The sequence below is a fragment of the Rhipicephalus microplus genome, chromosome 4 (assembly GCF_043290135.1).
Source record: "Rhipicephalus microplus isolate Deutch F79 chromosome 4, USDA_Rmic, whole genome shotgun sequence".
Lineage (NCBI taxonomy): Eukaryota > Metazoa > Arthropoda > Arachnida > Ixodida > Ixodidae > Rhipicephalus > Rhipicephalus microplus.
This window is the reverse complement of record NC_134703.1, coordinates 231,738,101-231,806,077: the sequence shown is the minus strand read 5'-3', so window position 1 is coordinate 231,806,077 and position 67,977 is coordinate 231,738,101. Positions and strand designations below refer to the sequence as shown.

The 67,977-nt window shown below is 52.7% G+C and overlaps 6 non-coding genes across 6 annotated transcripts; all 6 read left to right on the top strand.

Moving 5' to 3' along the window:
• Positions 1–11,367: 11,367 nt before the first annotated feature.
• TRNAN-GUU (transfer RNA asparagine (anticodon GUU)) lies at positions 11,368–11,441 on the top strand. Its single transcript has one exon. It is a non-coding gene; the product is annotated as a tRNA-Asn (tRNA).
• Positions 11,442–15,639: 4,198 nt separating this feature from the next.
• TRNAN-GUU (transfer RNA asparagine (anticodon GUU)) lies at positions 15,640–15,713 on the top strand. Its single transcript has one exon. It is a non-coding gene; the product is annotated as a tRNA-Asn (tRNA).
• A 5,665-nt stretch (positions 15,714–21,378) lies between these two features.
• Positions 21,379–21,452, top strand: TRNAN-GUU (transfer RNA asparagine (anticodon GUU)). Its single transcript has one exon. It is a non-coding gene; the product is annotated as a tRNA-Asn (tRNA).
• Positions 21,453–55,857: 34,405 nt separating this feature from the next.
• TRNAN-GUU (transfer RNA asparagine (anticodon GUU)) lies at positions 55,858–55,931 on the top strand. Its single transcript has one exon. It is a non-coding gene; the product is annotated as a tRNA-Asn (tRNA).
• Positions 55,932–59,244: 3,313 nt separating this feature from the next.
• TRNAN-GUU (transfer RNA asparagine (anticodon GUU)) lies at positions 59,245–59,318 on the top strand. Its single transcript has one exon. It is a non-coding gene; the product is annotated as a tRNA-Asn (tRNA).
• Positions 59,319–60,569: 1,251 nt separating this feature from the next.
• On the top strand, positions 60,570–60,643 carry TRNAN-GUU (transfer RNA asparagine (anticodon GUU)). Its single transcript has one exon. It is a non-coding gene; the product is annotated as a tRNA-Asn (tRNA).
• The last annotated feature ends 7,334 nt before the right edge of the window (positions 60,644–67,977 follow it).

Below are 67,977 nucleotides of genomic sequence, written 5' to 3'. Positions count from 1 at the left end.
GCGATAGCTCTGAAGAAATGGTCTGACGGTGGTGAGAGTGGAGCACGACTGTCTCTGTGGCGCAATTGGCTAGCGCGATCGGCTTTTAACCGAAAAGTTAGAGGTTCGAGCCCACCCGGTGGTGGTGCGGCGCTTTTTTTCTGGGGGCTGATAGCTTTGAAGATATGTTCTGGTGGTGGTGAGAGTAGAGCAGGACTGTCTCCGTGACGCAATTGGCTAGCGTGATCGGCTGTTAACAGAAAATTTGGAGGTTCGAGCCCACCCGGTGGTGGTGCGGCGCTTTTTTTCTTTGGGCTGATAGATTTGAAGATATGTTCTGATGGTGGTGAGAGTAGAGCTGGACTGTCTCCGTGGCGCAATTGGCTAGCGCGATCGGCTGTTAACCGAAAGATTGGAGTTTCGAGCCCTCCCGGGAGTGGTGTGTTCCTTTTTTCTTTGCGCTGATAGCTTTGAAGATATGTTCTGATGGTGGTGAGTGTGGAGCACGACTGTCTCCGTGGCGCAGTTGGCTAGCGCGATCGGCTGTTAACCGAAAGGTTGGAGGTTCGAGCCCACCCGGTTATGATGGGGCGCTTTTTTTTCTTTGTGCTGATAGCTTTGGAGATATGTTTTGACGGTGGTGAGAGTGGAGCAGGACTGTCCCCGTGGCGCCATTGGCTAGTGCGATCGGCTGTTAACCAAAAAGTTGGAGGTTCGAGCCCTCCCGGGTGGGGTGTGTTGCTTTTTTCTTTGCGCTGATAGCTTCGAAGATATTTTCCGATGGTGGTGAGCGTGGAGCACGATTGTCTCCGTTGCGCAATTGGCTAGCGCGATCGGCCGTTAACCGAAAGGTTGGAGGTTCGAGCCCACCTGGTAGTGGTGCGGCGCTTTTTTTTCTTTGGGCTGATAGCTTGAAAGATATGTTCATATGGTGGTGAGAGTGGAGCAGGACTGTCTCCGTGGCGCAATTGGCCAGCGCGATCGGCTGTTAACCTAAATGTTGGAGGTTCGAGCCCTCCCGGGAGTGCTTTGTTGATTTTTTTTGTGCTGATAGCTCTGAAGATATGTTCTGATGGTGGTGAGAGTGGAGCGCGACTGTCTCCGTGGCGCAATCGGCTAGTGGGATCGGCTGTTAACCGAAAGGTTGGAGGTTCGAGCCCACCCGGTGGTGGTGCGGCGCTTTTTTTTCTTTGGGCTGATAGCTTTGAAGATATGTTCTGATGGAGGTGAGAAGGGAGCAAGTTTGTCTCCGTGGCGCAATGGGCTAGCCCGATCGGCTGTTAACCGAAAGGTTGGAGTTTCGAGCCCGCCCGGGAGTGGTGTGTTGCTTTTTTCTTTGCGCTGATAGCTTTGAATATATGTTCTGTTGGTGGTGAGAGCGGAGCAAGACTGTCTCCGTGGCGCAAAGGGCTAGCGCGATCGGCTGTTAACCGAGAGGTTTGAGTTTCGAGCCCTCCCGGGAGTGGTGTGTTGCTTTTTTCTTTGCGCTGATAGCTTTGAAGATATGTTCTGATGGTGGTGAGAGTGGAGCAGGACTGTCTCCGTGGCGCAATTGGCTAGCGCGATCGGCTGTTAACCGAAAGTTTGGAGGTTCGAGCCCACCCGGTGGTGGTGCGGCGCTTTTTTTCTTTGTGCTGATAGCTTTGAAGATATGATCTGATGGTGGTGAGAGTGAAGCAAGACTGTCTCCCTGGCGCAATGGGCTAGCGCAATCGGCTGTTAACTGAAAGGTTGGAGTTTCGAGCCCCCCGGTGGTGGTGCGGCCCTTTTTTTCTTTGGGGTGATAGCTCTAAATAAATGTTTTGACGGTGGTGAGAGTGGAGCAGGACTGTCTCCGTGGCGCAATTGGCTTGCGCGATCGGCTGTTAACCGAAAGGTTGGAGGTTCGAGCCCACCCGGTGGTGGTGCGGCGCTTTTTTTTCTTTGCACTGATAGCTTTGAAGATATGTTCTGATGGTAGTGAGAGTGGAGCAAGACTGTCCCCGTGGCGCAATGGGCTACCGCAATCGGCTGTCAACCGAAAGGTTGGAGTTTCAAGCCCTCCCGGGAGTGGTGTGTTGCTTTTTTCTTTGCACTGATAGCTTTGAATATATGTTGTGATGGTGGTGAAAGTGGAGCAGGACTGTCTCCGTGGCGCAAATGGCTTGCGCGATCGGCTGTTCACCGAAAGGTTGGAGTTTCGAGCCCTTCCGGGAGTGGTGTGTTGCTTTTTTTCTTTGTGGTGATATCTCTGAATAAATGTTTTGACGGTGGTGAGAGTGGAGCAGGACTGTCTTCGTGGTGCAATTGGCTTACGCGTTCGGCTGTTAACCGAAAGGTTGGAGGTTCGAGCCCTCCCGGGAGTGGTGTGTTGCTTTTTTCTTTGCGCTGATAGCTTTGAAGATATGTTTTGATGGTGGTGAGAGTGGAGAACGACTGTCTCCGTGGCGCAGTTGGCTAGAGCGATCGGCTTTTAACCGAAAGGTTGGAGGTTCGAGCCCACCCGGTGATGGTGTGGCGCTTTTTTTCTTTGTGCTGATAGCTTTGAAGATATGTTCTGATGGTGCTGAGAGTGGAGCAGGACTGTCTTCATGGCGCAATTGGCTAGCGCGATCGGCTGTTAACCAAAAGGTTGGAGGTTCGAGCCCACCCGGGGGTGGTGCGGCGCTTTTTTTTTCTTTGGGGCGATAGCTCTGAAGAAATGGTCTGACGGTGGTGAGAGTGGAGCACGACTGTCTCTGCGGCGCAATTGGCTAGCGCGATCGGCTGTTAACTGAAAAGTTAGACGTTCGAGCCCACCCGGTGGTGGTGCGGCGCTTTTTTTCTGGGGGCTGATAGCTTTAAAGATATGTTCTGGTGGTGGTGAGAGTAGAGAAGGACTGTCTCCGTGACGCAATTGGCTAGCGTGATCGGCTGTTAACAGAAAATTTGGAGGTTCGAGCCCACCCGGTGGTGGTGCGGCGCTTTTTTTTCTTTGGGCTGATAGATTTGAAGATATGTTCTGATGGTGGTGAGAGTAGAGCTGGACTGTCTCCGTGGCGCAATGGGCTAGCGCGATCGGCTGTTAACCGAAAGGTTGGAATTGCGAGCCCTCCCGGGAGTGGTGCGGCGCTTGATTTTTTTTGTGCTGACAGCTTTGAAGATATGTTCTGATGGAGGTGATAGTGGAGCAAGACTGTCCTCGTGGCGCAACGGGCTAGCGCGATCGGCTGTAAACCGAAAGGTTGGAGTTTCGAGCCCTCCCGGAAATGGTGTGTTGCTTTTTTCTTTGCACTAATAGCTTTGAAGATATGTTCTGATGGTGGTGAAAGTGGAGCAGGACTGTCTCCGTGGCGCGATTGGCTAGCGCGATCGGCTTTTAACCGAAAGGTTGGAGGTTCGAGCCCACCCGGTGGTGGTGCGGCGCTTTTTTTCTTTGCGCTAATAGCTTTGAAGATATGTTCTGATGGTGTTGAGAGTGGAGCGAGGCTATCTCCGTGGCTCAATGGGCTAGCGCGATCGGCTGTTAACCGAAAGGTTGGAGTTTCGAGCCCTCCCAGAAGTGGTGTGTTGCTTTTTTCTTTGTAGTAATAGCTTTGAATTATTTTCTGATGGTGGTGAGAGTGGAGCAGGACTGTCTCCATGGCACAATTGGCTAGCGCGATCGGCTGTTAACCAAAAGGTTGGAGTTTCGAGCCCATCCGGGGGTGGTGCGGCGCTTTTTTTTCTTTGTGCTGATAGCTTTGAAGATATGTTCTGACGGTGGTGAGAGTGGAGCAGGACTGTCTCCGTGGCGCAATTGGCTTGCGCGATGGCTGTTAACCAAAAGGTTGGAGTTTCGAGCCCACCCTGTGGTGGTGCGGCGCTTTTTTTTGTGCTGATAGCTTTGAAGATATGTTCTGATGGTGGTGAGAGTGGAGCAGGACTGTCTCCTTGGTGCAATTGGCTTGCGCGATTGGCTGTTAAACGAAAGGTTGGAGGTTCGAGCCCACCCGGTGGAGGTGCGGTGCTTTTTTTTCTTTGGACTGATAGCTTTGAAGATATGTTCTGATGGCGGTGAGAGTGGAGCAGGACTGTCTCCTTGGCGCAATTGGCTAGCGCAATCGGCTGTTAACTGAAAGGTTGGAAGTTCGAGCCCACCCGGTGGTGGTGCGGTGCTTTTTCTTTCTTTGGGGCGATAGCTCTGAAGAAATGGTCTGACGGTGGTGAGAGTGGAGCACGACTGTCCCCGTGGCGGAATGGGCTAGCGCGATCGGCTGTTAACCGAAAGGTTGGAGTTTCCAGCCCTCCCGGGAGTGGTGTGTTGCTTTTTTCTTTGCACTGATAGCTTTGAAGATATGTTCTGATGGTGGTGAGAGTGGAGCAGGACTGTCTCCGTGGCGCAATTGGCTTGCGCGATCGGCTGTTAACCGAAAGGTTGGAGGTTCGAGCCCTCCCAGGATTGGTGTGTTGCTTTTTTCTTTGTGGTAATAGCTTTGAAGATATGTTCTGATGGTTGTGAGAGTGGAGCACGACTGTCTTCATGGCGCAATTGGCTAGCGCGATCGGCTGTTAACCGAAAGGTTGGAGTTTCGAGCCCACCCGGTGGTGGTGCGGCGCTTTTTTTTCTTTGTGGTGATAGCTTTGATGATATGTTCTGATGGTGGTGAGAGTGGAGCAGGACTGTCTCCGTGGCGCAATTGGCTAGCGCGATTGGCTGTTAACCGAAAGGTTGGAGTTTCGAACCCTCCCGGGAGTGGTGTGTTGCTTTTTTCTTTGCACTGATAGCTTTGAAGATATGTTCTGATTGTGGTGAGAGTGGAGCAGGACTGTCTTCGTGGCGCAATTGGCTTGCGCGGACGGCTGTTAACCGAAAGGTTGGAGGTTCGAGCACCACCCGGTGGTGGTGCGGCACTTTTTTTTTCTTTGCACTGATAGCTTTGAAGATATGTTCTGATAGTGGTGAGAGTGGAGCAGGACTGTCTCCGTGGCGCAATTGGCTTGCGTGATCGGCTGTTAACCGAAAGGTTGGAGGTTCGTGCCCACTCGGGGGTGGTGCGGCGCTTTTTTTTCTTTGGGGTGATAGCTCTGAAGAAATGGTCTGACGGTGGTTGAGAGGAGCACGACTGTCTCTGTGGCGCAATTGGCTAGCGCGATCGGCTGTTAACTGAAAAGTTAGAGGTTCGAGCCCACCCGGTGGTGGTGCGGCGCTTTTTTTCTGGGGGCTGATAGCTTTGAAGATATGTTCTGATGGTGGTGAGAGTAGAGCAGGACTGTCTCCGTGACGCAATTGGCTAGCGTGATCGGCTGTTAACAGAAAATTTGGAGGCTCGAGCCCACCCGGTGGTGGTGCGGCGCTTTTTTTTCTTTGGGCTGATAGCTTTGAAGATATGTTCTGATGGTGGTGAGAGTAGAGCAGGACTGTCTCCGTGGCGCAATTGGCTAGCGCGATCGGCTGTTAACCGAAAGATTGGAGTTTCGAGCCCTCCCGGGAGTGGTGTGTTCCTTTTTTCTTTGCGCTGATAGCTTTGAAGATATATTCTGATGGTGGTGAGTGTGGAGCAGGACTGTCTCCGTGGCGCAATTGGCTTGCGCGATCGGCTGTTAACCGAAAGAATGGAGGTTCGAGCCCACCCGGTGGTGGTGCGGCGCTTTTATTTCTTTGCGCTGATAGCTTTGAAGATATGTTCTGATGGTGGTGAGAGTGTAGCAAGACTGTCCCCGTGGCGCAATGGGCAAGCACGATCGGCTGTCAACCGAAATGTTGGAGTTTCGAGCCCACCCGGTGGTGGTGCGGCGTTTTTTTTTCTCTGCGTTGATTGTTTGAAGATGTGTTCCGATGGTGGTGAGAGTGGAGCAAGACTGTCTCCGTGGCGCAATGGGCTAGCGCGATCGGCTGTTAACCGAAAGGTTGGAATTGCGAGCCCTCCCGGGAGTGGTGTGTTGCTTTTTTCTTTGCGGTAATAGCTTTGAAGATATGTTCTGATGGTGGTGAGAGTGCAGCAGGACTGTCTTCGTGGCGCAATTGGCTAGCGCGATCGTCTGTTAACCGAAAGGTTGGAGGTTCGAGCCCACCCGGGAATGGTGTGTTGCTTTTTTCTTTGCACTAATAGCTTTGAAGATATGTCCTAATTGTGGTGAAAGTGGAGCAGGACTGTCTCCGTGGCGCGATTGGCTAGCGCGATCGGCTTTTAACCGAAAGGTTGGAGGTTCGAGCCCACCCGGTGGTGGTGCGGTGCTTTTTTTCTTTGCGCTAACAGCTTTGAAGATATGTTCTGATGGTGTTGAGAGTGGAGCAAGGCTATCTCCGTGGCGCAATGGGCTAGCGCGATCGGCTGTTAACCGAAAGGTTGGAGTGTCGAGCCCTCCCAGGAGTGGTGTGTTGGTTTTTTCTTTGTGGTAATAGCTTTGAATTATGTTCTGATGGTGGTGAGAGTGGAGCAGGACTGTCTCCATGGCGCAATTGGCTAGCGCGATCGGCTGTTAACCGAAAGGTTGGAGTTTCGAGCCCACCCGGGGGTGGTGCGGCGCTTTTTTTTCGTTGTGCTGATAGCTTTGAAGATATGTTCTGATGGTGGTGAGAGTGGAGCAAGACTGTCTCCGTGGCGCAATTGGCTTGCGCGATCTGCTGTTAACCAAAAGGTTGGAGTTTCGAGCCCACCCTGTGGTGGTGCGGCGCTTTTTTTTCTTTGTGCTGATAGCTTTGAAGATATGTTCTGATGGTGGTGAGAGTGGAGCAGGACTGTCTCCTTGGCGCAATTGGCTTGCGCGATTGGCTGTTAAACGAAAGGTTGGAGGTTCGAGCCCACCCGGTGGTGGTGCGGTGCTTTTTTTTCTTTGGGCTGATAGCTTTGAAGATATGTTCTGATGGCGGTGAGAGTGGAGCAGGACTGTCTCCCTGGCGCAATTGGCTAGCGCAATCGGCTTTTAACCGAAAGGTTGGAGGTTCGAGCCCACCCGGTGGTGGTGCGGTGCTTTTTTTCTTTGCGCTAACAGCTTTGAAGATATGTTCTGATGGTGTTGAGAGTGGAGCAAGGCTATCTCCGTGGCGCAATGGGCTAGCGCGATCGGCTGTTAACCGAAAGGTTGGAGTGTCGAGCCCTCCCAGGAGTGGTGTGTTGCTTTTTTCTTTGTAGTAATAGCTTTGAATTATTTTCTGATGGTGGTGAGAGTGGAGCAGGACTGTCTCCATGGCACAATTGGCTAGCGCGATCGGCTGTTAACCAAAAGGTTGGAGTTTCGAGCCCACCCGGGGGTGGTGCGGCGCTTTTTTTCTTTGTGCTGATAGCTTTGAAGATATGTTCTGATGGTGGTGAGAGTGGAGCAGCACTGTCTCCGTGGCGCAATTGGCTTGCGCGATGGCTGTTAACCAAAAGGTTGGAGTTTCGAGCCCACCTTGTGGTGGTGCGGCGCTTTTTTTTGTGCTGATAGCTTTGAAGATATGTTCTGATGGTGGTGAGAGTGGAGCAGGACTGTCTCCTTGGCGCAATTGGCTTGCGCGATTGGCTGTTAAACGAAAGGTTGGAGGTTCGAGCCCACCCGGTGGAGGTGCGGTGCTTTTTTTTCTTTGGACTGATAGCTTTGAAGATATGTTCTGATGGCGGTGAGAGTGGAGCAGGACTGTCTCCCTGGCGCAATTGGCTAGCGCAATCGGCTGTTAACCGAAAGGTTGGAGGTTCGAGCCCACCCGGTGGTGGTGCGGCGCTTTTTTTTCTTTGCGCTGATAGCTTTGAAGATATGTTCTGATGGTGGTGAGAGTGGAGCAAGACTGTCCCCGTGGCGCAATGGGTTAGCCCGATCGGCTGTTAACCGAAAGGTTGGAGTTTCGAGCCATCCCGGGAGTGGTGTGTTGCTTTTTTCTTTGCACTGATAGCTTTGAAGATATGTTCCGATGGTGGTGAGAGTGGAGCAGGACTGTCTCCGTGGCGCAATTGGCTAGCGCGATCGGCTGTTAACCGAAAGGTTGGAGGTTCGAGCCCACCCGGTGGTGGTGCGGTGCTTTTTCTTTCTTTGGGGCGATAGCTCTGAAGAAATGGTCTGACGGTGGTGAGAGTGGAGCACGACTGTCCCCGTGGCGGAATGGGCTAGCGCGATCGGCTGTTAACCGAAAGATTGGAGTTTCGAGCCCTCCCGGGAGTGGTGTGTTCCTTTTTTCTTTGCACTGATAGCTTTGAAGATATATTCTGATGGTGGTGAGAGTGGAGCAGGACTGTCTCCGTGGCGCAATTGGCTTGCGCGATCGGCTGTTAACCGAAAGAATGGAGGTTCGAGCCCACCCGGTGGTGGTGCGGCGCTTTTATTTCTTTGCGCTGATAGCTTTGAAGATATGTTCTGATGGTGGTGAGAGTGTAGCAAGACTGTCCCCGTGGCGCAATGGGCAAGCACGATCGGCTGTCAACCGAAATGTTGGAGTTTCGAGCCCACCCGGTGGTGGTGCGGCGTTTTTTTTTCTCTGCGTTGATTGTTTGAAGATGTGTTCCGATGGTGGTGAGAGTGGAGCAAGACTGTCTCCGTGGCGCAATGGGATAGCGCGATCGGCTGTTAACCGAAAGGTTGGAATTGCGAGCCCTCCCGGGAGTGGTGTGTTGCTTTTTTCTTTGCGGTAATAGCTTTGAAGATATGTTCTGATGGTGGTGAGAGGGCAGCAGGACTGTCTTCGTGGCGCAATTGGCTAGCGCGATCGTCTGTTAACCGAAAGGTTGGAGGTTCGAGCCCACCCGGTGGTGGTGCGGTGCTTTTTTTTCTTTGGGCTGATAGCTTTGAAGATATGTTCTGATGGTGGTGAGAGTGGAGCAGGACTGTCTCCCTGGCGCAATTGGCTAGCGCGATCGGCTGTTAACCGAAAGGTTGGAGGTTCGAGCCCACCCGGTGGTGGTGCGGCGCTTGATTTTTCTTTGTGCTGATAGCTTTGAAGATATGTTCTGATGGTGGTGAGAGTGGAGCAAGACTGTCCTCGTGGCGCAATGGGCTAGCGCGATCGGCTGTAAACCGAAGGGTTGGAGTTTCGAGCCCTCCCGGGAATGGTGTGTTGCTTTTTTCTTTGCACTAATAGCTTTGAAGATATGTCCTAATGGTGGTGAAAGTGGAGCAGGACTGTCTCCGTGGCGCGATTGGCTAGCGCGATCGGCTTTTAACCGAAAGGTTGGAGGTTCGAGCCCACCCGGTGGTGGTGCGGTGCTTTTTTTCTTTGCGCTAACAGCTTTGAAGATATGTTCTGATGGTGTTGAGAGTGGAGCAAGGCTATCTCCGTGGCGCAATGGGCTAGCGCGATCGGCTGTTAACCGAAAGGTTGGAGTGTCGAGCCCTCCCAGGAGTGGTGTGTTGCTTTTTTCTTTGTGGTAATAGCTTTGAATTATGTTCTGATGGTGGTGAGAGTGGAGCAGGACTGTCTCCATGGCGCAATTGGCTAGCGCGATCGGCTGTTAACCGAAAGGTTGGAGTTTCGAGCCCACCCGGGGGTGGTGCGGCGCTTTTTTTTCTTTGTGCTGATAGCTTTGAAGATATGTTCTGATGGTGGTGAGAGTGGAGCAAGACTGTCTCCGTGGCGAAATTGGCTTGCGCGATCTGCTGTTAACCAAAAGGTTGGAGTTTCGAGCCCACCCTGTGGTGGTGCGGCGCTTTTTTTTTTTGTGCTGATAGCTTTGAAGATATGTTCTGATGGTGGTGAGAGTGGAGCAGGACTGTCTCCTTGGCGCAATTGGCTTGCGCGATTGGCTGTTAAACGAAAGGTTGGAGGTTCGAGCCCACCCGGTGGTGGTGCGGTGCTTTTTTTTCTTTGGGCTGATAGCTTTGAAGATATGTTCTGATGGCGGTGAGAGTGGAGCAGGACTGTCTCCCTGGCGCAATTGGCTAGCGCAATCGGCTGTTAACCGAAAGGTTGGAGGTTCGAGCCCACCCGGTGGTGGTGCGGCGCTTTTTTTTCTTTGCGCTGATAGCTTTGAAGATATGTTCTGATGGTGGTGAGAGTGGAGCAAGACTATCCCCGTGGCGCAATGGGTTAGCCCGATCGGCTGTTAACCGAAAGGTTGGAGTTTCGAGCCATCCCGGGAGTGGTGTGTTGCTTTTTTCTTTGCACTGATAGCTTTGAAGATATGTTCTGATGGTGGTGAGAGTGGAGCAGGACTGTCTCCGTGGCGCAATTGGCTAGCGCGATCGGCTGTTAACCGAAAGGTTGGAGGTTCGAGCCCACCCGGTGGTGGTGCGGTGCTTTTTCTTTCTTTGGGGCGATAGCTCTGAAGAAATGGTCTGACGGTGGTGAGAGTGGAGCACGACTGTCCCCGTGGCGGAATGGGCTAGCGCGATCGGCTGTTAACCGAAAGGTTGGAGTTTCCAGCCCTCCCGGGAGTGGTGTGTTGCTTTTTTCTTTGCACTGATAGCTTTGAAGATATGTTCTGATGGTGGTGAGAGTGGAGCAGGACTGTCTCCGTGGCGCAATTGGCTTGCGCGATCGGCTGTTAACCGAAAGGTTGGAGGTTCGAGCCCTCCCAGGATTGGTGTGTTGCTTTTTTCTTTGTGGTAATAGCTTTGAAGATATGTTCTGATGGTTGTGAGAGTGGAGCACGACTGTCTTCATGGCGCAATTGGCTAGCGCGATCGGCTGTTAACCGAAAGGTTGGAGTTTCGAGCCCACCCGATGGTGGTGCGGCGCTTTTTTTTCTTTGTGGTGATAGCTTTGATGATATGTTCTGATGGTGGTGAGAGTGGAGCAGGACTGTCTCCGTGGCGCATTTGGCTAGCGCGATTGGCTGTTAACCGAAAGGTTGGAGTTTCGAACCCTCCCGGGAGTGGTGTGTTGCTTTTTTCTTTGCACTGATAGCTTTGAAGATATGTTCTGATTGTGGTGAGAGTGGAGCAGGACTGTCTTCGTGGCGCAATTGGCTTGCGCGGACGGCTGTTAACCGAAAGGTTGGAGGTTCGAGCACCACCCGGTGGTGGTGCGGCACTTTTTTTTTCTTTGCACTGATAGCTTTGAAGATATGTTCTGATAGTGGTGAGAGTGGAGCAGGACTGTCTCCGTGGCGCAATTGGCTTGCGTGATCGGCTGTTAACCGAAAGGTTGGAGGTTCGTGCCCACTCGGGGGTGGTGCGGCGCTTTTTTTTCTTTGGGGTGATAGCTCTGAAGAAATGGTCTGACGGTGGTTGAGAGGAGCACGACTGTCTCTGTGGCGCAATTGGCTAGCGCGATCGGCTGTTAACCGAAAAGTTAGAGGTTCGAGCCCACCCGGTGGTGGTGCGGCGCTTTTTTTCTGGGGGCTGATAGCTTTGAAGATATGTTCTGATGGTGGTGAGAGTAGAGCAGGACTGTCTCCGTGACGCAATTGGCTAGCGCGATCGGCTGTTAACCGAAAGGTTGGAGTTTCGAGCCCACCCGGTGGTGGTGCGGCGCTTTTTTTTCTTTGGGCTGATAGCTCTGAAGAAATGTTCTGACGGTGATGAGAATGGAGCAGGACTGTCTCCGTGGCGCAATTGGCTAGCGCGATCGGCTGTTAACCGAAAGGTTGGAGGTTCGAGCCCTCCCGGTGGCGGTGCGGCGCTTTTTCTTTCTTTGGGGCGATAGCTCTGAAGAAATGGTCTGACGGTGGTGAGAGTGGAGCACGACTGTCTCTGTGGCGCAATTGGCTAGCGCGATCGGCTGTTAACCGAAAGGTTGGAGTTTCGAGCCCTCCCGGGAGTGGTGTGTTGCTTTTTTCTTTGCACTGATAGCTTTGAAGATATGTTCTGATGGTGGTGAGAGTGGAGCAGGACTGTCTCCGTGGCGCAATTGGCTTGCGCAATCGGCTGTTAACCGAAAGGTTGGAGGTTCGAGCCCTCCCAGGAGTGGTGTGTTGCTTTTTTCTTTGTGGTAATAGCTTTGAAGATATGTTCTGATGGTGGTGAGAGTGGAGCACGACTGTCTCCATGGCGCAATTGGCTAGCGCGATCGGCTGTTAACCGAAAGGTTGGAGTTTCGAGCCCACCCGATGGTGGTGCGGCGCTTTTTTTTCTTTGTGGTGATAGCTTTGATAATATGTTCTGATGGTGGTGAGAGTGGAGCAGGACTGTCTCCGTGGCGCAATTGGCTAGCGCGATTGGCTGTTAACCGAAAGGTTGGAGTTTCGAACCCTCCCGGGAGTGGTGTGTTGCTTTTTTCTTTGCACTGATAGCTTTGAAGATATGTTCTGATGGTGGTGAGAGTGGAGCATGACTGTCTTCGTGGCGCAATTGGCTTGCGCGATCGGCTGTTAACCGAAAGGTTGGAGGTTCGAGCACCACCCGGTGGTGGTGCGGCACTTTTTTTTCTTTGCACTGATAGCTTTGAAGATATGTTCTGATAGTGGTGAGAGTGGAGCAGGACTGTCTCCGTGGCGCAATTGGCTTGCGTGATCGGCTGTTAACCGAAAGGTTGGAGGTTCGTGCCCACTCGGGGGTGGTGCGGCGCTTTTTTTTCTTTGGGGTGATAGCTCTGAAGAAATGGTCTGACAATGGTTGAGAGAGGAGCACGACTGTCTCTGTGGCGCACTTGGCTAGCGCGATCGGCTGTTAACCGAAAAGTTAGAGGTTCGAGCCCACCCGGTGGTGGTGCGGCGCTTTTTTTCTGGGGGCTGATAGCTGTGAAGATATGTTCTGATGGTGGTGAGAGTAGAGCAGGACTGTCTCCGTGACGCAATTGGCTAGCGTGATCGGCTGTTAACAGAAAATTTGGAGGCTCGAGCCCACCCGGTGGTGGTGCGGCGCTTTTTTTTTGGGCTGATAGCTTTGAAGATATGTTCTGATGGTGGTGAGAGTAGAGCAGGACTGTCTCCGTGGCGCAATTGGCTAGCGCAATCGGCTGTTAACCGAAAGATTGGAGTTTCGAGCCCTCCCGGGAGTGGTGTGTTCCTTTTTTCTTTGCGCTGATAGCTTTGAAGATATATTCTGATGGTGGTGAGTGTGGAGCAGGACTGTCTCCGTGGCGCAATTGGCTTGCGCGATCGGCTGTTAACCGAAAGAATGGAGGTTCGAGCCCACCCGGTGGTGGTGCGGCGCTTTTATTTCTTTGCGCTGATAGCTTTGAAGATATGTTCTGATGGTGGTGAGAGTGTAGCAAGACTGTCCCCGTGGCGCAATGGGCAAGCACGATCGGCTGTCAACCGAAATGTTGGAGTTTCGAGCCCACCCGGTGGTGGTGCGGCGTTTTTTTTCTCTGCGTTGATTGTTTGAAGAAGTGTTCCGATGGTGGTGAGAGTGGAGCAAGACTGTCTCCGTGGCGCAATGGGCTAGCGCGATCGGCTGTTAACCGAAAGGTTGGAATTGCGAGCCCTCCCGGGAGTGGTGTGTTGCTTTTTTCTTTGCGGTAATAGCTTTGAAGATATGTTCTGATGGTGGTGAGAGTGCAGCAGGACTGTCTTCGTGGCGCAATTGGCTAGCGCGATCGTCTGTTAACCGAAAGGTTGGAGGTTCGAGCCCACCCGGTGGTGGTGCGGTGCTTTTTTTTCTTTGGGCTGATAGCTTTGAAGATATGTTCTGATGGTGGTGAGAGTGGAGCAGGACTGTCTCCCTGGCGCAATTGGCTAGCGCGATCGGCTGTTAACCGAAAGGTTGGAGGTTCGAGCCCACCCGGTGGTGGTGCGGCGCTTGATTTTTCTTTGTGCTGATAGCTTTGAAGATATGTTCTGATGGTGGTGAGAGTGGAGCAAGACTATCCTCGTGGCGCAATGGGCTAGCGCGATCGGCTGTAAACCGAAGGGTTGGAGTTTCGAGCCCTCCCGGGAATGGTGTGTTGCTTTTTTCTTTGCACTAATAGCTTTGAAGATATGTCCTAATGGTGGTGAAAGTGGAGCAGGACTGTCTCCGTGGCGCGATTGGCTAGCGCGATCGGCTTTTAACCGAAAGGTTGGAGGTTCGAGCCCACCCGGTGGTGGTGGGGTGCTTTTTTTCTTTGCGCTGATAGCTTTGAAGATATGTTCTGATGGTGTTGAGAGTGGAGCAAGGCTATCTCCGTGGCGCAATGGGCTAGCGCGATCGGCTGTTAACCGAAAGGTTGGAGTGTCGAGCCCTCCCAGGAGTGGTGTGTTGCTTTTTTCTTTGTGGTAATAGCTTTGAATTATGTTCTGATGGTGGTGAGAGTGGAGCAGGACTGTCTCCATGGCGCAATTGGCTAGCGCGATCGGCTGTTAACCGAAAGGTTGGAGTTTCGAGCCCACCCGGGGGTGGTGCGGCGCTTTTTTTTCTTTGTGCTGATAGCTTTGAAGATATGTTGTGATGGTGGTGAGAGTGGAGCAGGACTGTCTCCTTGGCGCAATTGGCTTGCGCGATTGGCTGTTAAACGAAAGGTTGGATGTTCGAGCCCACCCGGTGGTGGTGCGGTGCTTTTTTTTCTTTGGGCTGATAGCTTTGAAGATATGTTCTGATGGTGGTGAGAGTGGAGCCCGACTGTCTCCATGGCGCAATTGGCTAGCGCGATAGGCTGTTAACCGAAAGGTTGGAGTTTCGAGCCCACCCGATGGTAGTGTGGCGCTTTTTTTTCTTTGTGGTGATAGCTTTGATGATATGTTCTGATGGTGGTGAGAGTTGAGCAGGACTGTCTCCGTGGCGCAATTGGCTAGCGCGATTGGCTGTTAACCGAAAGGTTGGAGTTTCGAACCCTCCCGGGAGTGGTGTGTTGCTTTTTTCTTTGCACTGATAGCTTTGAAGATATGTTCTGATGGTGGTGAGAGTGGAGCATGACTGTCTTCGTGGCGCAATTGGCTTGCGCGATCGGCTATTAACCGAAAGGTTGCAGGTTCGAGCACAACCCGGTGGTGGTGCGGCGCTTTTTTTTCTTTGCACTGATAGCTTTGAAGATATGTTCTGATAGTGGTGAGAGTGGAGCAGCACTGTCTCCGTGGCGCAATTGGCTTGCGTGATCAGCTGTTAACCGAAAGGTTGGAGGTTCGAGCCCACCCGGTGGTGGTGCGGCGCTTTTTTTTCTTTGGGCTGATAGCTTTGAAGATATGTTCTGATGGTGGTGAGAATGGAGCAGGACTGTCTCCGTGGCGCAATTGGCTAGCGCGATCGGCTGTTAACCGAAAGGTTGGAGGTTCGAGCCCACCCGGTGGCGGTGCGGCGCTTTTTCTTTCTTTGGGGCGATAGCTCTGAAGAAATGTTCTGACGGTGGTGAGAATGGAGCAGGACTGTCTCCGTGGCGCAATTGGCTAGCGCGATTGGCTGTTAACCGAAAGGTTGGAGGTTCGAGCCCTCCCGGTGGCGGTGCGGCGCTTTTTCTTTCTTTGGGGCGATAGCTCTGAAGAAATGGTCTGACGGTGGTGAGAGTGGAGCACGACTGTCTCTGTGGCGCAATTGGCTAGCGCGATCGGCTGTTAACCGAAAGGTTGGAGTTTCGAGCCCTCCCGGGAGTGGTGTGTTGCTTTTTTCTTTGCACTGATAGCTTTGAAGATATGTTCTGATGGTGGTGAGAGTGGAGCAGGACTGTCTCCGTGGCGCAATTGGCTAGCGCGATTGGCTGTTAACCGAAAGGTTGGAGTTTCGAACCCTCCCGGGAGTGGCGTGTTGCTTTTTTCTTTGCACTGATAGCTTTGAAGATATGTTCTGAAGGTGGTGAGAGTGGAGCATGACTGTCTTCGTGGCGCAATTGGCTTGCGCGATCGGCTGTTAACCGAAAGGTTGGAGGTTCGAGCACCACCCGGTGGTGGTGCGGCGCTTTTTTTTCTTTGCACTGATAGCTTTGAAGATATGTTCTGATAGTGGTGAGAGTGGAGCAGGACTGTCTCCGTGGCGCAATTGGCTAGCGCGATCGGCTGTTAACCGAAAGGTTGGAGGTTCGAGCCCTCCCGGTGGCGGTGCGGCGCTTTTTCTTTCTTTGGGGCGATAGCTCTGAAGAAATGGTCTGACGGTGGTGAGAGTGGAGCACGACTGTCTCTGTGGCGCAATTGGCTAGCGCGATCGGCTGTTAACCGAAAGGATGGAGGTTCGAGCCCACCCGGTGGTGGTGCGGCGCTTTTTTTCTTAGGGCTCATAGCTCTGAAGAAATGTTCTGACGGTGGTGAGAGTGGAGCAGGACTGTCCCCGTGGCGCCATTGGCTAGCGCGATCGGCTGTTAACCAAAAAGTTGAAGGTTCGAGCCCTCCCGGGAATGGTGTGTTGCTTTTTTCTTTGCACTAATAGCTTTGAAGATATGTTCTGATGGTGGTGAAAGTGGAGCAGGACTGTCTCCGTGGCGCGATTGGCTAGCGCGATCGGCTTTTAACCGAAAGGTTGGAGGTTCGAGCCCCCCCGGTGGTGGTGCGGCGCTTTTTTTCTTTGCACTAATAGCTTTGAAGATGTGTTCTGATGGTGTTGAGAGTTGAGCAAGGCAATCTCCGTGGCGCAATGGGCTAGCGCGATCGGCTGTTAACCGAAAGGTTGGAGTGTCGAGCCCTCCCAGGAGTGGTGTGTTGCTTTTTTCTTTGTGGTAATAGCATTGAATTATGTTCTGATGGTGGTGAGAGTGGAGCAGGACTGTCTCCGTGGCCAATTGGCTTGCGCGATCGGCTGTTAACCAAAAGGTTGGAGGTTCGAGCCCTCCTAGGAGTGGTGTGTTGCTTTTTTCTTTGTGGTAATCGCTTTGAAGATATCTTCTGAGGGTAGTGAGAGTGGAGCAGGACTGTCTCCATGGCGCAATTGGCTAGCGCGATCGGCTGTTAACCGAAAGGTTGGAGTTTCGAGCCCACCCGGTGGTGGTGCGGCGCTTTTTTTTCTTTGTGCTGATAGCTTTGAAGATATGTTCTGATGGTGGTGAGAGTGGAGCAGGACTGTCTCCGTGGCGCAATTGGCTAGCGCGATTGGCTGTTAAACGAATGGTTGGAGGTTCGAGCCCACCCGGTGGTGGTGCGGTGCTTTTTTTTTCTTTGGGCTGATAGCTTTGAAGATATGTTCTGATGGCGGTGAGAGTGGAGCAGGACTGTCTCCCTGGCGCAATTGGCTAGCGCGATCGGCTGTTAACCGAAAGGTTGGAGGTTCGAGCCCACCCGGTGGTGGTGTGTTGCTTTTTTCTTTGTGGTAATAGCTTTGAAGATATGTTCTGATGGTGGTGAGAGTGGAGCAGGACTGTCTCCATGGCGCAATTGGCTAGCGCGATCGGCTGTTAACCGAAAGGTTTGAGTTTCGAGCCCACCCGGTGGTGGTGCGGCGCTTTTTTTCTTTGCGCTGATAGCTTTGAAGATATGTTCTGATGGTGGTGAGAGTGGAGCAAGACTGTCTCCATGGCGCAATTGGCTAGCGCGATCGGCTGTTAACCGAAAGGTTGGAGGTTCGAGCCCACCCGGTGGTGGTGCGGCGCTTTTTCTTTCTTTGGGGCGATAGCTCTGAAGAAATGGTCTGACGGTGGTGAGAGTGGAGCACGACTGTCCCCGTGGCGGAATGGGCTAGCGCGATCGGCTGTTAACCGAAAGGTTGGAGTTTCGAGCGCTCCCGGGAGTGGTGTGTTGCTTTTTTCTTTGCACTGATAGCTTTGAATATATGTTCTGATGGTGGTGAGAGTGGAGCAGGACTGTCTCCGTGGCGCAATTGGCTTGCGCGATCGGCTTTTAACCGAAAGGTTGGAGGTTCGAGCCCTCCCAGGAGCGGTGTGTTGCTTTTTTCTTTGTGGTAATAGCTTCGAAGATATGTTCTGATTGTGGTGAGAGTGGAGCACGACTGTCTCCATGGCGCAATTGGCTAGCGCGATCGGCTGTTAACCGAAAGGTTGGAGTTTCGAGCCCACCCGATGGTGGTGCGGCGCTTTTTTTTCTTTGTGGTGATAGCTTTGATGATATGTTCTGATGGTGGTGAGAGTGGAGCAAGACTGTCTCCGTGGCGCAATTGGCTAGCGCGATTGGCTGTTAACCGAAAGGTTGGAGTTTCGAACCCTCCCGGGAGTGGTGTGTTGCTTTTTTTCTTTGCACTGATAGCTTTGAAGATATGTTCTGATGGTGGTGAGAGTGGAGCAGGACTGTCTTCGTGGCGCAATTGGCTTGCGCGATCGGCTGTTAACCGAAAGGTTGGAGGTTCGAGCACCCCCCGGGGGTGGTGCGGCGCTTTTTTTTCTTTGCACTGATAGCTTTGAAGATATGTTCTGATGGTGGTGAGAGTAGAGCAGGACTGTCTCCGTGGCGCAATTGGCTAGCGCGATCGGCTGTTAACCGAAAGATTGGAGTTTTGAGCCCTCCCGGGAGTGGTGTGTTCCTTTTTTCTTTGCGCTGATAGCTTTGAAGATATATTCTGATGGTGGTGAGTGTGGAGCAGGACTGTCTCCGTGGCGCAATTGGCTTGCGCGATCGGCTGTTAACCGAAAGAATGAAGGTTCGAGCCCACCCGGTGGTGGTGCGGCGCTTTTATTTCTTTGCGCTGATAGCTTTGAAGATATGTTCTGATGGTGGTGAGAGTGTAGCAAGACTGTCCCCGTGGCGCAATGGGCAAGCACGATCGGCTGTCAACCGAAATGTTGGAGTTTCGAGCCCACCCGGTGGTGGTGCGGCGTTTTTTTTTCTCTGCGTTGATTGTTTGAAGAAGTGTTCCGATGGTGGTGAGAGTGGAGCAAGACTGTCTCCGTGGCGCAATGGGCTAGCGCGATCGGCTGTTAAACGAAAGGTTGGAATTGCGAGCCCTCCCGGGAGTGGTGTGTTGCTTTTTTCTTTGCGGTAATAGCTTTGAAGATATGTTCTGATGGTGGTGAGAGTGCAGCAGGACTGTCTTCGTGGCGCAATTGGCTAGCGCGATCGTCTGTTAACCGAAAGGTTGGAGGTTCGAGCCCACCCGGTGGTGGTGCGGTGCTTTTTTTTCTTTGGGCTGATAGCTTTGAAGATATGTTCTGATGGTGGTGAGAGTGGAGCAGGACTGTCTCCCTGGCGCAATTGGCTAGCGCGATCGGCTGTTAACCGAAAGGTTGGAGGTTCGAGCCCACCCGGTGGTGGTGCGGCGCTTGATTTTTCTTTGTGCTGATAGCTTTGAAGATATGTTCTGATGGTGGTGAGAGTGGAGCAAGACTGTCCTCGTGGCGCAATGGGCTAGCGCGATCGGCTGTAAACCGAAGGGTTGGAGTTTCGAGCCCTCCCGGGAATGGCGTGTTGCTTTTTTCTTTGCACTAATAGCTTTGAAGATATGTCCTAATGGTGGTGAAAGTGGAGCAGGACTGTCTCCGTGGCGCGATTGGCTAGCGCGATCGGCTTTTAACCGAAAGGTTGGAGGTTCGAGCCCACCCGGTGGTGGTGCGGTGCTTTTTTTCTTTGCGCTAACAGCTTTGAAGATATGTTCTGATGGTGTTGAGAGTGGAGCAAGGCTATCTCCGTGGCGCAATGGGCTAGCGCGATCGGCTGTTAACCGAAAGGTTGGAGTGTCGAGCCCTCCCAGGAGTGGTGTGTTGCTTTTTTCTTTGTGGTAATAGCTTTGAATTATGTTCTGATGGTGGTGAGAGTGGAGCAGGACTGTCTCCATGGCGCAATTGGCTAGCGCGATCGGCTGTTAACCGAAAGGTTGGAGTTTCGAGCCCACCCGGGGGTGGTGCGGCGCTTTTTTTTCTTTGTGCTGATAGCTTTGAAGATATGTTCTGATGGTGGTGAGAGTGGAGCAGGACTGTCTCCGTGGCGCAATTGGCTTGCGCGATCTGCTGTTAACCAAAAGGTTGGAGTTTCGAGCCCACCCTGTGGTGGTGCGGCGCCTTTTTTTCTTTGTGCTGATAGCTTTGAAGATATGTTCTGATGGTGGTGAGAATGGAGCAGGACTGTCTCCTTGGCGCAATTGGCTAGCGCGATTGGCTGTTAAACGAAAGGTTGGAGGTTCGAGCCCACCCGGTGGTGGTGCGGTGCTTTTTTTTCTTTGGGCTGATAGCTTTGAAGATATGTTCTGATGGCGGTGAGAGTGGAGCAGGACTGTCTCCCTGGCGCAATTGGCTAGCGCGATCGGTTGTCAACCGAAAGGTTGGAGGTACGAGCCCACCCGGTGGTGGTGCGGCGCTTTTTTTTCTTTGCGCTGATAGCTTTGAAGATATGTTCTGATGGTGGTGAGAGTGGAGCAAGACTGTCCCCGTGGCGCAATGGGTTAGCGCGATCGGCTGTTAACCGAAAGGTTGGAGTTTCGAGCCATCCCGGGAGTGGTGTGTTGCTTTTTCTTTGCACTGATAGCTTTGAAGATATGTTCTGATGGTGTTGAGAGTGGAGCAGGACTGTCTCCGTGGCGCAAATGGCTAGCGCGATCGGCTGTTAACCGAAAGGTTGGAGGTTCGAGCCCACCCGGTGGTGGTGCGGCGCTTTTTCTTTCTTTGGGGCGATAGCTCTGAAGAAATGGTCTGACGGTGGTGAGAGTGGAGCACGACTGTCCCCGTGGCGGAAAGGGCTAGCGCGATCGGCTGTTAACCGAAAGGTTGGAGTTTCGAGCCCTCCCGGGAGTGGTGTGTTGCTTTTCTCTTTGCACTGATAGCTTTGAAGATATGTTCTGATGGTGGTGAGAGTGGAGGAGGACTGTCTCCATGGCGCAATTGGCTTGCGCAATCGGCTGTTAACCGAAAGGTTGGAGGTTCGAGCCCTCCCAGGAGTGGTGTGTTGCTTTTTTCTTTGTGGTAATAGCTTTGAAGATATGTTCTGATGGTGGTGAGAGTGGAGCACGACTGTCTCCATGACGCAATTGGCTAGCGCGATAGGCTGTTAACCGAAAGGTTGGAGTTTCGAGCCCACCCGATGGTAGTGTGGCGCTTTTTTTTCTTTGTGGTGATAGCTTTGATGATATGATCTGATGGTGGTGAGAGTTGAGCAGGACTGTCTCCGTGGCGCAATTGGCTAGCGCGATTGGCTGTTAACCGAAAGGTTGGAGTTTCGAACCCTCCCGGGAGTGGTGTGTTGCTTTTTTCTTTGCACTGATAGCTTTGAAGATATGTTCTGATGGTGGTGAGAGTGGAGCATGACTGTCTTCGTGGCGCAATTGGCTTGCGCGATTGGCTATTAACCGAAAGGTTGCAGGTTCGAGCACAACCCGGTGGTGGTGCGGCGCTTTTTTTTCTTTGCACTGATAGCTTTGAAGATATGTTCTGATAGTGGTGAGAGTGGAGCAGCACTGTCTCCGTGGCGCAATTGGCTTGCGTGATCAGCTGTTAACCGAAAGGTTGGAGGTTCGAGCCCACCCGGTGGTGGTGCGGCGCTTTTTTTTCTTTGGGCTGATAGCTTTGAAGATATGTTCTGATGGTGGTGAGAAGGGAGCAAGACTGTCTCCTTGGCGCAATGGGCTAGCGCGATCGGCTGTTAACCGAAAGGTTGGAGTTTCGAGCCCTCCCGGTGGTGGTGCGGCGCTTTTTTTCTTTGGGCTGATAGCTCTGAAGAAATCTTCTGACGGTGGTGAGAGTGGAGCAGGACTGTCTCCATGGCGCAATTGGTTAGCGCGATCGGCTGTTAACCGAAAGGTTGGAGTTTCGAGCCCACCCGGTGGTGGTGCGGCGCTTTTTTTCTTTGGGCTGATAGCTCTGAAGAAATGTTCTGACGGTGGTGAGAATGGAGCAGGACTGTCTCCGTGGCGCAATTGGCCAGCGCGATCGGCTGTTAACCGAAAGGTTGGAGGTTCGAGCCCTCCCGGTGGCGGTGCGGCGCTTTTTCTTTCTTTGGGGCGATAGCTCTGAAGAAATGGTCTGACGGTGGTGAGAGTGGAGCACGACTGTCTCTGTGGCGCAATTGGCTAGCGCGATCGGCTGTTAACCGAAAGGTTGGAGTTTCGAGCCCTCCCGGGAGTGGTGTGTTGCTTTTTTCTTTGCACTGATAGCTTTGAAGATATGTTCTGATGGTGGTGAGAGTGGAGCAGGACTGTCTCCGTGGCGCAATTGGCTTGCGCAATCGGCTGTTAACCGAAAGGTTGGAGGTTCGAGCCCTCCCAGGAGTGGTGTGTTGCTTTTTTCTTTGTGGTAATAGCTTTGAAGATATGTTCTGATGGTGGTGAGAGTGGAGCACGACTGTCTCCATGGCGCAATTGGCTAGCGCGATCGGCTGTTAACCGAAAGGTTGGAGTTTCGAGCCCACCCGATGGTGGTGCGGCGCTTTTTTTTCTTTGAGGTGATAGCTTTGATAATATGTTCTGATGGTGGTGAGAGTGGAGCAGGACTGTCTCCGTGGCGCAATTGGCTAGCGCGATTGGCTGTTAACCGAAAGGTTGGAGTTTCGAACCCTCCCGGGAGTGGTGTGTTGCTTTTTTTTTGCACTGATAGCTTTGAAGATCTGTTCTGATGGTGGTGAGAGTGGAGCATGACTGTCTTCGTGGCGCAATTGGCTTGCGCGATCGGCTGTTAACCGAAAGGTTGGAGGTTCGAGCACCACCCGGTGGTGGTGCGGCGCTTTTTTTTCTTTGCACTGATAGCTTTGAAGATATGTTCTGATAGTGGTGAGAGTGGAGCAGGACTGTCTCCGTGGCGCAATTGGCTTGCGTGATCAGCTGTTAACCGAAAGGTTGGAGGTTCGAGCCCACCCGGTGGTGGTGCGGCGCTTTTTTTTCTTTGGGCTGATAGCTTTGAAGATATGTTCTGATGGTGGTGAGAAGGGAGCAAGACTGTCTCCGTGGCGCAATGGGCTAGCGCGATCGGCTGTTAACGGAAAGGTTGGAGTTTCCAGCCCACCCGGTGGTGGTGCGGCGCTTTTTTTCTTTGGGCTGATAGCTCTGAAGAAATCTTCTGACGGTGGTGAGAGTGGAGCAGGACTGTCTCCTTGGCGCAATTGGCTAGCGTCATCGGCTGTTAACCGAAAGGTTGGAGGTTCGAGCCCTCCCGGTGGCGGTGCGGCGCTTTTTCTTTCTTTGGGGCGATAGCTCTGAAGAAATGTTCTGACGGTGGTGAGAGTGGAGCAGGACTGTCCCCGTGGCGCCATTGGCTAGCGCGATCGGCTGTTAACCAAAAAGTTGGAGGTTCGAGCCCTCCCGGGAATGGTGTGTTGCTTTTTTCTTTGCACTAATAGCTTTGAAGATATGTTCTGATGGTGGTGAAAGTGGAGCAGGACTGTCTCCGTGGCGCGATTGGCTAGCGCGATCGGCTTTTAACCGAAAGGTTGGAGGTTCGAGCCCACCCGCTGGTGGTGCGGCGCTTTTTTTCTTTGCACTAATAGCTTTGAAGATGTGTTCTGATGGTGTTGAGAGTTGAGCAAGGCTATCTCTGTGGCGCAATGGGCTAGCGCGATCGGCTGTTAACCGAAAGGTTGGAGTGTCGAGTTCTCCCAGGAGTGGTGTGTTGCTTTTTTCTTTGTGGTAATAGCATTGAATTATGTTCTGATGGTGGTGAGAGTGGAGCAGGACTGTCTCCGTGGCCAATTGGCTTGCGCGATCGGCTGTTAACCAAAAGGTTGGAGGTTCGAGCCCTCCCAGGAGTGGTGTGTTGCTTTTTTCTTTGTGGTAATCGCTTTGAAGATATCTTCTGATGGTGGTGAGAGTGGAGCAGGACTGTCTCCATGGCGCAATTGGCTAGCGCGATCGGCTGTTAACCGAAAGGTTGGAGTTTCGAGCCCACCCGGTGGTGGTGCGGCGCTTTTTTTTCCTTGTGCTGATAGCTTTGAAGATATGTTCTGATGGTGGTGAGAGTGGAGCAGGACTGTCTTCGTGGCGCAATTGGCTAGCGCGATTGGCTGTTAAACGAATGGTTGGAGGTTCGAGCCCACCCGGTGGTGGTGCGGTGCTTTTTTTTCTTTGGGCTGATAGCTTTGAAGATATGTTCTGATGGCGGTGAGAGTGGAGCAGGACTGTCTCCCTGGCGCAATTGGCTAGCGCGATCGGCTGTTAACCGAAAGGTTGGAGGTTCGAGCCCACCCGGTGGTGGTGTGTTGCTTTTTTCTTTGTGGTAATAGCTTTGAAGATATGTTCTGATGGTGGTGAGAGTGGAGCAGGACTGTCTCCATGGCGCAATTGGCTAGCGCGATCGGCTGTTAACCGAAAGGTTTGAGTTTCGAGCCCACCTGGTGGTGGTGCGGCGCTTTTTTTCTTTGTGCTGATAGCTTTGAAGATATGTTCGGATGGTGGTGAGAGTGGAGCAGGACTGTCTCCGTGGCGCAATTGGCTAGCGCGATTGGCTGTTTAACGAAAGGTTGGAGGTTCGAGCCCACCCGGTGGTGGTGCGGTAATTTTTTTCTTTGGGCTGATAGCTTTGAAGATATGTTCTGATGGCGGTGAGAGTGGAGCAGGACTGTCTCCCTGGCGCAATTGGCTAGCGCAATCGGCTGTTAACCGAAAGGTTGGAGGTTCGAGCCCACCCGGTGGTGGTGCGGCGCTTTTTTTTCTTTGCGCTGATAGCTTTGAAGATATGTTCTGATGGTGGTGAGAGTGGAGCAAGACTGTCCCCGTGGCGCAATGGGTTAGCGCGATCGGTTGTTAACCGAAAGGTTGGAGTTTCGAGCCCTCCCGGGAGTGGTGTGTTGCTTTTTTCTTTGCGCTGATAGCTTTGAAGATATGTTCTGATGGTGGTGAGAGTGGAGCAAGACTGTCTCCATGGCGCAATTGGCTAGCGCGATCGGCTGTTAACCGAAAGGTTGGAGGTTCGAGCCCTCCCGGGAATGGTGTGTTGCTTTTTTCTTTGCACTAATAGCTTTGAAAATATGTTCTGATGGTGGTGAAAGTGGAGCAGGACTGTCTCCGTGGCGCGATTGGCTAGCGCGATCGGCTTTTAACCGAAAGGTTGGAGGTTCGAGCCCACCCGGTGGTGGTGCGGCGCTTTTTTTCTTTGCACTAATAGCTTTGAAGATATGTTCTGATGGTGGTGAGAAGGGAGCAAGACTGTCTCCGTGGCGTAATGGGCTAGCGCGATCGGTTGTTAACCGAAAGGTTGGAGTTTCGAGCCCTCCCGGGTGTGGTGTGTTGCTTTTTTTTGTGGTAATAGCTTTGAAGATATGTTCTGAAGGTGGTGAGAGTGGAGCAGGACTGTCTCCATGGCGCAATTGGCTAGCGCGATCGGCTGTTAACCGAAAGGTTGGAGTTTCGAGCCCACCCGGTGGTGGTGCGGCGCTTTTTTTGGGGCTGATAGCTCTGAAGAAATGTTCTGATGGTGGTGAGAGTGGAGCAGGACTGTCTCCGTGGCGCTATTGGCTAGCGCGATCGGCTGTTAACCGAAAGGTTGGAGGTTCGAGCCCACCCGGTGGCGGTGCGGCGCTTTTACTTTCTTTGGGGCGATAGCTCTGAAGAAATGGTCTGACGGTGGTGAGAGTGGAGCACGACTGTCTCTGTGGCGCAATTGGCTAGCGCGATCGGCTGTTAATCGAAAGGTTGGAGTTTCGAGCCCACCCGATGGTGGTGCGGCGCTTTTTTTTCTTTGTGGTGATAGCTTTGATGATATGTTCTGATGGTGGTGAGAGTGGAGCAAGACTGTCTCCGTGGCGCAATTGGCTAGCGCGATTGGCTGTTAACCGAAAGGTTGGAGTTTCGAACCCTCCCGGGAGTGGTGTGTTGCTTTTTTTCTTTTGCACTGATAGCTTTGAAGATATGTTCTGATGGTGGTGAGAGTGGAGCAGGACTGTCTTCGTGGCGCAATTGGCTTGCGCGATCGGCTGTTAACCGAAAGGTTGGAGGTTCGAGCACCCCCCGGTGGTGGTGCGGCGCTTTTTTTTCTTTGCACTGATAGCTTTGAAGATATGTTCTGATAGTGGTGAGAGTGGAGCAGGACTGTCTCCGTGGCGCAGTTGGCTTGCGTGATCGGCTGTTAACCGAAAGGTTGGAGGTTCGAGCCCACCCGGTGGTGGTGCGGCGCTTTTTTTTCTTTGGGCTGATAGCTTTGAAGATATGTTCTGATGGTGGTGAGAAGGGAGCAAGACTGTCTCCGTGGCGTAATGGGCTAGCGCGATCGGTTGTTAACCGAAAGGTTGGAGTTTCGAGCCCTCCCGGGTGTGGTGTGTTGCTTTTTTTTGTGGTAATAGCTTTGAAGATATGTTCTGAAGGTGGTGAGAGTGGAGCAGGACTGTCTCCATGGCGCAATTGGCTAGCGCGATCGGCTGTTAACCGAAAGGTTGGAGTTTCGAGCCCACCCGGTGGTGGTGCGGCGCTTTTTTTTGGGCTGATAGCTCTGAAGAAATGTTCTGATGGTGGTGAGAGTGGAGCAGGACTGTCTCCGTGGCGCTATTGGCTAGCGCGATCGGCTGTTAACCGAAAGGTTGGAGGTTCGAGCCCACCCGGTGGCGGTGCGGCGCTTTTACTTTCTTTGGGGCGATAGCTCTGAAGAAATGGTCTGACGGTGGTGAGAGTGGAGCACGACTGTCTCTGTGGCGCAATTGGCTAGCGCGATCGGCTGTTAATCGAAAGGTTGGAGGTTCGAGCCCACCGGGTGGTGGTGCGGCGCTTTTTTTTTCTTTCGGCTGATAGCTCTGAAGAAATGTTCTGACGGTGGTGAGAGTGGAGCAGGACTGTCCCCGTGGCGCCATTGGCTAGCGCGATCGGCTGTTAACCAAAAAGTTGGAGGTTCGAGCCCTCCCGGGTAGGGTGTGTTGCTTTTTTCTTTGCGCTGATAGCTTCGAAGATATTTTCCGATGGTGGTGAGCGTGGAGCACGATTGTCTCCGTTGCGCAATTGGCTAGCGCGATCGGCCGTTAACCGAAAGGTTGGAGGTTCGAGCCCACCTGGTGGTGATGCGGCGCTTTTTTTTCTTTGGGCTGATAGCTTGAAAGATATGTTCATATGGTGGTGAGAGTGGAGCAGGACTGTCTCCGTGGCGCAATTGGCCAGCGCGATCGGCTGTTAACCGAAAAGTTGGAGGTTCGAGCCCTCCCGGGAGTGGTGTGTTGCTTTTTTCTTTGTGCTGGTAGCTTTGAAGATATGTTCCGATGGTGGTAAGAGTGGAGCACGACTGTCTCCGTGGCGCAATTGGCTAGTGTGATCGGCTGTTAACCAAAAGGTTGGAGGTTCGAGCCCACCCGGTGGTGGTGCGGCGCTTTTTTTTCTTTGGGCTGATAGCTTTGAAGATATGTTCTGATGGAGGTGAGAAGGGAGCAAGTTTGTCTCCGTGGCGCAATGGGCTAGCCCGATCGGCTGTTAACCGAAAGGTTGGAGTTTCGAGCCCGCCCGGGAGTGGTGTGTTGCTTTTTTCTTTGCGCTGATAGCTTTGAATATATGTTCTGATGGCGGTGAGAGTGGAGCAGGACTGTCTCCCTGGCGCAATTGGCTAGCGCGATCGGCTGTTAACCGAAAGGTTGGAGGTTCGAGCCCTCCCGGGAATGGTGTGTTGCTTTTTTCTTTGCACTAATAGCTTTGAAAATATGTTCTGATGGTGGTGAAAGTGGAGCAGGACTGTCTCCGTGGCGCGATTGGCTAGCGCGATCGGCTTTTAACCGAAAGGTTGGAGGTTCGAGCCCACCCGGTGGTGGTGCGGCGCTTTTTTTCTTTGCACTAATAGCTTTGAAGATGTGTTCTGATGGTGTTGAGAGTTGAGCAAGGCTATCTCCGTGGCGCAATGGGCTAGCGCGATCGGCTGTTAACCGAAAGGTTGGAGTGTCGAGCCCTCCCAGGAGTGGTGTGTTGCTTTTTTCTTTGTGGTAATAGCATTGAATTATGTTCTGATGGTGGTGAGAGTGGAGCAGGACTGTCTCCGTGGCCAATTGGCTTGCGCGATCGGCTGTTAACCAAAAGGTTGGAGGTTCGAGCCCTCCCAAGAGTGGTGTGTTGCTTTTTTCTTTGTGGTAATCGCTTTGAAGATATCTTCTGATGGTGGTGAGAGTGGAGCAGGACTGTCTCCATGGCGCAATTGGCTAGCGCGATCGGCTGTTAACCGAAAGGTTGGAGTTTCGAGCCCACCCGGTGGTGGTGCGGCGCTTTTTTTTCCTTGTGCTGATAGCTTTGAAGATATGTTCTGATGGTGGTGAGAGTGGAGCAGGACTGTCTTCGTGGCGCAATTGGCTAGCGCGATTGGCTGTTAAACGAATGGTTGGAGGTTCGAGCCCACCCGGTGGTGGTGCGGTGCTTTTTTTTCTTTGGGCTGATAGCTTTGAAGATATGTTCTGATGGCGGTGAGAGTGGAGCAGGACTGTCTCCCTGGCGCAATTGGCTAGCGCGATCGGCTGTTAACCGAAAGGTTGGAGGTTCGAGCCCACCCGGTGGTGGTGTGTTGCTTTTTTCTTTGTGGTAATAGCTTTGAAGATATGTTCTGATGGTGGTGAGAGTGGAGCAGGACTGTCTCCATGGCGCAATTGGCTAGCGCGATCGGCTGTTAACCGAAAGGTTTGAGTTTCGAGCCCACCTGGTGGTGGTGCGGCGCTTTTTTTCTTTGTGCTGATAGCTTTGAAGATATGTTCGGATGGTGGTGAGAGTGGAGCAGGACTGTCTCCGTGGCGCAATTGGCTAGCGCGATTGGCTGTTTAACGAAAGGTTGGAGGTTCGAGCCCACCCGGTGGTGGTGCGGTAATTTTTTTCTTTGGGCTGATAGCTTTGAAGATATGTTCTGATGGCGGTGAGAGTGGAGCAGGACTGTCTCCCTGGCGCAATTGGCTAGCGCAATCGGCTGTTAACCGAAAGGTTGGAGGTTCGAGCCCACCCGGTGGTGGTGCGGCGCTTTTTTTTCTTTGCGCTGATAGCTTTGAAGATATGTTCTGATGGTGGTGAAAGTGGAGCAGGACTGTCTCCGTGGCGCGATTGGCTAGCGCGATCGGCTTTTAACCGAAAGGTTGGAGGTTCGAGCCCACCCGGTGGTGGTGCGGCGCTTTTTTTCTTTGCACTAATAGCTTTGAAGATGTGTTCTGATGGTGTTGAGAGTTGAGCAAGGCTATCTCCGTGGCGCAATGGGCTAGCGCGATCGGCTGTTAACCGAAAGGTTGGAGTGTCGAGCCCTCCCAGGAGTGGTGTGTTGCTTTTTTCTTTGTGGTAATAGCATTGAATTATGTTCTGATGGTGGTGAGAGTGGAGCAGGACTGTCTCCGTGGCCAATTGGCTTGCGCGATCGGCTGTTAACCAAAAGGTTGGAGGTTCGAGCCCTCCCAAGAGTGGTGTGTTGCTTTTTTCTTTGTGGTAATCGCTTTGAAGATATCTTCTGATGGTGGTGAGAGTGGAGCAGGACTGTCTCCATGGCGCAATTGGCTAGCGCGATCGGCTGTTAACCGAAAGGTTGGAGTTTCGAGCCCACCCGGTGGTGGTGCGGCGCTTTTTTTTCCTTGTGCTGATAGCTTTGAAGATATGTTCTGATGGTGGTGAGAGTGGAGCAGGACTGTCTTCGTGGCGCAATTGGCTAGCGCGATTGGCTGTTAAACGAATGGTTGGAGGTTCGAGCCCACCCGGTGGTGGTGCGGTGCTTTTTTTTCTTTGGGCTGATAGCTTTGAAGATATGTTCTGATGGCGGTGAGAGTGGAGCAGGACTGTCTCCCTGGCGCAATTGGCTAGCGCGATCGGCTGTTAACCGAAAGGTTGGAGGTTCGAGCCCACCCGGTGGTGGTGTGTTGCTTTTTTCTTTGTGGTAATAGCTTTGAAGATATGTTCTGATGGTGGTGAGAGTGGAGCAGGACTGTCTCCATGGCGCAATTGGCTAGCGCGATCGGCTGTTAACCGAAAGGTTTGAGTTTCGAGCCCACCTGGTGGTGGTGCGGCGCTTTTTTTCTTTGTGCTGATAGCTTTGAAGATATGTTCGGATGGTGGTGAGAGTGGAGCAGGACTGTCTCCGTGGCGCAATTGGCTAGCGCGATTGGCTGTTTAACGAAAGGTTGGAGGTTCGAGCCCACCCGGTGGTGGTGCGGTAATTTTTTTCTTTGGGCTGATAGCTTTGAAGATATGTTCTGATGGCGGTGAGAGTGGAGCAGGACTGTCTCCCTGGCGCAATTGGCTAGCGCAATCGGCTGTTAACCGAAAGGTTGGAGGTTCGAGCCCACCCGGTGGTGGTGCGGCGCTTTTTTTTCTTTGCGCTGATAGCTTTGAAGATATGTTCTGATGGTGGTGAGAGTGGAGCAAGACTGTCCCCGTGGCGCAATGGGTTAGCGCGATCGGTTGTTAACCGAAAGGTTGGAGTTTCGAGCCCTCCCGGGAGTGGTGTGTTGCTTTTTTCTTTGCGCTGATAGCTTTGAAGATATGTTCTGATGGTGGTGAGAGTGGAGCAAGACTGTCTCCATGGCGCAATTGGCTAGCGCGATCGGCTGTTAACCGAAAGGTTGGAGGTTCGAGCCCACCCGGTGGTGGTGCGGCGCTTTTTCTTTCTTTGGGGCGATAGCTCTGAAGAAATGGTCTGACGGTAGTGAGAGTGGAGCACGACTGTCCCCGTGGCGGAATGGGCTAGCGCGATCGGCTGTTAACCGAAAGGTTGGAGTTTCGAGCGCTCCCGGGAGTGGTGTGTTGCTTTTTTCTTTGCACTGATAGCTTTGAAGATATGTTCTGATGGGGGTGAGAGTGGAGCAGGACTGTCTCCGTGGCGCAATTGGCTTGCGCGATCGGCTGTTAACCGAAAGGTTGGAGGTTCGAGCCCTCCCAGGAGCGGTGTGTTGCTTTTTTCTTTGTTGTAATAGCTTTGAAGATATGTTCTGATTGTGGTGAGAGTGGAGCACGACTGTCTCCATGGCGCAATTGGCTAGCGCGATCGGCTGTTAACCGAAAGTTTGGAGTTTCGAGCCCACTTGATGGTGGTGCGGCGCTTTTTTTTCTTTGTGGTGATAGCTTTGATGATATGTTCTGATGGTGGTGAGAGTGGAGCAAGACTGTCTCCGTGGCGCAATTGGCTAGCGCGATTGGCTGTTAACCGAAAGGTTGGAGTTTCGAACCCTCCCGGAAGTGGTGTGTTGCTTTTTTTCTTTGCACTGATAGCTTTGAAGATATGTTCTGATGGTGGTGAGAGTGGAGCAGGACTGTCTTCGTGGCGCAATTGGCTTGCGCGATCGGCTGTTAACCGAAAGGTTGGAGGTTCGAGCACCCCCCGGTGGTGGTGCGGCGCTTTTTTTTCTTTGCACTGATAGCTTTGAAGATATGTTCTGATAGTGGTGAGAGTGGAGCAGGACTGTCTCCGTGGCGCAGTTGGCTTGCGTGATCGGCTGTTAACCGAAAGGTTGGAGGTTCGAGCCCACCCGGTGGTGGTGCGGCGCTTTTTTTTCTTTGGGCTGATAGCTTTGAAGATATGTTCTGATGGTGGTGAGAAGGGAGCAAGACTGTCTCCGTGGCGTAATGGGCTAGCGCGATCGGTTGTTAACCGAAAGGTTGGAGTTTCGAGCCCTCCCGGGTGTGGTGTGTTGCTTTTTTTTGTGGTAATAGCTTTGAAGATATGTTCTGAAGGTGGTGAGAGTGGAGCAGGACTGTCTCCATGGCGCAATTGGCTAGCGCGATCGGCTGTTAACCGAAAGGTTGGAGTTTCGAGCCCACCCGGTGGTGGTGCGGCGCTTTTTTTTTGGGCTGATAGCTCTGAAGAAATGTTCTGATGGTGGTGAGAGTGGAGCAGGACTGTCTCCGTGGCGCTATTGGCTAGCGCGATCGGCTGTTAACCGAAAGGTTGGAGGTTCGAGCCCACCCGGTGGCGGTGCGGCGCTTTTACTTTCTTTGGGGCGATAGCTCTGAAGAAATGGTCTGACGGTGGTGAGAGTGGAGCACGACTGTCTCTGTGGCGCAATTGGCTAGCGCGATCGGCTGTTAATCGAAAGGTTGGAGGTTCGAGCCCACCCGGTGGTGGTGTGGCGCTTTTTTTCTTTGGGCTGATAGCTCTTAAGAAATGTTCTGACGGTGGTGAGAGTGGAGCAGGACTGTCCCCGTGGCGCCATTGGCTAGCGCGATCGGCTGTTAACCAAAAAGTTGGAGGTTCGAGCCCTCCCGGGTGGGGTGTGTTGCTTTTTTCTTTGCGCTGATAGCTTCGAAGATATTTTCCGATGATGGTGAGCGTGGAGCACGATTTTCTCCGTTGCGCAATTGGCTAGCGCGATCGGCCGTTAACCGAAAGGTTGGAGGTTCGAGCCCACCTGGTGGTGATGCGGCGCTTTTTTTTCTTTGGGCTGATAGCTTGAAAGATATGTTCATATGGTGGTGAGAGTGGAGCAGGACTGTCTCCGTGGCGCAATTGGCCAGCGCGATCGGCTGTTAACCGAAAAGTTGGAGGTTCGAGCCCTCCCGGGAGTGGTGTGTTGCTTTTTTCTTTGTGCTGGTAGCTTTGAAGATATGTTCCGATGGTGGTAAGAGTGGAGCACGACTGTCTCCGTGGCGCAATTGGCTAGTGTGATCGGCTGTTAACCAAAAGGTTGGAGGTTCGAGCCCACCCGGTGGTGGTGCGGCGCTTTTTTTCTTTGGGCTGATAGCTTTGAAGATATGTTCTGATGGAGGTGAGAAGGGAGCAAGTTTGTCTCCGTGGCGCAATGGGCTAGCCCGATCGGCTGTTAACCGAAAGGTTGGAGTTTCGAGCCCGCCCGGGAGTGGTGTGTTGCTTTTTTCTTTGCGCTGATAGCTTTGAATATATGTTCTGATGGTGGTGAGAGCGGAGCAAGACTGTCTCCGTGGCGCAAAGGGCTAGCGCGATCGGCTGTGAACCGAAAGGTTCGAGTTTCGAGCCCTCCCGGGAGTGGTGTGTTGCTTTTTTCTTTGCGCTGATAGCTTTGAAGATATGTTCTGATGGTGGTGAGAGTGGAGCAGGACTGTCTCCGTGGCGCAATTGGCTAGCGCGATCGGCTGTTAACCGAAAGTTTGGAGGTTCGAGCCCACCCGGTGGTGGCGCGGCGCTTTTTTTTTCTTTGTGCTGATAGCTTTGAAGATATGTTCTGATGGTGGTGAGAGTGAAGCAAGACTGTCTCCGTGGCGCAATGGGCTAGCGCGATCGGCTGTTAACCGAAAGGTTGGAGTTTCGAGCCCTCCCGGTGTTGGTGCGGCGCTTTTTTTTCTTTGGGGTGATAGCTCTAAATAAATGTTTTGACGGTTGGTAGAGTGGAGCAGGACTGTCTCCGTGGCGCATTTGGCTTGCGCGATCAGCTGTTAACCGAAAGGTTGGAGGTTCGAGCCCACCCGGTGGTGGTGCGGCGCTTTTTTTTCTTTGCACTGATAGCTTTGAAGATATGTTCTGATGGTGGTGAGAGTGGAGCAAGACTGTCCCCGTGGCGCAATGGGCTACCGCGATCGGCTGTTAACCGAAATGTTGGAGTTTCAAGCCCTCCCGGGAGTGGTGTGTTGCTTTTTTCTTTGCACTGATAGCTTTGAAGATATGTTGTGATGGTGGCGAAAGTGGAGCAGGACTGTCTCCGTGGCGCAAATGGCTTGCGCGATCGGCTGTTAACCGAAAGGTTGGAGTTTCGAGCCCTCCCGGTGGTGGTGCGGCGCTTTTTTTCTTTGGGGTGATAGCTCTGAATAAATGTTTTGACGGTGGTGAGAGTGGAGCAGGACTGTCTTCGTGGTGCAATTGGCTAACGCGTTCGGCTGTTAACCGAAAGGTTGGAGGTTCGAGCCCTCCCGGGAGTGGTGTGTTGCTTTTTTTTGTGGTAATAGCTTTGAAGATATGTTCTGAAGGTGGTGAGAGTGGAGCAGGACTGTCTCCATGGCGCAATTGGCTAGCGCGATCGGCTGTTAACCGAAAGGTTGGAGTTTCGAGCCCACCCGGTGGTGGTGCGGCGCTTTTTTTTGGGCTGATAGCTCTGAAGAAATGTTCTGATGGTGGTGAGAGTGGAGCAGGACTGTCTCCGTGGCGCTATTGGCTAGCGCGATCGGCTGTTAACCGAAAGGTTGGAGGTTCGAGCCCACCCGGTGGCGGTGCGGCGCTTTTACTTTCTTTGGGGCGATAGCTCTGAAGAAATGGTCTGACGGTGGTGAGAGTGGAGCACGACTGTCTCTGTGGCGCAATTGGCTAGCGCGATCGGCTGTTAATCGAAAGGTTGGAGTTTCGAGCCCACCCGATGGTGGTGCGGCGCTTTTTTTTCTTTGTGGTGATAGCTTTGATGATATGTTCTGATGGTGGTGAGAGTGGAGCAAGACTGTCTCCGTGGCGCAATTGGCTAGCGCGATTGGCTGTTAACCGAAAGGTTGGAGTTTCGAACCCTCCCGGGAGTGGTGTGTTGCTTTTTTTCTTTGCACTGATAGCTTTGAAGATATGTTCTGATGGTGGTGAGAGTGGAGCAGGACTGTCTTCGTGGCGCAATTGGCTTGCGCGATCGGCTGTTAACCGAAAGGTTGGAGGTTCGAGCACCCCCCGGTGGTGGTGCGGCGCTTTTTTTTCTTTGCACTGATAGCTTTGAAGATATGTTCTGATAGTGGTGAGAGTGGAGCAGGACTGTCTCCGTGGCGCAGTTGGCTTGCGTGATCGGCTGTTAACCGAAAGGTTGGAGGTTCGAGCCCACCCGGTGGTGGTGCGGCGCTTTTTTTTCTTTGGGCTGATAGCTTTGAAGATATGTTCTGATGGTGGTGAGAAGGGAGCAAGACTGTCTCCGTGGCGTAATGGGCTAGCGCGATCGGTTGTTAACCGAAAGGTTGGAGTTTCGAGCCCTCCCGGGTGTGGTGTGTTGCTTTTTTTTGTGGTAATAGCTTTGAAGATATGTTCTGAAGGTGGTGAGAGTGGAGCAGGACTGTCTCCATGGCGCAATTGGCTAGCGCGATCGGCTGTTAACCGAAAGGTTGGAGTTTCGAGCCCACCCGGTGGTGGTGCGGCGCTTTTTTTTGGGCTGATAGCTCTGAAGAAATGTTCTGATGGTGGTGAGAGTGGAGCAGGACTGTCTCCGTGGCGCTATTGGCTAGCGCGATCGGCTGTTAACCGAAAGGTTGGAGGTTCGAGCCCACCCGGTGGCGGTGCGGCGCTTTTACTTTCTTTGGGGCGATAGCTCTGAAGAAATGGTCTGACGGTGGTGAGAGTGGAGCACGACTGTCTCTGTGGCGCAATTGGCTAGCGCGATCGGCTGTTAATCGAAAGGTTGGAGGTTCGAGCCCACCGGGTGGTGGTGCGGCGCTTTTTTTTTCTTTCGGCTGATAGCTCTGAAGAAATGTTCTGACGGTGGTGAGAGTGGAGCAGGACTGTCCCCGTGGCGCCATTGGCTAGCGCGATCGGCTGTTAACCAAAAAGTTGGAGGTTCGAGCCCTCCCGGGTGGGGTGTGTTGCTTTTTTCTTTGCGCTGATAGCTTCGAAGATATTTTCCGATGGTGGTGAGCGTGGAGCACGATTGTCTCCGTTGCGCAATTGGCTAGCGCGATCGGCCGTTAACCGAAAGGTTGGAGGTTCGAGCCCACCTGGTGGTGATGCGGCGCTTTTTTTTCTTTGGGCTGATAGCTTGAAAGATATGTTCATATGGTGGTGAGAGTGGAGCAGGACTGTCTCCGTGGCGCAATTGGCCAGCGCGATCGGCTGTTAACCGAAAAGTTGGAGGTTCGAGCCCTCCCGGGAGTGGTGTGTTGCTTTTTTCTTTGTGCTGGTAGCTTTGAAGATATGTTCCGATGGTGGTAAGAGTGGAGCACGACTGTCTCCGTGGCGCAATTGGCTAGTGTGATCGGCTGTTAACCAAAAGGTTGGAGGTTCGAGCCCACCCGGTGGTGGTGCGGCGCTTTTTTTTCTTTGGGCTGATAGCTTTGAAGATATGTTCTGATGGAGGTGAGAAGGGAGCAAGTTTGTCTCCGTGGCGCAATGGGCTAGCCCGATCGGCTGTTAACCGAAAGGTTGGAGTTTCGAGCCCGCCCGGGAGTGGTGTGTTGCTTTTTTCTTTGCGCTGATAGCTTTGAATATATGTTCTGATGGCGGTGAGAGTGGAGCAGGACTGTCTCCCTGGCGCAATTGGCTAGCGCGATCGGCTGTTAACCGAAAGGTTGGAGGTTCGAGCCCTCCCGGGAATGGTGTGTTGCTTTTTTCTTTGCACTAATAGCTTTGAAAATATGTTCTGATGGTGGTGAAAGTGGAGCAGGACTGTCTCCGTGGCGCGATTGGCTAGCGCGATCGGCTTTTAACCGAAAGGTTGGAGGTTCGAGCCCACCCGGTGGTGGTGCGGCGCTTTTTTTCTTTGCACTAATAGCTTTGAAGATGTGTTCTGATGGTGTTGAGAGTTGAGCAAGGCTATCTCCGTGGCGCAATGGGCTAGCGCGATCGGCTGTTAACCGAAAGGTTGGAGTGTCGAGCCCTCCCAGGAGTGGTGTGTTGCTTTTTTCTTTGTGGTAATAGCATTGAATTATGTTCTGATGGTGGTGAGAGTGGAGCAGGACTGTCTCCGTGGCCAATTGGCTTGCGCGATCGGCTGTTAACCAAAAGGTTGGAGGTTCGAGCCCTCCCAAGAGTGGTGTGTTGCTTTTTTCTTTGTGGTAATCGCTTTGAAGATATCTTCTGATGGTGGTGAGAGTGGAGCAGGACTGTCTCCATGGCGCAATTGGCTAGCGCGATCGGCTGTTAACCGAAAGGTTGGAGTTTCGAGCCCACCCGGTGGTGGTGCGGCGCTTTTTTTTCCTTGTGCTGATAGCTTTGAAGATATGTTCTGATGGTGGTGAGAGTGGAGCAGGACTGTCTTCGTGGCGCAATTGGCTAGCGCGATTGGCTGTTAAACGAATGGTTGGAGGTTCGAGCCCACCCGGTGGTGGTGCGGTGCTTTTTTTTCTTTGGGCTGATAGCTTTGAAGATATGTTCTGATGGCGGTGAGAGTGGAGCAGGACTGTCTCCCTGGCGCAATTGGCTAGCGCGATCGGCTGTTAACCGAAAGGTTGGAGGTTCGAGCCCACCCGGTGGTGGTGTGTTGCTTTTTTCTTTGTGGTAATAGCTTTGAAGATATGTTCTGATGGTGGTGAGAGTGGAGCAGGACTGTCTCCATGGCGCAATTGGCTAGCGCGATCGGCTGTTAACCGAAAGGTTTGAGTTTCGAGCCCACCTGGTGGTGGTGCGGCGCTTTTTTTCTTTGTGCTGATAGCTTTGAAGATATGTTCGGATGGTGGTGAGAGTGGAGCAGGACTGTCTCCGTGGCGCAATTGGCTAGCGCGATTGGCTGTTTAACGAAAGGTTGGAGGTTCGAGCCCACCCGGTGGTGGTGCGGTAATTTTTTTCTTTGGGCTGATAGCTTTGAAGATATGTTCTGATGGCGGTGAGAGTGGAGCAGGACTGTCTCCCTGGCGCAATTGGCTAGCGCAATCGGCTGTTAACCGAAAGGTTGGAGGTTCGAGCCCACCCGGTGGTGGTGCGGCGCTTTTTTTTCTTTGCGCTGATAGCTTTGAAGATATGTTCTGATGGTGGTGAGAGTGGAGCAAGACTGTCCCCGTGGCGCAATGGGTTAGCGCGATCGGTTGTTAACCGAAAGGTTGGAGTTTCGAGCCCTCCCGGGAGTGGTGTGTTGCTTTTTTCTTTGCGCTGATAGCTTTGAAGATATGTTCTGATGGTGGTGAGAGTGGAGCAAGACTGTCTCCATGGCGCAATTGGCTAGCGCGATCGGCTGTTATCCGAAAGGTTGGAGGTTCGAGCCCACCCGGTGGTGGTGCGGCGCTTTTTCTGTCTTTGGGGCGATAGCTCTGAAGAAATGGTCTGACGGTAGTGAGAGTGGAGCACGACTGTCCCCGTGGCGGAATGGGCTAGCGCGATCGGCTGTTAACCGAAAGGTTGGAGTTTCGAGCGCTCCCGGGAGTGGTGTGTTGCTTTTTTCTTTGCACTGATAGCTTTGAAGATATGTTCTGATGGTGGTGAGAGTGGAGCAGGACTGTCTCCGTGGCGCAATTGGCTTGCGCGATCGGCTGTTAACCGAAAGGTTGGAGGTTCGAGCCCTCCCAGGAGCGGTGTGTTGCTTTTTTCTTTGTTGTAATAGCTTTGAAGATATGTTCTGATTGTGGTGAGAGTGGAGCACGACTGTCTCCATGGCGCAATTGGCTAGCGCGATCGGCTGTTAACCGAAAGGTTGGAGTTTCGAGCCCACCCGATGGTGGTGCGGCGCTTTTTTTTCTTTGTGGTGATAGCTTTGATGATATGTTCTGATGGTGGTGAGAGTGGAGCAAGACTGTCTCCGTGGCGCAATTGGCTAGCGCGATTGGCTGTTAACCGAAAGGTTGGAGTTTCGAACCCTCCCGGGAGTGGTGTGTTGCTTTTTTTCTTTGCACTGATAGCTTTGAAGATATGTTCTGATGGTGGTGAGAGTGGAGCAGGACTGTCTTCGTGGCGCAATTGGCTTGCGCGATCGGCTGTTAACCGAAAGGTTGGAGGTTCGAGCACCCCCCGGTGGTGGTGCGGCGCTTTTTTTTCTTTGCACTGATAGCTTTGAAGATATGTTCTGATAGTGGTGAGAGTGGAGCAGGACTGTCTCCGTGGCGCAGTTGGCTTGCGTGATCGGCTGTTAACCGAAAGGTTGGAGGTTCGAGCCCACCCGGTGGTGGTGCGGCGCTTTTTTTTCTTTGGGCTGATAGCTTTGAAGATATGTTCTGATGGTGGTGAGAAGGGAGCAAGACTGTCTCCGTGGCGTAATGGGCTAGCGCGATCGGTTGTTAACCGAAAGGTTGGAGTTTCGAGCCCTCCCGGGTGTGGTGTGTTGCTTTTTTTTGTGGTAATAGCTTTGAAGATATGTTCTGAAGGTGGTGAGAGTGGAGCAGGACTGTCTCCATGGCGCAATTGGCTAGCGCGATCGGCTGTTAACCGAAAGGTTGGAGTTTCGAGCCCACCCGGTGGTGGTGCGGCGCTTTTTTTTTGGGCTGATAGCTCTGAAGAAATGTTCTGATGGTGGTGAGAGTGGAGCAGGACTGTCTCCGTGGCGCTATTGGCTAGCGCGATCGGCTGTTAACCGAAAGGTTGGAGGTTCGAGCCCACCCGGTGGCGGTGCGGCGCTTTTACTTTCTTTGGGGCGATAGCTCTGAAGAAATGGTCTGACGGTGGTGAGAGTGGAGCACGACTGTCTCTGTGGCGCAATTGGCTAGCGCGATCGGCTGTTAATCGAAAGGTTGGAGGTTCGAGCCCACCCGGTGGTGGTGCGGCGCTTTTTTTTTCTTTGGGCTGATAGCTCTTAAGAAATGTTCTGACGGTGGTGAGAGTGGAGCAGGACTGTCCCCGTGGCGCCATTGGCTAGCGCGATCGGCTGTTAACCAAAAAGTTGGAGGTTCGAGCCCTCCCGGGTGGGGTGTGTTGCTTTTTTCTTTGCGCTGATAGCTTCGAAGATATTTTCCGATGGTGGTGAGCGTGGAGCACGATTGTCTCCGTTGCGCAATTGGCTAGCGCGATCGGCCGTTAACCGAAAGGTTGGAGGTTCGAGCCCACCTGGTGGTGATGCGGCGCTTTTTTTTCTTTGGGCTGATAGCTTGAAAGATATGTTCATATGGTGGTGAGAGTGGAGCAGGACTGTCTCCGTGGCGCAATTGGCCAGCGCGATCGGCTGTTAACCGAAAAGTTGGAGGTTCGAGCCCTCCCGGGAGTGGTGTGTTGCTTTTTTCTTTGTGCTGGTAGCTTTGAAGATATGTTCCGATGGTGGTAAGAGTGGAGCACGACTGTCTCCGTGGCGCAATTGGCTAGTGTGATCGGCTGTTAACCAAAAGGTTGGAGGTTCGAGCCCACCCGGTGGTGGTGCGGCGCTTTTTTTCTTTGGGCTGATAGCTTTGAAGATATGTTCTGATGGAGGTGAGAAGGGAGCAAGTTTGTCTCCGTGGCGCAATGGGCTAGCCCGATCGGCTGTTAACCGAAAGGTTGGAGTTTCGAGCCCGCCCGGGAGTGGTGTGTTGCTTTTTTCTTTGCGCTGATAGCTTTGAATATATGTTCTGATGGTGGTGAGAGCGGAGCAAGACTGTCTCCGTGGCGCAAAGGGCTAGCGCGATCGGCTGTGAACCGAAAGGTTCGAGTTTCGAGCCCTCCCGGGAGTGGTGTGTTGCTTTTTTCTTTGCGCTGATAGCTTTGAAGATATGTTCTGATGGTGGTGAGAGTGGAGCAGGACTGTCTCCGTGGCGCAATTGGCTAGCGCGATCGGCTGTTAACCGAAAGTTTGGAGGTTCGAGCCCACCCGGTGGTGGCGCGGCGCTTTTTTTTTCTTTGTGCTGATAGCTTTGAAGATATGTTCTGATGGTGGTGAGAGTGAAGCAAGACTGTCTCCGTGGCGCAATGGGCTAGCGCGATCGGCTGTTAACCGAAAGGTTGGAGTTTCGAGCCCTCCCGGTGTTGGTGCGGCGCTTTTTTTTCTTTGGGGTGATAGCTCTAAATAAATGTTTTGACGGTTGGTAGAGTGGAGCAGGACTGTCTCCGTGGCGCATTTGGCTTGCGCGATCAGCTGTTAACCGAAAGGTTGGAGGTTCGAGCCCACCCGGTGGTGGTGCGGCGCTTTTTTTTCTTTGCACTGATAGCTTTGAAGATATGTTCTGATGGTGGTGAGAGTGGAGCAAGACTGTCCCCGTGGCGCAATGGGCTACCGCGATCGGCTGTTAACCGAAATGTTGGAGTTTCAAGCCCTCCCGGGAGTGGTGTGTTGCTTTTTTCTTTGCACTGATAGCTTTGAAGATATGTTGTGATGGTGGCGAAAGTGGAGCAGGACTGTCTCCGTGGCGCAAATGGCTTGCGCGATCGGCTGTTAACCGAAAGGTTGGAGTTTCGAGCCCTCCCGGTGGTGGTGCGGCGCTTTTTTTCTTTGGGGTGATAGCTCTGAATAAATGTTTTGACGGTGGTGAGAGTGGAGCAGGACTGTCTTCGTGGTGCAATTGGCTAACGCGTTCGGCTGTTAACCGAAAGGTTGGAGGTTCGAGCCCTCCCGGGAGTGGTGTGTTGCTTTTTTCTTTGCGCTGATAGCTTTGAAGATATGTTTTGATGGTGGTGAGAGTGGAGCACGACTGTCTCTGTGGCGCAGTTGGCTAGCGCGATCGGCTTTTAACCGAAAGGTTGGAGGTTCGAGCCCACCCGGTGATGGTGTGGCGCTTTTTTTCTTTGTGCTGATAGCTTTGAAGATATGTTCTGATGGTGCTGAGAGTGGAGCAGGACTGTCTCCATGGCGCAATTGGCTAGCGCGATCGGCTGTTAACCGAAAGGTTGGAGGTTCGAGCCCACCCGGGGGTGGTGCGGCGCTTTTTTTTTCTTTGGGGCGATAGCTCTGAAGAAATGGTCTGACGGTGGTGAGAGTGGAGCACGACTGTCTCTGTGGCGCAATTGGCTAGCGCGATCGGCTGTTAACCGAAAAGTTAGAGGTTCGAGCCCACCCGGTGGTGGTGCGGCGCTTTTTTTTCTTTGGGCTGATAGATTTGAAGATATGTTCTGATGGTGGTGAGTGTAGAGCTGGACTGTCTCCGTGGCGCAATTGGCTAGCGCGATCGGCTGTTAACTGAAAGATTGGAGTTTCGAGCCCTCCCGGGAGTGGTGTGTTCCTTTTTTCTTTGCGCTGATAGCTTTGAAGATATGTTCTGATGGTGGTGAGTGTGGAGCACGACTGTCTCCTTGGCGCAGTTGGCTAGCGCGATCGGCTGTTAACCGAAAGGTTGGAGGTTCGAGCCCACCCGGTGATGATGTGGTGCTTTTTTTTCTTTGTGCTGATAGCTTTGGAGATATGTTCTGACGGTGGTGAGAGTGGAGCAGGACTGTCCCCGTGGCGCCATTGGCTAGTGCGATCGGCTGTTAACCAAAAAGTTGGAGGTTCGAGCCCTCCCGGGTGGGGTGTGTGGCTTTTTTCTTTGCGCTGATAGCTTCGAAGATATTTTCCGATGGTGGTGAGCGTGGAGCACGATTGTCTCCGTTGCGCAATTGGCTAGCGCGATCGGCCGTTAACCGAAAGGTTGGAGGTTCGAGCCCACCTGGTAGTGGTGCGGCGCTTTTTTTTTCTTTGGGCTGATAGCTTGAAAGATATGTTCATATGGTGGTGAGAGTGGAGCAGGACTGTCTCCGTGGCGCAATTGGCCAGCGCGATCGGCTGTTAACCGAAATGTTGGAGGTTCGAGCGCTCCCGGGAGTGGTTTGTTGCTTTTTCTTTGTGCTGATAGCTCTGAAGATATGTTCTGATGGTGGTGAGAGTGGAGCGCGACTGTCTCCGTGGCGCAATCGGCTAGTGGGATCGGCTGTTAACCGAAAGGTTGGAGGTTCGAGCCCACCCGGTGGTGGTGCGGCGCTTTTTTTTCTTTGGGCTGATAGCTTCGAAGATATGTTCTGATGGAAGTGAGAAGGGAGCAAGTTTGTCTCCGTGGCGCAATGGGCTAGCCCGATCGGCTGTTAACCGAAAGGTTGGAGTTTCGAGCCCACCCGGGAGTGGTGTGTTGCTTTTTTCTTTGCGCTGATAGCTTTGAATATATGTTCTGATGGTGGTGAGAGCGGAGCAAGACTGTCTCCATGGCGCAAAGGGCTAGCGCGATCGGCTGTTAACCGAGAGGTTCGAGTTTCGAGCCCTCCCGGGAGTGGTGTGTTGCTTTTTTCTTTGCACTGATAGCTTTGAAGATATGTTGTGATGGTGGCGAAAGTGGAAGAGGACTGTCTCCGTGGCGCAAATGGCTTGCGCGATCGGCTGTTAACCGAAAGGTTGGAGTTTCGAGCCCTTCCGGGAGTGGTGTGTTGCTTTTTTTCTTTGTGGTAATAGCTTTTAAGATATGCTCTGATGGTGGTGAGAGTGGAGCAGGACTGTCTCAATGGCGCAATTGGCTAGCGCGATCGGCTGTTAACCGAAAGGTTGGAGTTTCGAGCCCACCCGGTGGTGGTGCGGCGCTTTTTTTTCTGTGGGCTGATAGCTTTGAAGATATGTTCTGATGGTGGTGAGAGCGGAGCAAGACTGTCTCCGTGGCGCAAAGGGCTAGCGCGATCGGCTGTTAACCGAAAGGTTCGAGTTTCGAGCCCTCCCGGGAGTGGTGTGTTGCTTTTTTCTTTGCGCTGATAGCTTTGAAGATATGTTCTGATGGTGGTGAGAGTGGAGCAGGACTGTCTCCGTGGCGCAATGGGCTAGCGCGATCGGCTGTTAACCGAAAGGTTGGAGTTTCGAGCCCTCCCGGTGGTGGTGCGGCGCTTTTTTTCTTTGGGGTGATAGCTCTGAATAAATGTTTTGACGGTGGTGAGAGTGGAGCAGGACTGTCTTCGTGGTGCAATTGGCTTACGCGTTCGGCTGTTAACCGAAAGGTTGGAGGTTCGAGCCCTCCCGGGAGTGGTGCGTTGCTTTTTTCTTTGCGCTGATAGCTTTGAAGATATGTTTTGATGGTGGTGAGAGTGGAGCACGACTGTCTCCGTGGCACAGATGGCTAGCGCGATCGGCTTTTAACCGAAAGGTTGGAGGTTCGAGCCCACCCGGTGATGGTGTGGCGCTTTTTTTCTTTGTGCTGATAGCTTTGAAGATATGTTGTGATGGTGGCGAAAGTGGAGCAGGACTGTCTCCATGGCGCAATTGGCTAGCGCGATCGGCTGTTAACCGAAAGGTTGGAGGTTCGAGCCCACCCGGGGGTGGTGCGGCGCTTTTTTTTCTTTGGGGCGATAGCTCTGAAGAAATGGTCTGACGGTGGTGAGAGTGGAGCACGACTGTCTCTGTGGCGCAATTGGCTAGCGCGATCGGCTGTTAACCGAAAAGTTAGAGGTTCGAGCCCACCCGGTGGTGGTGCGGCGCTTTTTTTCTGGGGGCTGATAGCTTTGAAGATATGTTCTGGTGGTGGTGAGAGTAGAGCAGGACTGTCTCCGTGACGCAATTGGCTAGCGTGATCGGCTGTTAACAGAAAATTTGGAGGTTCGAGCCCACCCGGTGGTGGTGCGACGCTTTTTTTTCTTTGGGTTGATAGATTTGAAGATATGTTCTGATGGTGGTGAGAGTAGAGCTGGACTGTCTCCGTGGCGCAATTGGCTAGCGCGATCGGCTGTTAACCGAAAGATTGGAGTTTCGAGCCCTCCCGGGAGTGGTGTGTTCCTTTTTTCTTTGCGCTGATAGCTTTGAAAATATGTTCTGATGGTGGTGAGTGTGGAGCACGACTGTCTCTGTGGCGCAGTTGGCTAGCGCGATCGGCTGTTAACCGAAAGGTTGGAGGTTCGAGCCCACCCGGTGATGATGTGGCGCTTTTTTTTCTTTGTGCTGATAGCTTTGGAGATATGTTCTGACGGTGGTGAGAGTGGAGCAGGACTGTCCCCGTAGCGCCATTGGCTAGTGCGATCGGCTGTTAACCAAAAAGTTGGAGGTTCGAGCCCTCCCGGGTGGGGTGTGTTGCTTTTTTCTTTGCGCTGATAGCTTCGAAGATATTTTCCGATGGTGGTGAGCGTGGAGCACGATTGTCTCCGTTGCGCAATTGGCTAGCGCGATCGGCCGTTAACCGAAAGGTTGGAGGTTCGAGCCCACCTGGTAGTGGTGCGGCGCTTTTTTTTTCTTTGGGCTGATAGCTTGAAAGATATGTTCATATGGTGGTGAGAGTGGAGCAGGACTGTCTCCGTGGCGCAATTGACCAGCGCGATCGGCTGTTAACCGAAATGTTGGAGGTTTGAGCCCTCCCGGGAGTGGTTTGTTGCTTTTTTTTGTGCTGATAGCTCTGAAGATATGTTCTGATGGTGGTGAGAGTGGAGCGCGACTGTCTCCGTGGCGCAATCGGCTAGTGGGATCGGCTGTTAACCGAAAGGTTGGAGGTTCGAGCCCACCCGGTGGTGGTGCGGCGCTTTTTTTTCTTTGAGCTGATAGCTTTGAAGATATGTTCTGATGGAGGTGAGAAGGGAGCAAGTTTGTCTCCGTGGCGCAATGGGCTAGCCCGATCGGCTGTTAACCGAAAGGTTGGAGTTTCGAGCCCGCCCGGGAGTGGTGTGTTGCTTTTTTCTTTGCGCTGATAGCTTTGAATATATGTTCTGATAGTGGTGAGAGCGGAGCAAGACTGTCTCCGTGGCGCAAAGGGCTAGCGCGATCGGCTGTTAACCGAGAGTTTCGAGTTTCGAGCCCTCCCGGGAGTAGTGTGTTGCTTTTTTCTTTGCGCTGATAGCTTTGAAGATATGTTCTGATGGTGGTGAGAGTGGAGCAGGACTGTCTCCGTGGCGCAATTGGCTAGCGCGATCGGCTGTTAACCGAAAGTTTGGAGGTTCGAGCCCACCCGGTGGTGGTGCGGCGCTTTTTTTTTCTTTGTGCTGATAGCTTTGAAGATATGTTCTGATGGTGGTGAGAGTGAAGCAAGACTGTCTCCCTGGCGCGATGGGCTAGCGCGATCGGCTGTTAACCGAAAGGTTGAAGTTTCGAGCCCTCCCGGTGGTGGTGCGGCGCTTTTTTTTCTTTGGGGTGATAGCTCTAAATAAATGTTTTTACGGTGGTGAGAGTGGAGCAGGACTGTCTCCGTGGCGCAATTCGCTTGCGCGATCGGCTGTTAACCGAAAGGTTGGAGGTTCGAGCCCACCCGGTGGTGGTGCGGCGCTTTTTTTTCTTTGCACTGATAGCTTTGAAGATATGTTCTGATGGTGGTGAGAGTGGAGCAAGACTGTCCCCGTGGCGCAATGGGCTACCGCAATCAGCTGTTAACCGAAAGGTTGGAGTTTCAAGCCCTCCCGGGAGTGGTGTGTTGCTTTTTTCTTTGCACTGATAGCTTTGAAGATATGTTGTGATGGTGGTGAAAGTGGAGCAGGACTGTCTCCGTGGCGCAAATGGCTTGCGCGATCGGCTGTTAACCGAAAGGTTGGAGTTTCGAGCCCTTCCGGGAGTGGTGTGTTGCTTTTTTTCTTTGTGGTAATAGCTTTTAAGATATGTTCTGATGGTGGTGAGAGTGGAGCAAGACTGTCTCCATGGCGCAATTGGCTAGCGCGATCGGCTGTTAACCGAAAGATTGGAGTTTCGAGCCCACCCGGTGGTGGTGCGGCGCTTTTTTTTCTTTGGGCTGATAGCTTTGAAGATATGTTGTGATGGTGGTGAGAGCGGAGCAAGACTGTCTCCGTGGCGCAAAGGGCTAGCGCGATCGGCTGTTAACCGAAAGGTTCGAGTTTCGAGCCCTCCCGGGAGTGGTGTGTTGCTTTTTTCTTTGCGATGATAGCTTTGAAGATATGTTCTGATGGTGGTGAGAGTGGAGCAGGACTGTCTCCGTGGCGCAATGGGCTAGCGCGACCGGCTGTTAACCGACAGGTTGGAGTTTCGAGCCCTCCTGGTGGTGTTGCGGCGCTTTTTTTCTTTGGGGTGATAGCTCTGAATAAATGTTTTGACGGTGGTGAGAGTGCAGCAGGACTGTCTTCGTGGTGCAATTGGCTTACGCGTTCGGCTGTTAACCGAAAGGTTGGAGGTTCGAGCCCTCCCGGGAGTGGTGTGTTGCTTTTTTCTTTGCGCTGATAGGTTTGAAGATATGTTTTGATGGTGGTGAGAGTGGAGCACGACTGTCTCCGTGGCGCAGTTGGCTAGCGCGATCGGCTTTTAACCGAAAGGTTGGAGGTTCGAGGCCACCCGGTGATGGTGTGGCGCTTTTTTTCTTTGTGCTGATAGCTTTGAAGATATGTTCTGATGGTGCTGAGAGTGGAGCAGGACTGTCTCCATGGCGCAATTGGCTAGCGTGATCGGCTGTTAACCGAAAGGTTGGAGGTTCGAGCCCACCCGGGGGTGGTGCGGCGCTTTTTTTTTCTTTGGGGCGATAGCTCTGAAGAAATGGTCTGACGGTGGTGAGAGTGGAGCACGACTGTCTCTGTGGCGCAATTGGCTAGCGCGATCGGCTGTTAACCGAAAAGTTAGAGGTTCGAGCCCACCCGGTGGTGGTGCGGCGCTTTTTTTCTGGGGGCTGATAGCTTTGAAGATATGTTCTGGTGGTGGTGAGAGTAGAGCAGGACTGTCTCCGTGACGCAATTGGCTAGCGTGATCGGCTGTTAACAGAAAATTTGGAGGTTCGAGCCCACCCGGTGGTGGTGCGGCGCTTTTTTTCTTTGGGCTGATAGATTTGAAGATATGTTCTGATGGTGGTGAGAGTAGAGCTGGACTGTCTCCGTGGCGCAATTGGCTAGCGCAATCGGCTGTTAACCGAAAGATTGGAGTTTCGAGCCCTTCCGGGAGTGGTGTGTTCCTTTTTTCTTTGCGCTGATAGCTTTGAAGATATGTTCTGATGGTGGTGAGTGTGGAGCACGACTGTCTCCGTGGCGCAGTTGGCTAGCGCGATCGGCTGTTAACCGAAAGGTTGGAGGTTCGAGCCCACCCGGTGATGATGTGGCGCTTTTTTTTCTTTGTGCTGATAGCTTTGGAGATATGTTCTGACGGTGGTGAGAGTGGAGCAGGACTGTCCCCGTGGCGCCATCCCGGTGGTGGTGCGGCGCTTTTTTTTCTTTGGGCTGATAGCTTTGAAGATATGTTCTGATGGAGGTGAGAAGGGAGCAAGTTTGTCTCCGTGGCGCAATGGGCTAGCGCGATCGGCTGTTAACCGAGAGGTTCGAGTTTCGAGCCCTCCCGGGAGTGGTGTGTTGCTTTTTTCTTTGCGCTGATAGCTTTGAAGATATGTTCTGATGGTGGTGAGAGTGGAGCAGGACTGTCTCCGTGGCGCAATTGGCTAGCGCGATCGGCTGTTAACCGAAAGTTTGGAGGTTCAAGCCCACCCGGTGGTGGTGCGGCGCTTTTTTTTTCTTTGTGCTGATAGCTTTGAATAAATGTTTTGACGGTGGTGAGAGTGGAGCAGGACTGTCTTCGTGGTGCAATTGGCTTACGCGTTCGGCTGTTAACCGAAAGGTTGGAGGTTCGAGCCCTCCCGGGAGTGGTGTGTTGCTTTTTTTTTGCGCTGATAGCTTTGAAGATATGTTTTGATGGTGGTGAGAGTGGAGCACGACTGTCTCCGTGGCGCAGTTGGCTACCGCGATCGGCTTTTAACCGAAAGGTTGGAGGTTCGAGCCCACCCGGTGGTGGTGCGGCGCTTTTTTTTCTTTGGGCTGATAGCTTTGAAGATATGTTGTGATGGTGGTGAGAGCGGAGCAAGACTGTCTCCGTGGCGCAAAGGGCTAGCGCGATCGGCTGTTAACCGAAAGGTTCGAGTTTCGAGCCCTCCCGGGAGTGGTGTGTTGCTTTTTTCTTTGCGATGATAGCTTTGAAGATATGTTCTGATGGTGGTGAGAGTGGAGCAGGACTGTCTCCGTGGCGCAATGGGCTAGCGCGACCGGCTGTTAACCGAAAGGTTGGAGTTTCGAGCCCTCCCGGTGGTGTTGCGGCGCTTTTTTTCTTTGGGGTGATAGCTCTGAATAAATGTTTTGACGGTGGTGAGAGTGGAGCAGGACTGTCTTCGTGGTGCAATTGGCTTGCGCGATCGGCTGTTAACCGAAAGGTTGGAGTTTCAAGCCCTTCCGGGAGTGGTGTGTTGCTTTTTTTCTTTGTGGTAATAGCTTTTAAGATATGTTCTGATGGTGGTGAGAAGCGAGCAGGACTGTCTCAATGGCGCAATTGGCTAGCGCGATCGGCTGTTAACCGAAAGGTTGGAGTTTCGAGCCCACCCGGTGGTGGTGCGGCGCTTTTTTTTCTTTGGGCAGATAGCTTTGAAGATATGTTCTGATGGTGGTGAGAGCGGAGCAAGACTGTCTCCGTGGCGCAAAGGGCTAGCGCGATCGGCTGTTAACCGAAAGGTTCGAGTTTCGAGCCCTCCCGGGAGTGGTGTGTTGCTTTTTTCTTTGCGCTGATAGCTTTGAAGATATGTTCTGATGGTGGTGAGAGTGGAGCAGGACTGTCTCCGTGGCGCAATTGGCTAGCGCGATCGGCTGTTAACCGAAAGGTTGGAGTTTCGAGCCCTCCCGGTGGTGGTGCGGCGCTTTTTTTCTTTGGGGTGATAGCTCTGAATAAATGTTTTGACGGTGGTGAGAGTGGAGCAGGACTGTCTTCGTGGTGCAATTGGCTTACGCGTTCGGCTGTTAACCGAAAGGTTGGAGGTTCGAGCCCTCCCGGGAGTGGTGTGTTGCTTTTTTCTTTGCGCTGATAGCTTTGAAGATATGTTTTGATGGTGGTGAGAGTGGAGCACGACTGTCTCCGTGGCGCAGTTGGCTACCGCGATCGGCTTTTAACCGAAAGGTTGGAGGTTCGAGCCCACCCGGTGATGGTGTGGCGCTTTTTTTCTTTGTGCTGATAGCTTTGAAGATATGTTCTGATGGTGCTGAGAGTGGAGCAGGACTGTCTCCATGGCGCAATTGGCTAGCGCGATCGGCTGTTAACCGAAAGGTTGGATGTTCGAGCCCACTCGGGGGTGTTGCGGCGCTTTTTTTTTCTTTGGGGCGATAGCTCTGAAGAAATGGTCTGACGGTGGTGAGAGTGGAGCACGACTGTCTCTGTGGCGCAATTGGCTAGCGCGATCGGCTGTTAACCGAAAAGTTAGAGGTTCGAGCCCACCCGGTGGTGGTGCGGCGCTTTTTTTTTGGGGGCTGATAGCTTTGAAGATATGTTCTGGTGGTGGTGAGAGTAGAGCAGGACTGTCTCCGTGACGCAATTGGCTAGCGTGATCGGCTGTTAACAGAAAATTTGGAGGTTCGAGCCCACCCGGTGGTGGTGCGGCGCTTTTTTTTCTTTGGGCTGATAGATTTGAAGATATGTTATGATAGATTTGAAGATATGATAGATTTGAAGATACGGGATATGCCACAAGACAGAGGCATTCCCTTACAATAACCCCATTCTCCACCCGTAATAACACGTTCAAATATTCATTTTTTCCGAGGACAATCATCGAATGGAATAACCTTAGTAATGAAGTTGTTTCCCAGTCTTCCTTGAATCTTTTTGCTGCGCAGCTCCAGCAGTGAGTGTCTGATATGTGATCCTGCTTTTTATTTCTATCACTGTAGCAATTCCCCACTCGTGACCAACTTGAATATAGCGCTGATTTCATTATATGCCCTTATGACTGTTCATTGCAAACCATTGTCTTTTTGTGTACATACCTCACCTGTTTTATATTTACTTGTTTGCCGATTTGTTAATTTAGCAAATGTGTATCCACCCTGCTAAAACCCTATGTTAGGGTTGCAGTATTCATAAATAAATAAATAAATAAATAAATGTTCTGATGGTGGTGAGAGTAGAGCTGGACTGTCTCCGTGGCGCAATTGGCTAGCGCGATCGGCTGTTAACTGAAAGATTGGAGTTTCGAGCCCTCCCGGGAGTGGTGTGTTCCTTTTTTCTTTGCGCTGATAGCTTTGAAGATATGTTCTGATGGTGGTGAGTGTGGAGCACGACTGTCTCCGTGGCGCAGTTGGCTAGCGCGATCGGCTGTTAACCGAAAGGTTGGAGGTTCGAGCCCACCCGGTGATGATGTGGCGCTTTTTTTTCTTTGTGCTGATAGCTTTGGAGATATGTTCTGACGGTGGTGAGAGTGGAGCAGGACTGTCCCCGTGGCGCCATAGGCTAGTGCGATCGGCTGTTAACCAAAACGTTGGAGGTTCGAGCCCTCCCGGGTGGGGTGTGTTGCTTTTTTCTTTGCGCTGATAGCTTCGAAGATATTTTCCGATGGTGGTGAGCGTGGAGCACGATTGTCTCCGTTGCGCAATTGGTTAGCGCGATCGGCCGTTAACCGAAAGGTTGGAGGTTCGAGCCCACCTGGTAGTGGTGCGGCGCTTTTTTTTTCTTTGGGCTGATAGCTTGAAAGATATGTTCATATGGTGGTGAGAGTGGAGCAGGACTGTCTCCGTGGCGCAATTGGCCAGCGCGATCGGCTGTTAACGAAAATGTTGGAGGTTCGAGCCCTCCCGGGAGTGGTTTGTTGCTTTTTTTTGTGCTGATAGCTCTGAAGATATGTTCTGATGGTGGTGAGAGTGGAGCGCGACTGTCTCCGTGGCGCAATCGGCTAGTGGGATCGGCTGTTAACCGAAAGGTTGGAGGTTCGAGCCCACCCGGTGGTGGTGCGGCGCTTTTTTTTCTTTGGGCTGATAGCTTTGAAGATATGTTCTGATGGAGGTGAGAAGGGAGCAAGTTTGTCTCCGTGGCGCAATGGGCTAGCCCGATCGGCTGTTAACCGAAAGGTTGGAGTTTCGAGCTCGCCCGGGAGTGGTGTGTTGCTTTTTTCTTTGCGCTGATAGCTTTGAATATATGTTCTGATGGTGGTGAGAGCGGAGCAAGACGGTCTCCGTGGCGCAAAGGGCTAGCGCGATCGGCTGTTAACCGAGAGGTTCGAGTTTCGAGCCCTCCCGGGAGTGGTGTGTTGCTTTTTTCTTTGCGCTGATAGCTTTGAAGATATGTTCTGATGGTGGTGAGAGTGGAGCAGGACTGTCTCCGTGGCGCAATTGGCTAGCGCGATCGGCTGTTAACCGAAAGTTTGGAGGTTCGAGCCCACCCGGTGGTGGTGCAGCGCTTTTTTTTTCTTTGTGCTGATAGCTTTGAAGATATGTTCTGATGGTGGTGAGAGTGAAGCAAGACTGTCTCCCTGGCGCAATGGGCTAGCGCGATCGGCTGTTAACCGAAAGGTTGAAGTTTCGAGCCCTCCCGGTGGTGGTGCGGCGCTTTTTTTTCTTTGGGGTGATAGCTCTAAATAAATGTTTTGACGGTGGTGAGAGTGGAGCAGGACTGTCTCCGTGGCGCAATTGGCTTGCGCGATCGGCTGTTAACCGAAAGGTTGGAGGTTCGAGCCCACCCGGTGGTGGTGCGGCGCTTTTTTTTCTTTGCACTGATAGCTTTGAAGATATGTTCTGATGGTGGTGAGAGTGGAGCAAGACTGTCCCCGTGGCGCAATGGGCTACCGCAATCGGCTGTTAACCGAAAGGTTGGAGTTTCAAGCCCTCCCGGGAGTGGTGTGTTGCTTTTTTCTTTGCACTGATAGCTTTGAAGATATGTTGTGATGGTGGTGAAAGTGGAGCAGGACTGTCTCCGTGGCGCAAATGGCTTGCGCGATCGGCTGTTAACCGAAAGGTTGGAGTTTCGAGCCCTTCCGGGAGTGGTGTGTTGCTTTTTTTCTTTGTGGTAATAGCTTTTAAGATATGTTCTGATCGTGGTGAGAGTGGAGCAGGACTGTCTCAATGGCGCAATTGGCTAGCGCGATCGGCTGTTAACCGAAAGGTTGGAGTTTCGAGCCCACCCGATGGTGGTGCGGCGCTTTTTTTTCTTTGGGCTGATAGCTTTGAAGATATGTTGTGATGGTGGTGAGAGCGGAGCAAGACTGTCTCCGTGGCGCAAAGGGCTAGCGCGATCGGCTGTTAACCGAAAGGTTCGAGTTTCGAGCCCTCCCGGGAGTGGTGTGTTGCTTTTTTCTTTGCGCTGATAGCTTTGAAGTCTGGACGCCTGCACCAGGACGCCGATTGCCTTTCTCGCTATCCAGTTGACCCATCGGCCACCATACCTGACAACGACGCCTGCGTGTGCTCCGTTTCTCAACTGAACCACATAGCCGACGAGCAACGCCGTGATGCAGCCCTACGAGCTATCATTGAGCGCCTCGACTCCTCCCCATCGAACCGATCCTATCGCTCGTTCGTACTCCAGAATGGCACATTATACCGGCATAACTTCCATCCAGACGGCCCATCTCTGCTGCTTGCCATACCCAAACACCTCCGCTTGGCTGTACTCCACGAACTTCATGACGTTCCTACTGCCGGTCACCTGGGTGTGTCCCGCACATACGACCGGATTCGCCGTCGCTTCTATTGGCCAGGTCTGGCACGGTCCGTCAGAAGATACGTCGCGGCGTGTGAGGAATGTCAGCGCCGCAAAACACCATCGACGCTTCCGGCTGGGCGCCTTCAACCACTCGATATTTCTACTGAACCTTTCTTTCGCGTCGGCTTGGACTTACTCTGCCCTTTTCCTCTGTCTTCTGCTGGCAACAGGTGGATAGCTGTGGCCACAGACTACGCCACACGCTACGCAATCACACGCGCCCTTCCAACAAGTTGCGCCACTGACGTCGCCGATTTTCTTCTACACGACGTGATCTTGCAACATGGTGCTCCACGCCAGCTGCTCACGGACCGAGGCCGCACATTTCTATCGAAAGTCATAGCGGACATTCTACGCTCTTGTGCAACACGCCACAAGCTCACTACGTCGTACCATCCGCAAACAAATGGCCTCACAGAACGCCTGAACCGAACCCTAACTGACATGCTTGCAAAGTACGTTTCCTCAGATCACTCTGACTGGGACATCGCTTTACCATACGTGACATTTGCCTACAATTCTTCGCGCCACGACACGGCTGGTTACTCCCCTTTTTTCTTGCTGTTCGGCCGCGAACCCACATTACCCCTCGATACGACGATTCCGTTACCAGCAGCTCCAACTTCACAATATGCTCTGGACGCCATCAGCCGGGCCGCCCACGCACGCGAAACCGCTCGTGCTCGCCTTCTGACCTCCCAAGCAAACCAACGGCGTCGGTACGACCAACGACACCGCGATGTGCACTTTTCGCCCGGTTCGTTGGTTCTGCTGTGGTCTCCGACCAGGCACGTTGGCCTGTCTGACAAGCTGCTCTCTCGGTACACAGGGCCCTACAGAGTGCTTCGTGAGGTGACTCCCGTCACTTATGAAATCACTCCTGCTGCCTCGCCGTCTTCATCCACCCCTAGGGCCAGCGACATCGTACACGTCGCACGCCTGAAGCAGTACCACTCGCCCAATGATCTTGACATCTAGATGCGCCGAGACGGCGCCTTTGCCGACGGGGGTTATGCTACCTGTAGGCTGCCACAAACCATAGTGCGAATGCGCGTGTGCGCCCGACGAAGAAGATGAGGCTCGCTGGCTGCTCGAGCTCGGAGCCAGACTGGCCAGTGCTGCAACCGCTCTTGCCAATATATTTTTCGAATATATTCGCAATACTTTGTCTCGTTACTCACGTAACAATATGTTCTGATGGTGGTGAGAGTGGAGCAGGACTGTGTCCGTGGCGCAATGGGCTAGCGCGATCGGCTGTTAACCGAAAGGTTGGAGTTTCGAGCCCTCCTGGTGGTGGTGCGGCGCTTTTTTTCTTTGGGGTGATAGCTCTGAATAAATGTTTTGACGGTGGTGAGAGTGAAGCAGGACTGTCTTTGTGGTGCAATTGGCTTACGCGTTCGGCTGTTAACCGAAAGGTTGGAGGTTCGAGCCCTCCCGGGAGTGGTGTGTTGCTTTTTTCTTTGCGCTGATAGGTTTGAAGATATATTTTGATTGTGGTGAGAGTGGAGCACGACTGTCTCCGTGGCGCAGTTGGCTAGCGCGATCGGCTTTTAACCGAAAGGTTGGAGGTTCGAGCCCAGCCGGTGATGGTGTGGCGCTTTTTTTCTGTGTGCTGATAGCTTTGAAGATATGTTCTGATGGTGCTGAGAGTGGAGCAGGACTGTCTCCATGGCGCAATTGGCTAGCGCGATCGGCTGTTAACCGAAAGGTTGGAGGTTCGAGCCCACCCGGGGATGGTGCGGCGCTTTTTTTTTTCTTTGGGGCGATAGCTCTGAAGAAATGGTCTGACGGTTGTGAGAGTGGAGCACGACTGTCTCTGTGGCGCAATTGGCTAGCGCGATCGGCTGTTAACCGAAAAGTTAGAGGTTCGAGCCCACCCGGTGGTGGTGCGGCGCTTTTTTTCTGGGGGCTGATAGCTTTGAAGATATGTTCTGGTGGTGGTGAGAGTAGAGCAGGACTGTCTCCGTGACGCGATTGGCTAGCGTGATCGGCTGTTAACAGAAAATTTGGAGGTTCGAGCCCACCCGGTGGTGGTGCGGCGCTTTTTTTTCTTTGGGCTGATAGATTGAAGATATGTTCTGATGGTGGTGAGAGTAGAGCTGGACTGTCTCCGTGGCGCAATTGGCTAGCGCGATCGGCTGTTAACCGAAAGATTGGAGTTTCGAGCCCTCCCGGGAGTCGTGTGTTCCTTTTTTCTTTGCGCTGATAGCTTTGAAGATATGTTCTGATGGTGGTGAGTGTGGAGCACGACTGTCTCCGTGGCGCAGTTGGCTAGCGCGATCGGCTGTTAACCGAAAGGTTGGAGGTTCGAGCCCACCCGGTGATGATGTGGCGCTTTTTTTCTTTGTGCTGATAGCTTTGAAGATATGTTCTGATGGTGGTGAGAGTGGAGCAGGACTGTCTCCGTGGCGCAATTGGCTTGCGCGATCGGCTGTTAACCGAAAGAATGGAGGTTCGAGCCCACCCGGTGGTGGTGCGGCGCTTTTTTTTCTTTGCGCTGATAGCTTTGAAGATATGTTCTGATGGTGGTGAGAGTGTAGCAAGACTGTCCCCGTGGCGCAATGGGTAAGCACGATCGGCTGTCAACCGAAATGTTGGAGTTTCGAGCCCACCCGGTGGTGGTGCGGCGTTTTTTTTCTTTGCGTTGATTGTTTGAAGATGTGTTCCGATGGTGGTGAGAGTGGAGCAAGACTGTCTCCGTGGCGCAATGGGCTAGCGCGATCGGCTGTTAACCGAAAGGTTGGAATTGCGAGCCCTCCCGGGAGTGGTGTGTTGCTTTTTTCTTTGCGGTAATAGCTTTGAAGATATGTTCTGATGGTGGTGAGAGTGCAGCAGGCTGTATTCGTGGCGCAATTGGCTAGCGCAATCGGCTGTTAACCGATAGGTTGCAGGTTCGAGCCCACCCGGTGGTGGTGCGGTGCTTTTTTTTTCTTTGGGCTGATAGCTTTGAAGATATGTTCTGATGGCGGTGAGAGTGGAGCAGGACTGTCTCCCTGGCGCAATTGGCTAGCGCGATCGGCTGTTAACCGAAAGGTTGGAGGTTCGAGCCCACCCGGTGGTGGTGCGGCGCTTGATTTTTCTTTGTGCTGATAGCTTTGAAGATATGTTCTGATGGAGGTGATAGTGGAGCAAGACTGTCCTCGTGGCGCAATGGGCTAGCGCGATCGGCTGTAAACCGAAGGGTTGGAGTTTCGAGCCCACCCGATGGTGGTGCGGCGCTTTTTTTTCTTTGTGGTGATAGCTTTGATGATATGTTCTGATGGTGGTGAGAGAGGAGCAGGACTGTCTCTGTGGCGCAATTGGCTAGCGCGATCGGCTGTTAACCAAAAAGTTACAGGTTCGAGCCCACCCGGTGGTGGTGCGGCGCTTTTTTTCTGGGGGCTGATAGCTTTGAAGATATGTTCTGATGGTGGTGAGAGTAGAGCAGGACTGTCTCCGTGACGCAATTGGCTAGCGTGATCGGCTGTTAACAGAAAATTTGGAGGTTCGAGCCCACCCGGTGGTGGTGCGGCGCTTTTTTTTCTTTGGGCTGATAGCTTTGAAGATATGTTCTGATGGTGGTGAGAGTAGAGCAGGACTGTCTCCGTGGCGCAATTGGCTAGCGCGATCGGCTGTTAACCGAAAGGTTGGAGTTTCGAGCCCACCCGGTGGTGGTGCGGCGCTTTTTTTTCTTTGGGCTGATAGCTCTGAAGAAATGTTCTGACGGTGGTGAGAGTGGAGCAGGACTGTCTCCGTGGCGCAATTGGCTAGCGCGATCGGCTGTTAACCGAAAGGTTGGAGGTTCGAGCCCTCCCGGTGGCGGTGCGGCGCTTTTTCTTTCTTTGGGGCGATAGCTCTGAAGAAATGGTCTGACGTTGTTGAGAGTGGAGCACGACTGTCTCTGTGGCGCAATTGGCTAGCGCGATCGGCTGTTAACCGAAAGGTTGGAGTTTCGAGCCCTCCCGGGAGTGGTGTGTTGCTTTTTTCTTTGCACTGATAGCTTTGAAGATATGTTCTGATGGTGGTGAGAGTGGAGCAGGACTGTCTTTGTGGCGCAATGGGCTAGCCCGATCGGCTGTTAACCGAAAGGTTGGAGTTTCGAGCTCGCCCGGGAGTGGTGTGTTGCTTTTTTCTTTGCGCTGATAGCTTTGAATATATGTTCTGATGGTGGTGAGAGCGGAGCAAGACGGTCTCCGTGGCGCAAAGGGCTAGCGCGATCGGCTGTTAACCGAGAGGTTCGAGTTTCGAGCCCTCCCGGGAGTGGTGTGTTGCTTTTTTCTTTGCGCTGATAGCTTTGAAGATATGTTCTGATGGTGGTGAGAGTGGAGCAGGACTGTCTCCGTGGCGCAATTGGCTAGCGCGATCGGCTGTTAACCGAAAGGTTGGAGTTTCGAGCCCACCCGATGGTGGTGCGGCGCTTTTTTTTCTTTGGGCTGATTACTTTGAAGATATGTTGTGATGGTGGTGAGAGCGGAGCAAGACTGTCTCCGTGGCGCAAAGGGCTAGCGCGATCGGCTGTTAACCGAAAGGTTCGAGTTTCGAGCCCTCCCGGGAGTGGTGTGTTGCTTTTTTCTTTGCGCTGATAGCTTTGAAGATATGTTCTGATGGTGGTGAGAGTGGAGCAGGACTGTCTCCGTGGCGCAATGGGCTAGCGCGATCGGCTGTTAACCGAAAGGTTGGAGTTTCGAGCCCTCCTGGTGGTGGTGCGGCGCTTTTTTTCTTTGGGGTGATAGCTCGGAATAAATGTTTTGACGGTGGTGAGAGTGAAGCAGGACTGTCTTCGTGGTGCAATTGGCTTACGCGTTCGGCTGTTAACCGAAAGGTTGGAGGTTCGAGCCCTCCCGGGAGTGGTGTGTTGCTTTTTTCTTTGCGCTGATAGGTTTGAAGATATATTTTGATTGTGGTGAGAGTGGAGCACGACTGTCTCCGTGGCGCAGTTGGCTAGCGCGATCGGCTTTTAACCGAAAGGTTGGAGGTTCGAGCCCAGCCGGTGATGGTGTGGCGCTTTTTTTCTGTGTGCTGATAGCTTTGAAGATATGTTCTGATGGTGCTGAGAGTGGAGCAGGACTGTCTCCATGGCGCAATTGGCTAGCGCGATCGGCTGTTAACCGAAAGGTTGGAGGTTCGAGCCCACCCGGGGATGGTGCGGCGCTTTTTTTTTTCTTTGGGGCGATAGCTCTGAAGAAATGGTCTGACGGTTGTGAGAGTGGAGCACGACTGTCTCTGTGGCGCAATTGGCTAGCGCGATCGGCTGTTAACCGAAAAGTTAGAGGTTCGAGCCCACCCGGTGGTGGTGCGGCGCTTTTTTTCTGGGGGCTGATAGCTTTGAAGATATGTTCTGGTGGTGGTGAGAGTAGAGCAGGACTGTCTCCGTGACGCAATTGGCTAGCGTGATCGGCTGTTAACAGAAAATTTGGAGGTTCGAGCCCACCCGGTGGTGGTGCGGCGCTTTTTTTTCTTTGGGCTGATAGATTGAAGATATGTTCTGATGGTGGTGAGAGTAGAGCTGGACTGTCTCCGTGGCGCAATTGGCTAGCGCGATCGGCTGTTAACCGAAAGATTGGAGTTTCGAGCCCTCCCGGGAGTCGTGTGTTCCTTTTTTCTTTGCGCTGATAGCTTTGAAGATATGTTCTGATGGTGGTGAGTGTGGAGCACGACTGTCTCCGTGGCGCAGTTGGCTAGCGCGATCGGCTGTTAACCGAAAGGTTGGAGGTTCGAGCCCACCCGGTGATGATGTGGCGCTTTTTTTCTTTGTGCTGATAGCTTTGAAGATATGTTCTGATGGTGGTGAGAGTGGAGCAGGACTGTCTCCGTGGCGCAATTGGCTTGCGCGATCGGCTGTTAACCGAAAGAATGGAGGTTCGAGCCCACCCGGTGGTGGTGCGGCGCTTTTTTTTCTTTGCGCTGATAGCTTTGAAGATATGTTCTGATGGTGGTGAGAGTGTAGCAAGACTGTCCCCGTGGCGCAATGGGCAAGCACGATCGGCTGTCAACCGAAATGTTGGAGTTTCGAGCCCACCCGGTGGTGGTGCGGCGTTTTTTTTCTTTGCGTTGATTGTTTGAAGATGTGTTCCGATGGTGGTGAGAGTGGAGCAAGACTGTCTCCGTGGCGCAATGGGCTAGCGCGATCGGCTGTTAACCGAAAGGTTGGAATTGCGAGCCCTCCCGGGAGTGGTGTGTTGCTTTTTTCTTTGCGGTAATAGCTTTGAAGATATGTTCTGATGGTGGTGAGAGTGCAGCAGGACTGTATTCGTGGCGCAATTGGCTAGCGCAATCGGCTGTTAACCGATAGGTTGCAGGTTCGAGCCCACCCGGTGGTGGTGCGGTGCTTTTTTTTTCTTTGGGCTGATAGCTTTGAAGATATGTTCTGATGGCGGTGAGAGTGGAGCAGGACTGTCTCCCTGGCGCAATTGGCTAGCGCGATCGGCTGTTAACCGAAAGGTTGGAGGTTCGAGCCCACCCGGTGGTGGTGCGGCGCTTGATTTTTCTTTGTGCTGATAGCTTTGAAGATATGTTCTGATGGAGGTGATAGTGGAGCAAGACTGTCCTCGTGGCGCAATGGGCTAGCGCGATCGGCTGTAAACCGAAGGGTTGGAGTTTCGAGCCCACCCGATGGTGGTGCGGCGCTTTTTTTTCTTTGTGGTGATAGCTTTGATGATATGTTCTGATGGTGGTGAGAGAGGAGCAGGACTGTCTCTGTGGCGCAATTGGCTAGCGCGATCGGCTGTTAACCAAAAAGTTACAGGTTCGAGCCCACCCGGTGGTGGTGCGGCGCTTTTTTTCTGGGGGCTGATAGCTTTGAAGATATGTTCTGATGGTGGTGAGAGTAGAGCAGGACTGTCTCCGTGACGCAATTGGCTAGCGTGATCGGCTGTTAACAGAAAATTTGGAGGTTCGAGCCCACCCGGTGGTGGTGCGGCGCTTTTTTTTCTTTGGGCTGATAGCTTTGAAGATATGTTCTGATGGTGGTGAGAGTAGAGCAGGACTGTCTCCGTGGCGCAATTGGCTAGCGCGATCGGCTGTTAACCGAAAGGTTGGAGTTTCGAGCCCACCCGGTGGTGGTGCGGCGCTTTTTTTTCTTTGGGCTGATAGCTCTGAAGAAATGTTCTGACGGTGGTGAGAGTGGAGCAGGACTGTCTCCGTGGCGCAATTGGCTAGCGCGATCGGCTGTTAACCGAAAGGTTGGAGGTTCGAGCCCTCCCGGTGGCGGTGCGGCGCTTTTTCTTTCTTTGGGGCGATAGCTCTGAAGAAATGGTCTGACGTTGTTGAGAGTGGAGCACGACTGTCTCTGTGGCGCAATTGGCTAGCGCGATCGGCTGTTAACCGAAAGGTTGGAGTTTCGAGCCCTCCCGGGAGTGGTGTGTTGCTTTTTTCTTTGCACTGATAGCTTTGAAGATATGTTCTGATGGTGGTGAGAGTGGAGCAGGACTGTCTTTGTGGCGCAATTGGCTTGCGCAATCGGCTGTTAACCGAAAGGTTGGAGGTTCGAGCCCTCCCATGAGTGGTGTGTTGCTTTTTTCTTTGTGGTAATAGCTTTGAAGATATGTTCTGATGGTGGTGAGAGTGGAGCACGACTGTCTCCATGGCGCAATTGGCTAGCGCGATCGGCTGTTAACCGAAAGGTTGGAGTTTCGAGCCCACCCGATGGTGGTGCGGCGCTTTTTTTTCTTTGTGGTGATAGCTTTGATGATATGTTCTGATGGTGGTGAGAGTGGAGCAGGACTGTCTCCGTGGCGCAATTGGCTAGCGCGATTGGCTGTTAACCGAAAGGTTGGAGTTTCGAACCCTCCCGGGAGTGGTGTGTTGCTTTTTTCTTTGCACTGATAGCTTTGAAGATATGTTCTGATGGTGGTGAGAGTGGAGCATGACTGTCTTCGTGGTGCAATTGGCTTGCGCGATCGGCTGTTAACCGAAAGGTTGGAGGTTCGAGCACCACCCGGTGGTGGTGCGGCGCTTTTTTTTCTTTGCACTGATAGCTTTGAAGATATGTTCTGATAGTGGTGAGAGTGGAGCAGGACTGTCTCCGTGGCGCAATTGGCTTGCGTGATCAGCTGTTACCCGAAAGGTTGGAGGTTCGAGCCCACGCGGTGGTGGTGCGGCGCTTTTTTTTCTTTGGGCTGATAGCTTTGAAGATATGTTCTGATGGTGGTGAGAAGGGAGCAAGACTGTCTCCGTGGCGCAATGGGCTAGCGCGATCGGCTGTTAACCGAAAGGTTGGAGTTTCGAGCCCTCCCGGGAGTGGTGTGTTGCTTTTTTCTTTGTGGTAATAGCTTTCAAGTTATGTTCTGATGGTGGTGAGAGTGGAGCAGGACTGTCTCCATGGCGCAATTGGCTAGCGCGATCGGCTGTTAACCGAAAGGTTAGAGTTTCGAGCCCACCCGGTGGTGGTGCGGCGCTTTTTTTCTTTGGGCTGATAGCTCTGAAGAAATGTTCTGACGGTGGTGAGAGTGGAGCAGGACTGTCTCCGTGGCGCAATTGGCTAGCGCGATCGGCTGTTAACCGAAAGGTTGGAGGTTCGAGCCCTCCCGGTGGCGGTGCGGCGCTTTTTCTTTCTTTGGGGCGATAGCTCTGAAGAAATGGTCTGATTGTGGTGACAGTGGAGCACGACTGTCTCTGTGGCGCAATTGGCTAGCGCGATCGGCTGTTAACCGAAAGGATGGAGGTTCGAGCCCACCCGGTGATGGTGCGGCGCTTTTTTTCTTTGGGCTCATAGCTCTGAAGAAATGTTCTGACGGTGGTGAGAGTGGAGCAGGACTGTCCCCGTGGCGCCATTGGCTAGCGCGATCGGCTGTTAACCAAAAAGTTGGAGGTTCGAGCCCTCACGGGTGGGGTGTGTTGCTTTTTTCTTTGCGCTGATAGCTTTGAAGATATTTTCTGATGGTGGTGAGCGTGGAGCACGATTGTCTCCGTTGCGCAATTGGCTAGTGCGATCGGCCGTTAACCGAAAGTTTGGAGGTTCGAGCCCACCTGGTGGTGGTGCGGCGCTTTTTTTTCTTTGGGCTGATAGCTTGAAAGATATGTTCTAATGGTGGTGAGAGTGGAGCAGGACTGTCTCCGTGGCGCAATTGGCCAGCGCGATTGGCTGTTAACCGAAAAGTTGGAGGTTCGAGCCCTCCTGGGAGTGGTGTGTTGCTTTTTTCTTTGTGCTGATAGCTTTGAAGATATGTTCCGATGGTGGTAAGAGTGGAGCGCGACTGTCTCCGTGGCGCAATTGGCTAGTGCGATCGGCTGTTAACCGAAAGGTTGGAGGTTCGAGCCCACCCGGTGGTGGTGCGGCGCTTTTTTTTCTTTGGGCTGATAGCTTTGAAGGTATGTTCTGATGGAGGTGAGAAGGGAGCAAGTTTGTCTCCGTGGCGCAATGGGCTAGCCCGATCGGCTGTTAACCGAAAGGTTGGAGTTTCGAGCCCGCCCGGGAGTGGTGTGTTGCTTTTTTCTTTGCGCTGATAGCTTTGAATATATGTTCTGATGGTGGTGAGAGCGAAGCAAGACTGTCTCCGTGGCGCAAAGGGCTAGCGCGATCGGCTGTTAACCGAAAGGTTCGAGTTTCGAGACCTCCCGGGAGTGGTGTGTTGCTTTTTTCTTTGCGCTGATAGCTTTGAAGATATGTTCTGATGGTGGTGAGAGTGGAGCAGGACTGTCTCCGTGGCGCAATTGGCTAGCGCGATTGGCTGTTAACCGAAAGTTTGGAGGTTCGAGCCCACCCGTTGGTGGTGCGGCGCTTTTTTTTCTTTGTTCTGATAGCTTTGAAGATATGTTCTGATGGTGGTGAGAGTGGAGCAAGACTGTCCCCGTGGCGCAATGGGCTACCGCGATCGGCTGTTAACCGAAAGGTTGGAGTTTCAAGCCCTCCCGGGAGTGGTGTGTTGCTTTTTTCTTTGCGCTGATAGCTTTGAAGATATGTTCTGATGGTGGTGAGAGTGAAGCAAGACTGTCTCCGTGCGCAATTGGCTAGCGCGATCGGCTGTTAACCGAAAGGTTGGAGTTTCGAGCCCTCCCGGTGGTGGTGCGGCGCTTTTTTTCTTTGGGGTGATAGCTCTGAATAAATGTTTTGACGGTGGTGAGAGTGGAGCAGGACTGTCTCCGTGGCGCAATTGGCTTGCGCGATCGGCTGTTAACCAAAATGTTGGAGTTTCGAGCCCACCCTGTGGTGGTGCGGCGCTTTTTTTTCTTTGTGCTGATAGCTTTGAAGATATGTTCTGATGGTGGTGAGAGTGGAGCAGGACTGTCTCCTTGGCGCAATTGGCTAGCGCGATTGGCTGTTAAACGAAAGGTTGGAGGTTCGAGCCCACCCGGTGGTGGTGCGGTGCTTTTTTTTCTTTGGGCTGATAGCTTTGAAGATATGTTCTGATGGCGGTGAGAGTGGAGCAGGACTGTCTCCCTGGCGCAATTGGCTAGCGCGATCGGCTGTTAACCGAAAGGTTGGAGGTACGAGCCCACCCGGTGGTGGTGCGGCGCTTTTTTTTCTTTGCGCTGATAGCTTTGGAGATATGTTCTGATGGTGGTGAGAGTGGAGCAAGACTGTCCCCGTGGCGCAATGGGTTAGCGCGATCGGCTGTTAACCGAAAGGTTGGAGTTTCGAGCCATCCCGGGAGTGGTGTGTTGCTTTTTTCTTTGCACTGATAGCTCTGAAGATATGTTCTGATGGTGGTGAGAGTGAAGCAAGACTGTCTCCGTGCGCAATTGGCTAGCGCGATCGGCTGTTAACCGAAAGGTTGGAGTTTCGAGCCCTCCCGGTGGTGGTGCGGCGCTTTTTTTCTTTGGGGTGATAGCTCTGAATAAATGTTTTGACGGTGGTGAGAGTGGAGCAGGACTGTCTCCGTGGCGCAATTGGCTTGCGCGATCGGCTGTTAACCAAAATGTTGGAGTTTCGAGCCCACCCTGTGGTGGTGCGGCGCTTTTTTTTCTTTGTGCTGATAGCTTTGAAGATATGTTCTGATGGTGGTGAGAGTGGAGCAGGACTGTCTCCTTGGCGCAATTGGCTAGCGCGATTGGCTGTTAAACGAAAGGTTGGAGGTTCGAGCCCACCCGGTGGTGGTGCGGTGCTTTTTTTTCTTTGGGCTGATAGCTTTGAAGATATGTTCTGATGGCGGTGAGAGTGGAGCAGGACTGTCTCCCTGGCGCAATTGGCTAGCGCGATCGGCTGTTAACCGAAAGGTTGGAGGTACGAGCCCACCCGGTGGTGGTGCGGCGCTTTTTTTTCTTTGCGCTGATAGCTTTGGAGATATGTTCTGATGGTGGTGAGAGTGGAGCAAGACTGTCCCCGTGGCGCAATGGGTTAGCGCGATCGGCTGTTAACCGAAAGGTTGGAGTTTCGAGCCATCCCGGGAGTGGTGTGTTGCTTTTTTCTTTGCACTGATAGCTCTGAAGATATGTTCTGATGTTGTTGAGAGTGGAGCAGGACTGTCTCCGTGGCGCAATTGGCTAGCGCGATCGGCTGTTAACCGAAAGGTTGGAGTTTCGAGCCCGCCCGGGAGTGGTGTGTTGCTTTTTTCTTTGCGCTGATAGCTTTGAATATATGTTCTGATGGTGGTGAGAGCGAAGCAAGACTGTCTCCGTGGCGCAAAGGGCTAGCGCGATCAGCTGTTAACCGAAAGGTTCGAGTTTCGAGACCTCCCGGGAGTGGTGTGTTGCTTTTTTCTTTGCACTGATAGCTTTGAAGATATGTTCTGATGGTGGTGAGAGTGGAGCATGACTGTCTTCGTGGCGCAATTGGCTTGCGCGATCGGCTGTTAACCGAAAGGTTGGAGGTTCGAGCACCACCCGGTGGTGGTGCGGCGCTTTTTTTTCTTTGCTCTGATAGCTTTGAAGATATGTTCTCATAGTGGTGAGAGTGGAGTAGGACTGTCTCCGTGGCGCAATTGGCTTGCGTGATCAGCTGTTAACCGAAAGGTTGGAGGTTCGAGCCCACCCGGTGGTGGTGCGGCGCTTTTTTTTCTTTGGGCTGATAGCTTTGAAGATATGTTCTGATGGTGGTGAGAAGGGAGCAAGACTGTCTCCGTGGCGCAATGGGCTAGCGCGATCGGCTGTTAACCGAAAGGTTGGAGTTTCGAGCCCTCCCGGGAGTGGTGTGTTGCTTTTTTCTTTGTGGTAATAGCTTTCAAGTTATGTTCTGATGGTGGTGAGAGTGGAGCAGGACTGTCTCCATGGCGCAATTGGCTAGCGCGATCGGCTGTTAACCGAAAGGTTCGAGTTTCGAGACCTCCCGGGAGTGGTGTGTTGCTTTTTTTCTTTGTGGTAATAGCTTTTAAGATATGTACTGATGGTGGTGAGAGTGGAGCAGGACTGTCTCCATGGCGCAATTGGCTAGCGCGATCGGCTGTTAACCGAAAGGTTGGAGTTTCGAACCCTCCCGGGAGTGGTGTGTTGCTTTTTTCTTTGCACTGTTAGCTTTGAAGATATGTTCTGATGGTGGTGAGAGTGGAGCATGACTGTCTTCGTGGCGCAATTGGCTTGCGAGATCGGCTGTTAACCGAAAGGTTGGAGGTTCGAGCACAACCCGGTGGTGGTGCGGCGCTTTTTTTTCTTTGCACTGATAGCTTTGAAGATATGTTCTGATAGTGGTGAGAGTGGAGCAGCACTGTCTCCGTGGCGCAATTGGCTTGCGTGATCAGCTGTTAACCGAAAGGTTGGAGGTTCGAGCCCACCCGGTGGTGGTGCGGCGCTTTTTTTTTCTTTGGGCTGATAGCTTTGAAGATATGTTCTGATGGTGGTGAGATGGAGCACGACTGTCTCCATGGCGCAATTGGCTAGCGCGATAGGCTGTTAACCGAAAGGTTGGAGTTTCGAGCCCACCCTGTGGTGGTGCGGCGCTTTTTTTTCTTTGTGCTGATAGCTTTGAAGATATGTTCTGATGGTGGTGAGAGTGGAGCAGGACTGTCTCCTTGGCGCAATTGGCTAGCGCGATTGGCTGTTAAACGAAAGGTTGGAGGTTCGAGCCCACCCGGTGGTGGTGCGGTGCTTTTTTTTCTTTGGGCTGATAGCTTTGAAGATATGTTCTGATGGCGGTGAGAGTGGAGCAGGACTGTCTCCCTGGCGCAATTGGCTAGCGCGATCGGCTGTTAACCGAAAGGTTGGAGGTACGAGCCCACCCGGTGGTGGTGCGGCGCTTTTTTTTCTTTGCGCTGATAGCTTTGGAGATATGTTCTGATGGTGGTGAGAGTGGAGCAAGACTGTCCCCGTGGCGCAATGGGTTAGCGCGATCGGCTGTTAACCGAAAGGTTGGAGTTTCGAGCCATCCCGGGAGTGGTGTGTTGCTTTTTTCTTTGCACTGATAGCTCTGAAGATATGTTCTGATGTTGTTGAGAGTGGAGCAGGACTGTCTCCGTGGCGCAATTGGCTAGCGCGATCGGCTGTTAACCGAAAGGTTGGAGTTTCGAGCCCGCCCGGGAGTGGTGTGTTGCTTTTTTCTTTGCGCTGATAGCTTTGAATATATGTTCTGATGGTGGTGAGAGCGAAGCAAGACTGTCTCCGTGGCGCAAAGGGCTAGCGCGATCAGCTGTTAACCGAAAGGTTCGAGTTTCGAGACCTCCCGGGAGTGGTGTGTTGCTTTTTTCTTTGCACTGATAGCTTTGAAGATATGTTCTGATGGTGGTGAGAGTGGAGCATGACTGTCTTCGTGGCGCAATTGGCTTGCGCGATCGGCTGTTAACCGAAAGGTTGGAGGTTCGAGCACCACCCGGTGGTGGTGCGGCGCTTTTTTTTCTTTGCTCTGATAGCTTTGAAGATATGTTCTCATAGTGGTGAGAGTGGAGTAGGACTGTCTCCGTGGCGCAATTGGCTTGCGTGATCAGCTGTTAACCGAAAGGTTGGAGGTTCGAGCCCACCCGGTGGTGGTGCGGCGCTTTTTTTTCTTTGGGCTGATAGCTTTGAAGATATGTTCTGATGGTGGTGAGAAGGGAGCAAGACTGTCTCCGTGGCGCAATGGGCTAGCGCGATCGGCTGTTAACCGAAAGGTTGGAGTTTCGAGCCCTCCCGGGAGTGGTGTGTTGCTTTTTTCTTTGTGGTAATAGCTTTCAAGTTATGTTCTGATGGTGGTGAGAGTGGAGCAGGACTGTCTCCATGGCGCAATTGGCTAGCGCGATCGGCTGTTAACCGAAAGGTTCGAGTTTCGAGACCTCCCGGGAGTGGTGTGTTGCTTTTTTTCTTTGTGGTAATAGCTTTTAAGATATGTACTGATGGTGGTGAGAGTGGAGCAGGACTGTCTCCATGGCGCAATTGGCTAGCGCGATCGGCTGTTAACCGAAAGGTTGGAGTTTCGAGCCCACCCGGTGGTGGTGCGGCGCTTTTTTTTCTTTGGGCTGATAGCTTTGAAGATATGTTCTGATGGTGGTGAGAGCGGAGCAAGACTGTCTCCGTGGCGCAAAGGGCTAGCGCGATTGGCTGTTAACCAAAAGGTTCGAGTTTCGAGCCCTCCCGGGAGTGGTGTGTTGCTTTTTTCTTTGCGCTGATAGCTTTGAAGATATGTTCTGATGGTGGTGAGAGTGGAGCAGGACTGTCTCCGTGGCGCAATGGGCTAGCGCGATCGGCTGTTAACCGAAAGGTTGGAGTTTCGAGCCCTCCCGGTCGTGGTGCGGCGCTTTTTTTCTTTGGGGTGATAGCTCTGAATAAATGTTTTGACGGTGGTGAGAGTGGAGCAGGACTGTCTCCGTGGCGCAATTGGCTTGCGCGATCGGCTGTTAACCAAAAGGTTGGAGTTTCGAGCCCACCCTGTGGTGGTGCGGCGCTTTTTTTTCTTTGTGCTGATAGCTTTGAAGATATGTTCTGATGGTGGTGAGAGTGGAGCAGGACTGTCTCCTTGGCGCAATTGGCTAGCGCGATCGGCTGTTAACCGAAAGGTTGGAGGTACGAGCCCACCCGGTGGTGGTGCGGCGCTTTTTTTCTTTGCGCTGATAGCTTTGAAGATATGTTCTGATGGTGGTGAGAGTGGAGCAAGACTGTCCCCGTGGCGCAATGGGTTAGCGCGATCGGCTGTTAACCGAAAGGTTGGAGGTACGAGCCCACCCGGTGGTGGTGCGGCGCTTTTTTTTCTTTGCGCTGATAGCTTTGAAGATATGTTCTGATGGTGGTGAGAGTGGAGCAAGACTGTCCCCGTGGCGCAATTGGCTTGCGCGATCGTCTGTTAACCGAAAGGTTGGAGTTTCGAGCCCTGCCGGGAGTGGTGTGTTGCTTTTTTTCTTTGTGGTAATAGCTTTTAAGATATGTACTGATGGTGGTGAGAGTGGAGCAGGACTGTCTCCATGGCGCAATTGGCTAGCGCGATCGGCTGTTAACCGAAAGGTTGGAGTTTCGAGCCCACCCGGTGGTGGTGCGGCGCTTTTTTTTCTTTGGGCTGATAGCTTTGAAGATATGTTCTGATGGTGGTGAGAGCGGAGCAAGACTGTCTCCGTGGCGCAAAGGGCTAGCGCGATCGGCTGTTAACCGAAAGGTTCGATTTTCGAGCCCTCCCGGGAGTGGTGTGTTGCTTTTTTCTTTGCGCTGATAGCTTTGAAGATATGTTCTGATGGTGGTGAGAGTGGAGCAGGACTGTCTCCGTGGCGCAATGGGCTAGCGCGATCGGCTGTTAACCGAAAGGTTGGAGTTTCGAGCCCTCCCGGTGGTGGTGCGGCGCTTTTTTTCTTTGGGGTGATAGCTCTGAATAAATGTTTTGACGGTGGTGAGAGTGGAGCAGGACTGTCTCCGTGGTGCAATTGGCTTGCGCGATCGGCTGTTAACCAAAAGGTTGGAGTTTCGAGCCCACCCTGTGGTGGTGCGGCGCTTTTTTTTCTTTGTGCTGATAGCTTTGAAGATATGTTCTGATGGTGGTGAGAGTGGAGCAGGACTGTCTCCTTGGCGCAATTGGCTAGCGCGATTGGCTGTTAAACGAAAGGTT